At 43.2% G+C, this 72,089-nt stretch overlaps 2 protein-coding genes across 2 annotated transcripts; both read left to right on the forward strand.

Annotated features, from left to right (window-relative positions):
• The first annotated feature begins 21,135 nt into the window (after nt 1-21,135).
• LOC146679497 (protein NLRC3-like) lies at nt 21,136-23,608 on the forward strand. Its single transcript, XM_085450450.1, has 2 exons — nt 21,136-21,335; nt 21,487-23,608. Exons 1-2 carry the CDS (start codon nt 21,299-21,301, stop codon nt 23,286-23,288), a joined length of 1,839 nt encoding a protein of 612 aa, XP_085306576.1. The 5' UTR covers nt 21,136-21,298; the 3' UTR covers nt 23,289-23,608.
• A 645-nt stretch (nt 23,609-24,253) lies between these two features.
• On the forward strand, nt 24,254-39,500 carry LOC146679498 (neoverrucotoxin subunit alpha-like). Its single transcript, XM_085450298.1, has 5 exons — nt 24,254-24,264; nt 24,478-24,651; nt 30,704-30,877; nt 38,461-38,507; nt 38,656-39,500. Exons 1-5 carry the CDS (start codon nt 24,254-24,256, stop codon nt 39,195-39,197), a joined length of 948 nt encoding a protein of 315 aa, XP_085306424.1. The 3' UTR covers nt 39,198-39,500.
• Nucleotides 39,501-72,089: the final 32,589 nt, after the last annotated feature.

Consider the following 72,089-nt stretch of genomic DNA (forward strand, 5'->3'; position numbering starts at 1 on the left):
AGTGTGAGAGCCTGTATGACACACAGGACAGACTGTAAGCTCTGCTGGCTGCACAGCACTTTGTAGCAGTTTTCCAACATGTCCTCCACCCGTGATGTCAGTGGTGGGACCCCAGTCACAGCACTCAGCACCACCTCCTTTAAATGGATTTTATAGCAGTTCCTCCCGTTACTCGGTGCAACGCTTCTTAAATGTGTTTTTGCAGGATAAAACACAGCAGGTGGTGTAGAGAGGACGTCAGCTGACGGAGCAGAGGGAGGCAGACTGTGGATAAATGACAGAGTGAGAGGAGAGCAACCATGACAGAAGCACAGGTGTGGCAGATAGAAGTGGCTTTATAGACACTTATTGTCAGTCCTCGTGCATGCTGTGGAAATAAGTGTCTGTGTCATGAGGTGACATGTGAGCTTATCTTTGGTCAATAAAGCTGAACGACCAGTTTTCACTTTGCTTGTTACGCTTGTTTAGTGACGTCTGGGTTTCTGTGGAGCCCGAATTTTGATGAGTTCTGGTGAAATCATCTGAGCTCATCTGAGCATCGGTGAAGAGTCAGCAGAGAAAGTGTGGGACAGAAGTTTGCTTTGGACACATGGACTGAAATCAAAAAGTAACAAACAGGATTTCCAATGGACAGTATGGAGAAGTGAAAGTACACAAAGGCTGTGCTGGAACACGTGTGTTACACTTTTTGACAGCTGAGAACAAAACACAATATTTTGCATCATCTCTGCAGTGTCTCTTCTTTCCTCTGCTGTTGTGCTTTTAGCTCCAAACTGTTTCAAATGGTTTGTCAGCAAGCTGACCTCTGACCTCTGCAGTACTAACTCCTGACCCGTACAAAGAGCGGGCGTTTCTGACCTTTGACCTGCAGCTGTATGTCTCTCAGTCTCAGTTCTTCTCTCCGTCACTGATGGAGCAGGTGTAGTTGCTGCTGACAGTCAGTCGTTTGTTTTCTCAGAGTGAGGCTGAAGTCTGAACTGTTCAGAGCATCAGGTCTCATCAACGTGCGCTGCTGTAACGCCGCTTTGTCCTCTGAGATCACCAGGTATGAAACCTGAGTGCTGACAGAGCAGCAGGACAGATGTTCCCCCTCATTCACCTCCACCACCACAGCCAAGGCATGCTGGGAAACTGAGGACACACAGATGGAGAACTGAAGTGTCTGCTGTGTGTTCATCTCAGAGTCCTCACAGGTGACACATTAGCTCCAGAACACCAAGCCAGGTGTTTGAAGCCTGACAGGGATTCTTCCCATCCAGAGGGAGGATTTAGCTGCACAACAATGAACATTAGTGTGTAGTTTAGAAACACAGACTGTGCCTGCACTGCATCTAGTGAAGAAAAGTGTTACTGCCAGAGAACGAGGCTCCTTTAAAGCAGCTGATATTAAGGTTGAAAAATCAACAATAAGCTGATGTAATCAACGTTTCACAAAATGGTCAGCAGCTAAAATCTGGAGCCGTTCTTTGGTGGTAATTAACAGTTTGTTCTTGTTAGCTAATTATGTCATTAAAGGTAGCAGCAGAAGCCTTGTGTTGAAAGCCCATTCACTCACACATTCACACAGTATGTGTGTGTCTGTGTTACACTGTGGACATCCCTTCTGTTGGAGCGCCATCTTGTGGCAGGTTTAAGAAATGTTCTTCTTGTAAATCCAAACTGATGCACCTCCATAGCAGACTGTGGAGGCTTTCAGTGACATGAAGACTTGATTTATACTGTCATATTCTCCTGTTACACAAAGCACAGCACGCTGAACATGGATGAACTGAAACTCCCAGCATCTGACTGAGGAAAAGCACAAATCATTCTCACACTGACTCCTGCTTGATTTTAGATTTGCTTTCAAATCCTCACACTTTCATATGAAGCACTAAATGGGCTCCAGACTGTTTATCTCAGCTTCCTGTCAAACACACTGCTGCTCACACCGAGGCTCAGTTTACTCCTCCAGCCTGGCTTAACCTGCTGTCTGTTAAAAACAGTCCCACTGTCACGGTCTGGCTGGGGATGTGTGGGGAAGGAGGACCCAGGCGCGGTACTCTGTGTATAAACAGTGCGTTTATTTACAGTGATGGAAACCAAGTAACAATAAATCCCCGTGTTTTCCCAGACTCCCGTGTCGTGTCTCTTCGTGAATAGTCCGTGTCTCTGTGCTCTCCGCTCCCGTGTCAGCACCCCCCGGTGCTCGCTGCTCTTCGTGCCTTCCATGCTCCTCCTGCGGGAAACAATAGACGCAGCCGTCAGGACACATACAACTGCGGGCATACACACACACTACTCAATTCAACGGGACGACTAACGTGGAGTCTCAAGGAATGATCCAGCGTCGGTGGGAGCTCCAAGACTCTCCTAAGTAGCTCCCCCGACGAGCCCTGATCAGCGGCAGGTGTGTAGCTTCGGGTGTGGCCATTCCCTCCGCAGGGCCACACCCCTCAGGCCTGCAGGTGGCCGAGCTCCATCCTCCAGGCACACCCGCAGACATACACACCCATACCTCGCCTAAACATATGAGTGGGACACAGACTAACACAGCACAGAGAAACACACATATGTACACGCACAGAGCACCAAAAATATATAATAATACACAGGTCCATGACTGCCCAGGGATCCTGGGTCGCCCAGTCCCAGGACCCTGACACCCACACTCCTCTGTTTAATCCTTCTGATCAGACTCTTTGATTTTGTATTGTTTTACCTGAAGTTGTGTTTTTGACATGGTTCTGTCTGTGAAATAAAGCTCACACACACACTGCTACAGTCCTTCATACACTTAGAAACGAAGCTGCTCCTTTCCTCAGTGCTGACACATAAAGAAGAGTTGCTTTTATATCCAACACGTCTCTGTTCCAGAAAACAGCTTCAGCAGCCTCTGAGTCTGAACTTGGAGTTGGTTATAAGCCACAGGCCTGTGTGCACAGCAATGAGGAAATATAATGCAGTAAGTGAAACATGGATGTGTGGAACAGATTATCCCAAAGGTTGATTCTGTTCATCTGGACGTTCTCAGTGAAACATTTGGTCTCTCGGTCAGGTGACTCCTTTAGTCTCAGCTGACTGCAGCTTTCCAAACCTTTGTCACTGGATCACTCACTTCATCTCCAACGTGTCCCTGACACAGACAGCTGGAGCCGTTACAGCAAAATCATTGATCATCGTTTTTAGAACATTAGCTGGTGTTGGTGGGCAGGCTAGCAGTGCTAATTGTTAGCACTAGTTCTGCTGCTCTCCCTTTGTCTCTGTTATTGTTGGTCTTTAGTGAACAATAGAAAGTGTCTTCATGAGACTGTTGCCTAATGTTCAAATGTAGATAACACCACCTGCACCAACCTGTTACACAGCACAACCCTCTGGTGTAGCTTTGGCTGGAGCACATATTGGCAGCTCCAGTGACATCACCACTCCATGGTGACATCATCTCTACAGACTGTGGCTGTTACATATCCTCACCTGGTAATAATAAGACTGTCCTCAGCTGCACACAGCTCCAAGATGAACAAACTGAAGTAAATACAAATTAGAGTTACGATAGATTGAAATCTTGTAATCAGAGCTAATTCTTAGTGAAACTCTCACAACATCATATCCTGATCCTGGGTTAGTGTCTCGGTCTCAGATCACAACATCAGCACAGGCTTGGCTTGGGTGAGGTATTGAGTGGTTCTTGTCCATGACAGCTGCAGGTACAGTGCCATCAGCCATGCTGCACCACATGTCTGCCCAGGAACATTAGTGTGGCTGAGTCTCATGTAAACATTGTGCTAAAGTGGTGGGAAAGTGGCTGCAAGCTGGCTGCACTGTGTCCAATACTCTCAGTATGATATCCACAAACCTCTGAGTGTCACAGAGTGGGCCTGTGCTCAGCTCACTGTGCCCCATTCAATTCTACTTGCATAGTTTTACAAGTAAAATTAAAAGTTGCTCAATGATAAGTTATTGTAGTAACAACTAAGTCCATGGTCATTATTTGTTAATAGGAGCTTAAAGCTTCTGCACCAATCATGGAGCAGCAGGTTTAGAGCATGTGGATCTACAAAAGTAAGTCCCAGTAAGATGGGCTGAGCCTTACATACTAGAAGAAACATGTCATTCCCAGCAGATGAAGCGCCCTTTAAAGCAGGATCTCACTTTAAACCTAAAGAACTTGCTATGAGCATGCAGTGCATTCATGGTTATTATTCATACGATTGTGGGGAGCTAATAAAGTGCAACTATCACATTACATTTTATTATTAAATTGTTGTTAACAATCCCTTCACTTCTGCTTATCTAATTCATGGTTGCAGGATGGCTGACAGCTTCCATTAGGCAGGAGGTAATGTCCATTCTGGCCACAGTGCAACCCACAATGTGTAACTGACACTATTATATTGCATTATGTCACATTGTTACATCTTTTTAATAAATGATGACAGTCAGCTGAATTTGCTGCCCCCTTGGTGGAGGACATCAGGATCAGCAGCTGCTGCTCCATCACAAACACCACAGAAGAAGAACAACACTGGATCAGATTATCTGGACGTGTTTGACAGGGACAGTGTTCATGTTCATGGACATCAGGACAAAAACAGACGATGGAAACCTGCCAGATTTGAGCTAAACTGCTCGTTTCCATGTGTAGTCCCTGGGAGGTCACATGACCAACAAAGACACACAAGCTGTGTCCCAAAACGTCGGCTGCATCCTCCGGAGGCCGCATTTGAAGGCCGATGACGTCACAGCCAGGCGACGAAGGCTGTCCCGATTCCTCGACTCCTTCAAATGCGTCCTTCATTCCCCCGAGTTTGAAGGATGGGTCGGGTGTGTCCTTCGTGGCCCACCATATCCCAGAATTCATAGCGCGGCCCAGCCAAATTTCAGCTGCCAACAATGGCGGCACTACTAAGTTTCAAAATTAGTCTTTTTAATCTTTCTGGGCCACAAAATAAACCTTTAACATATATTAAGGGGAGAAAGTAGCTGTGTAAACTTCAAATATCTGCTGGGTTTATCAAGACATCGCATATTTGCAAAAGTGCGCCGACGTTCTCGGAGACGTCTGTTACCCACCCGCTCGATAGCAAGCCGGGGGGTTCAATGGTCACTCCAGCCGGCGAGAGCAGCGGACTCCCAGCTTCATCGTTTTCAGAACCCGCTCTTTGGCTACTCTGGTTAAACATGATATATAAGTCAGAGGGTGGCGCCAGTGTCCGGCAGCCTCTGTCAGTGCGCCCCAGGGCAGCTGTGGCTACACTGTAGCTGCCATCACCATTGTGTGGATGTGTGTGTGGATGGGTGGATGACTGGATGTGTGAAGCACTTTGGGGTCCTTAGGACCAAGTAAAGCGCTGTACAGGCCATTTACCATAAGTCACTCGGATAACTTAAAAATGTAATTGTTTGCCTTTTTTCTGTGTTTTATTTGTTCCGGAGTAAATCGGTTTGGCTGAGATCAAAGTTATTAGATTATTAGATTAAATACAACTTTATTAATCCATCGGTGGGTTCCTCCGGGATTTTCACACAGCTGAATAAACATCAAACAGAAAACTGATTAAACAGAAGTGTGAGACGGTCGAGAGTTTACTCCAGTGTCCTGTAATATTTTAGATAGCAAGGAGCAGACGGCGAGTTTATTAAACTCCACCCACACAGCGGTGACACAGATCTGAAGGCTGGACCGTCCCATTTCACAGCCTCGCACTTCTGGCCTTCTCGGTCTTTGCAGGACCCGGCCCACGTAGGCTAGGAAGGCCGGGTCCTCCGAAGGATGCGGCTGACGTTTTGGGACACAGCTACAGACACACAAGAAAAGCCAGAGAAACAAAGACAAATCCAAAGAATCCATCATACTGAGTCAAAGTGATCACAGGTCTGCTTTGTTGGAGCCTTCAAAGTGGAACATGTGGACTGTTCCTTTATTACTACCACTGAAGGCCACGCCCCTCTGCTCATGTGATCACGTGGTTTGTAGGAACGCTCCTCTTCCTCAGAGGATCCACCTGTGCTTCCTCTCCTCTCTCCTCCACCTGTTACAGTGAGGGAACGTCCTCCATAATGGAGGAGCTGCTGGAAAGTGCTGAGAGTTTCCTCCAGAGTGAGACCTCTGTCACAATTGTTACGGATTCAAATATTGGGGATGGAGACAAGAGGAAAAACCACAATAACAACACTGGTCCGGCCGGGTTGAGTCAAACGATGATTTTAATGATCACACGCGTGGGAGATGGACACCGTACGCAGACGGCATCAGATTGTTAGGGTTCCTGGGTCGGTGACCCAGTGTCTTGTGCTTTTGGTTATTTGATTTTGTTATTTCATTATATTCTAGCTTTGCTTTACGGGTTTTTCTTAGTTAAGGTCCTCTGGGTGGGGTTTGGTTAGAGTGTTAGTGTTTTGGTTTTCTGTCTGTGTTCCTTTGTTGCTGTCTTCCTTGTCTGCTGTATTTCCACGTCCAGTCAGTGTCTGTGTCTGCCCTGGTCCCACGTCTCTGTTCCCTTTGTAGTGCCTGAATGTGAGTCTGTGTCTTTGTTCAGTCTGTGTTATGTGTTTCCTGTTTTACTTTGAAGGTCTCTGTCTTTTCTCAGTGTGTTCAGTTTACACTTCTTTGGTCTCGTCAGTTCTGATTTGTCCCAGCTGTGTTTCCCTCCTGTTACTCATTCCTTAATTGCTCCCTCTGTGTATTTAAGCCCTGTGTTTCTCTGTGTCCGTGTCGCGATCTACCGTTTATTTTGCTGTGTGTTTTGCCCATCCACCGGTGTTAGTTTATTTTGAGTTTTTTCCAGTTATGTCATGTTTGCGTTCAGCATTAAAGCTGTTTTGGTTTAAGTTTGTCTTTGGAGTCTGCATCTTGGGTCCTATCCCTGTCCGCACACAGCCGGCACCTAACACAGATCTCAAAAATGTGGAGCATTGATCAAACTCTTATAGCCTCTGGTGCCTCCACCTTATCATAAAAGCCTAAACATTCACATGCTTTCTCTCACACGGTGCCTAAGCTACGACCTTGGCTCCCTGTTTATCTGCTCCTGCTGAGATGGGGCAGAAAACTCCAGCGTGTTCTCTTCTAATCAGACAAATAAGGTGTTACGTCCCTCTGCAGCTTTTAATCGTCTCAGTGTTTTCAGCTGGTGCTAATTGGCCACACCTAGTCAGGTGTGGATAAAAGCATACCTGAGGCAAGCTTTCCGGCAGTGCACTAGTCTTTGCCTTGGTGGCACCAGCCATTTTAGCCAACCTGGTTTTCCATTTTAGGATGAAACCTCTTCTCACCCACACTCTGTTATTCATCTCTGTTTTTATGTTGCGGCTTTTGAGCCGGGTCGTAACATAAGTGGGGGCTCATCCGGGAGCTTTGGACATTTTAGTGGAGACTGAATGTCAGTTTGTTTTGCTTTTAAGTGGGTGAGTGATGGTGGTCACTGTAATTGTGCAAACTCCCTTTAGTTAGTGTGTTTCAGCTGGGTGGCTGTGCGATGACTTTCTACGAACAGTATTTCTTATAACTCAGCAGTATAATGCATCATAAAACAATATCATTCATTCACCATAAATCAGCAGTCTAATGTAATGCAAACCAGTTTAACAAATGCAATAGTTATCAGCTTCTTCTAATTCAGGAGAATAATGCAAACTAAAACTACATAATAATTCACAATCTTTAATTAGGGGTCTAACATGGCATAAAATAATATTATAATCCCACAACTGCTTAAAACAACACACATCTCTCTCTCTGTTTTGTGAACTCTCCTTTCTTAAAAACAGAAAGTGAGACTGTAGTTGTTCTTGGGTGAGAAACACAAAACCGTTTCCTTATTATTTTTCATCTACAATTTAAATTTTGTGTCTCTCTCGCTCTCTCTTCTTTATTTGTCCACTGCGATAGCTTGTGAGCTGCAGAATCACCGCTTTCACAGTTGGAGACAATTACTTTTACACAGCGCCAATGGTATGTGCCATGGTGATCCATAAGTATGATCACAAGTTTATTTAGTTATTTTTCAACCCAACACAACAAACAAGCAAAAACATGATGCTGATACTATGAACACTCTACACACATGAGTCAAGATGCAGGAAAACTGCTGCGCATCTGAGGTGTGAGGAAGAAACTGAACTCTCAGATAGCTGTATGCTCGAGTTATCATAGCTCTGTTTCCCTCCCTCTGATGCATTCTCAGCCAGCTCCTGCTCTGATAATGTGTAGCTTGCTCATCAGTTCAGAAGAAACCGCAACGCAACCTCACACAGTGGTTCCGTGCTTTGCCGCACACAGTGGAAAAGACTTGCACAATGGTCAAGATTTTCATATTCAATTCAGCTTCTCCATCATGTAATTTTCAACTGTTTCATACAGGGTTCAGCATATTAGTTGTTTTTATAGGTGTGCTCTATATGTCAACAATGGCTCATAATAGGATGACAGGTTTTCAAACAGGTCAAGTACCCCTATGCACTTCATTATTTTAAATATTTTCATTGTATTCTTCATCTCATATGTCATTGCACTGAATTTGAGCAACCCTAAACTTAATGCAGATTACTTTTAACAATTATCCACCTCAGTGAAATCTATGGTCTGGAGCACAGGCTGTTGTTGATCAGGTCAATCTAAAGAATAGTCTAAACATTTTGTTTCCTAATGAAATCAGCAATGGCGGGTGAAAGCCATTCACCAGAGCATATCTGAACTGCTGCTGATGTGGGCTGGCCTTCTCTGCATGCTCTCCAAGGCTGCTGTGTTTTCTGAAAACTTCTAACATCTGACATTTGAATCTGAAGTGTATCACATCACAGGGAAAAAAAGCACCGAAAATGAAGCAGTGTGCTGCTTTTCGGTCTGGTTACTACTGTTTATGTCAGAACCGGTGCCATTACCGGTACCCATCCCTACTCTTCACCCACAAACACTGGGTGGTGCAGTCGTCTTGCAGCTGTGAGCTGCCCTGTATGATGTGATCATTAAGTTTGTCCTCTGTGGTTCTCCCTGCAGGTTTTCCAGATGATCGTTAATGGTCACAGGAGGGAGGAGAAGAGGATGAAGGAGGTGGACTGTCAGTGGGAGAGTCCTGAGGAGGACAGGAAGGAGGTGGGCTGTCAGAGCAAGGGAGTGCAGGTGGATGTGCTGAATCAGCAGTTCAGCTGGAGACACTCAGGTGAGACTCAGGGGGATGCGTGATCTATGACTGTTATACGTGAAACACAGAGCTTCAAACTCAGGTCCAGTGTGACATGGAATAGAATAGAATAGAATATCTCTTTATCTTTATTGTCACTGTCACAAGAACAATGAAACACAGTTAGCATCTCTCCATTGTGTGTAATACACAAGTATCTATGCAATAACACAGACATTTACTGACTGAGTGACCTCAGTCCTGCTTACAGTAAACACATCCACACACTGCCTGAGGCTCTTGTGGTTGGAGCTCACATCTGAGCTCAGCATTAATCTGTCCTCCCCTCTCTCTCTCAGGTCTTCCGGGTCCTGATCCGTTAAAGCCCGCTGCTGACTGCACGGCAGAGGAGATGCTGATGGCCTTTCGCTCTCAGTTTATCAACATAGTGTCCGAACCTGTCCTGAGGAGGCTGCTGGATGAACTCCTGGAGCGCCGCGTCATCATTGATGATGAAATGGATTTAGGCGGAGCGGATGGAAGGGTGAATAACGCCCAACGGGTGATCGACGTAGTGCGGAGAAAAGGATCCCAGGCTCGGCTCTGATCGCCGCTCTCTGCGAGGTGGATCTTTCACAGGAGCTGCAGCTTATGTGATGCACTGCCAGATGTTCTCCATCAGACTCACAGGTCAGCACTCACAGGAAAGCAAATTATGACTCACCCAGAAGAAGCTTACACCTTTCAATATTCAATTGTCCAATCCACTTACAGAGTGGAAACATGAGCGCTGGCTCATCTATTTGGTTTTGCATTTTCACATCAAAGGTTTTCACAGAGACGATTTTCGATTTTATTTTATTGCTTTATACAAACAAAGATGTTCCAAACAGCAGAACATGGCAGAGTTTCAGCAGGTTTCAGGACTGAAGTGCTCCAGAAATTAGGTCTTGAGTCAAACCTGAACAGTGAGCTCTGTGAAAAAGTCCAACAGAAACCAACAGATTAATGGAAATTTTGGTTGCTTTCATGTTGTTGAAGTAAAACGTGTCAGAGAGCAGAGGATCGGACTGTTTTGTGTGTTTCTTTCTGTAACTCTGATCAACGTGAAAATAAAAGATGAGTTCAGTGTTGGGTAAGTTACTTTAAAATAGTAACTTAGTTACATTACTAGTTCTCTCAAAAGTAACTCAGTTACTTCAAGTTACTCGTTACTTTCAAAGTAACTAGTTACTAGGGAAAGTAACTTTGGTTTTACTCAGAATTCTCTTGTTAATGTGTTGCTTCCATAACTTTGCCAGTCTTCTAGCTTGCTTACTTGCCACAAGTGCACTGTGCCACCTACCAATAGACAGGAAAAGGTAATGTGCATATTTCCACGAGAGAAATCCCACGCCTGGACCGTCATTGACTGCTGCCATGATTGTAGCCTACGTCAAAGCGTCATGTGCTCCTTTTACATCCAACACAAAAACTGCAGTCGTGGTGCTTTCGATTGTACTCAGAACTCGGAAATTCTGCCTTCTGAATAGGAAGATGTAGGTAACACCAGACTGCAGATGAGCTGCATACATGGCTGGACTGGGACAGAAAATTGGCCCGGGCATTTTGACTAGAGACCGGCCGCCATTATAGGAAAAATTATAAAGCCTTTGAATGAAAACAAACGCTGTTGTGACAGTGATGTACACTGTTCTGATGGTATATATGCATTAATCTATCAATCGTTTGTTGTAAGATTCAGATAATTATTTATTAAAAGTGAGACATTTTAAATGAGAACAAGAAAGAAAAGTATGTCTTTGTGCCCCCCTCTCCCTGTTAATGCCCTACCTGGCCCCCTGGCAACACTTTGCTAGACCCGCCCCTGCACAGTTACCAGCTGTCAGCTACACAAAAAGGATCCTGGTGTTATTTGTCTCTCAGAAACAGTTCATAACTTCAACTCATTTTTGTTTTGTCATGTTTTGTTCTTTACATTGTCTTTCTTCTATATAATTGTTAAACGTTTAATAAATATGTCTACAAAAAGATTTTAAAAATCAGACATTTCACACAGACACCCAAATGATTTCTGACTGATGAAGGGGGCTGAAGGTGCCCTGCTCTTGCCCAGCTTCTGCTGCTCTCTCCCTGGTCACTGTCAGCAGCTGGCAGCCTCGGTCCTGCCTGAGACTCTTCATCTATCAGTGCCAAAGAATATGGGAAATAGCAACGCACAACATGCACATTACAAAACAAGCACATGAATCAGCATTACATTCATTAGTGAAGTGCTGACGTTCGTTCCTAAACTTTGGGCCTTAATTAACATCACTGTGAACTAATGTTTGCTTTGCTTCTTAACCAGTGAAGCAGCGAGGGGCTTTCTGAGGTTCCTGCTCGTAAATGCCCAAAATGAGTCGAGTATTTCTGCAACTACAAACTCTGCTTTCATCAGAGGTGTAAATATTACAGCACTGTGTCAGAGTCACTGAGGCTGGAACACAGAAAAAGGAAGTAGATGTATTTATTTTTAGACTTTATTGCCTGGAACCACTTTAAAAATACGCTTTGGGTCACAATTAACTGCAGAAAACCAGGAATCCACATATGAACATTATCTGTGCAGAGATTTATGCTTCTGAAGGTAAACAGTGAAAACTTGCAGCACTAAATGCACAGATAGCCAGGCGTTTCACATTTTGGGACCATCTGCCAGTTTTCATTTCTTAGGTATTGAAGAGCAGAAATGATTGAATTTTATTTACATGCTTAAAAATGTTTGCTTTTGAATATTATTTGAAGAATTACCCACACACTCAGGCACTGTGGGCCTGTTTCCCTTTGCACAACCGAGTGTTGGAAACGGGCCTTTTCTCTTTAAACTCTGAGGGGCTGTAACTTTGGCTTCTATTGGCAGATTTGCATGATTGACCCTCTTTTTAAAATAGTTTTAGCCCAGAGAATCAAGCTAACATCACTGTTTTTACGTCAGCTCACGTCACACGTCACACGAGCTGTTTCAAGAAAAGTCATCCTGTCACACAGCAATGCCTACATGAATCACACCACTCTGCTTAAATAATAATAATAATGTTTAGTGAAGCAGGTGAAGCAAAGGGCTGCTTTTAATAGGCTGGGAGACCCAGGTGTGCTGCTTTAGCTGCTGAGCCTCTCATGCTAGCCTCCATCTATAAGCTGGGATCACAGGAGCACTGCAGTCCTGACTAGATCAAGGATTGTTATTCATGCAGGTGACAAAAGTTTACATTCACAGAGTCATAGGATTGAGCCTGGTTTGAAAAGCAGCTGTTTAATGCAGCTGCTTAGAGTTCACACACAGTAGAAGAATCAGACTTGAGTCACATTTCAAACACTGGAAAAATACTCAGCAAGTAACAATGAAAACAGCACAGACTCAGTATATCCTGTTCAGTCCTGTGTTTGATATGAATGTGCTGTTCAGAGAGGATCTCATGTCCTCTTTTACAAAGCCTTTGTTTCATGATGTTTGTGTATAAATGAATGTAGGTGTGTTTCTAAGTGTGAAGGAGCCCTGGGAGAAAAGACTGAAGCTTGTGCCAAAGAACAAACAGGAAAGAAAGATCAGCATTAATGAAGACGAGCACAGAAGGAGCCCAAGCACGTGTTGCTTTTTCAGATTTCTCTAAAAGTGTGTGTTCATTTGTTCCATCCTTCACAACAAACAACAGCTGACAGACACACATGCACTCTGTGTCACTTCACAGGGGCTGATGAAAGTGGACACAGTAAAGGCAGAGCTGGACCTGCTCTACACATCCTGCACTCTGTTAACAGACTTTATTCTGCAGCATCAACAGATAAAAATATATGAAGATATAGAAACGTTTAACATTGTGACTGTTCACATTAGTGAAGCTGTTACTTTGCTGCCAGGTGGGAAAAGAAGCCTAAAGCTGAGTCTGATTAAACATCTGCTGCACCAGAGAGTTTCATGGCCCTGCTTTATCCTGTGCTTGCTGACCACCTCGTCCTGAAACCTCTTCATCATCCTCACAGTTGTGTGAAGAAAGAGGGAAGCAGGTGGAAACCATCTGTGCTGCTGTGTTCACTTGTGTGTGTGCGTCTATGGTCATATCTAATGTGTACCTACAGACAAACACAAACACCTGGCATTGCACAAGAGTCTCTATGGAGCAACCTGCAGATGTCAGAGATGTGATTAGAGGGTAAAGTGGACTAGTGAGTGCATCTATGTTGTTGTTGTCTGCTGGGGGACAGCATCAGCTCCAGAGATGCATCAGGATCAGCAAACTAATCTGCAAGGCTGCAAGTGTCACTGAAGGAGTTTGAGTCAGTGAGGGACTCAAACTCACACAGCTGGTCAAGAAGGCTCAGCAGCTGCTGTATTTCCTGAGGAGGCTGAGGAAATTTGGTATGTTGGCCAAGATCCTCAGCAGGTTCTACAGCTGCACTGTGGAGAGCAGCCTGACAGCTGCATCACTGCATGGTACGGCAGCACTACTGCAAACCGCAAACGCCTGCAGAGAGTGATAACAACTGTGGAGAAGATCATCAGGACCCCGCTGCCCTCTCTGCAGAGCAGCTACCATCACAGAGTCCAGAGGAGAGACACACCTCTGCCCTCGAGACGAAGGTTCAGAAGTGTGAAATGTAGAACATCCAGACTCAACAACTCCATCTTCCCCACTGCTATCAGACTCCTGAACAGCTGACCGACCTCAAACTGCAGTTTGCACATCAGGTCACTTTGCACACTAAGTTCATTTTGCACATTAAACTCCATGTACATCCATGTACATCGACATCTGCAGACCACACGTGTCTTCAGTTACTTATTTGTACTTATTTGCAGTTATTTATCTTTTTATTTTATTTTTTTAAGTTATTTCTTATCCTTATTTTATCTTTTTATTTATTCTTATCTTGTTCTTTTAACCCTTATCTAACTTGGCATTGTGCACGGTGTGTTTAGATTCAGTTTAAATTCAGGGACACGGAGCCCCTGTTGATCCTCTACCTAATCACACGAGCCACGGTGTGAGAACGGGTGTGGGTCACAATCAGCCAAGGTCTTGGGTGAACCCATTGTGAGATCTAGCCCCACGCTATCATGTGATTTCCTGTGATCAAATGTCCCAGGATGTAAGTGGGCGTTAAGACGTCCATGTCCCTCTTCAAGCAACTTAAAGAAGTCCAGACGCTTTTCTTTCCAAGCTCCTTCGACAACATCATTCATAGAACAGCTTCCAGCTTCTTTTGCTCGGCTACAGTTTGGATGGATTTGCATTTAAAGATGCAACAAGAAAAAATGGTTAGGGTCAGGAGGTCAAAGGTCAGAGCTCCTGTGGGTCTGAGGGCGGCCTCACGCTGGAGAAGGATGAAGGAGTCTGACCTGAGCCAGTGTTTGACATGAACACATCAGCACTGCTGTCAGTGAGCCTAACGACAGCCGTTAGCATCATTTCAGTGTTTCAGTCATAAAAACACTTCCTGTCTCTGTGGTGGTTACAGTGACATCATGCAGTTTGTGCTTTGACCTCCAGAGGGCGACAAATCAGCACAGACAGAGAGCTCCATTCAAACTTTGCTGCCATCAGGAATAATTCTTCAAATATAATCATCAGTGTTTGAGCAGTTATGATATCAGGGACAATCTAGACATGTGTGACAATACTGAACATGTCACATGACACACCTCAAACATCATGTGATCCACTCTCAGTCTGCACTTTCATTCATGACTTCAACAGGTTGAAATGAGCTTTGAAGAAACATTCAGTGAAATAAATCTTTCATGGATTCATGTGAGCAGCAGATGAACTTTGTACCAACAACATCTTCAATAACAGAGTCTGAATGAAGCTCAGGTGTTGATGCTGCTCACTGATTGGACGCTTGCTTTCAGCTCTGCTCTCAGTCTTTACTGCACAGGTGAAGGTAGAAAGTGTGACTGGATCTATAGACTGGAAACAGAGAAACATGCTGAACATTTGAAGCTTTGCAGCAGAAATGTTTATGTTACAAATACAGCAGAGCTGATCTGGGATCAGTGTGTTCACACCTGCAGCTACAACAAGGTTTCATGTCTCCACACGTCAGCATGTGAACTTTACTCTGACTCAGTCTGAGCAGTCAGACGGCATATTTTTAAAGTTAACACATCAGCACACACAGAGCTGAGCCCCTCCCACCTGTGCTGAGTTTCAGGTGGAGCCCCGCCTCCTTCCAGGAAGCAGCTCACCTGTGTGTCCGTGTTTAGTGTCCAGGTGTGGAGTGGAGCTTGTTGTTGGTGTGTGAAGAAACTGTAAGTTTGCTTTGTTTCCTCCTTTAACAGTTTGTCTTTAGGAACTTTACTGTTTGTTCAGCTCGTGTTTGATTTCTTCACACAACAAACTGTGTGTGTTTGTATTTCCGGTCTCTCCATTAAAGTCAGTGTGTAATGTTTCCTGGCTAACATCAGCTGTGTGCAGCTTAGTTCAGCACAAATCTGCCGCTCCATAGTTCACGGTAACAGACTCACAGCTGGACCAACGAGGCCGAGTGTGTCCGCCACTCTGAGCTACGTTCGTGTTTGTGTACTTGTAGTTTGTACTTTGAGTTCACTCAGAGCCCACAGAGGACGCAGCGTACGTGATGACGTCACAGCCCTTTACCTCCTTTACTGTCACTGTGATTAATATTTACACACGAGACACCTGACAGCATGTTAATGCTAAGCTAACACTATGCTAACACTAAGCTAACGCTAAGCTAACACTAAGCTAACGCTAAGCTAACACTAAGCTAACGCTAAGCTAGCCAAGAACCCAGAGTGAGGTTAAAGTTGAGTAAACACTGACCCCAGACCAGCACCGTGATAAAGTGAGCTGCTGCTGCTGAACTTGAACAGGTAACAAAGTGATGAGCAGTCAGGCTGCAGGTTTCTACCTGTTCATGTTTCTACAGTAGAATCACTTTGAAGTGTCTTTGTGCTGTTTCATCTTTGATTTGTGTTCATAAACACTCAGAGAAACATCACGTGACCTCATCAGGATCTGTGTTGGTGTGTGGGGCTGTACCTCAGCTTTATGTTGTTACATGCTCATTTGTTCATTTTACACAGTAACATCAAAGTAATGTTATGAGGAGTAATGAAGTAACGTACTCCATTACTTTTAATCAAAGTGTTCTGTGTAATATGTGTAATAATGACTGTTTTGAGTAATGACCAACACTGATCACAACAAAGAGGAAATGCCTCCAACATGCACAAACATTTGAGCCACAACATGCAGTTAATGTGCACAAATGTCTTTGATATGCTGCTCAGTGATGGTGGTGACTGTCAGAGCAGAGCTACTGAGAATCAATAAGTAATATCAATGATGGGATCAGAATCACTAAATTCTTCTCATCCCTGTCAGTATCATACATGTGCTGTATAATGTGATAAATGTAGAGGTGCTGGCTGTTCTCTCACTCTGCTGTTTAGCTGTAAAGGACGCCTCCCTGCCTTTGTCTCATTCATGACCTTTAATAGTCTCTTCTAACATGCAGAGATCTGTATGATCTGTTTCATAGAGTCTAACCAGCCTGTACAGGTAACAACAACAGTCACTGCATCACTGACACACAAACGTCATCTCTGTCAATAACAACATTCATACATGGAATAAAAACACATCAGTGGATCATTGCTGGAGCTGATGTTTGTGCTCCTGGTGCAAAGGCTCTCAGTTTCCTCCTTGAAATAACATCAGTGGTGGGTCAGCGACATGCTTTCTTTCCCTCTCAGGTTTAAATATCTGGGACTCTCCACCGTTTGGTTTTAGAGCTGAAGAAGCTTCTCAGATGAAACGTCTTCCAGAAACTTAAAGACGTCTCTTTTCTCTCCAAGCTCCTTAGATCACATGACCTGGATGACTGAACCTACAGACATATTGACCTGGTTTCATGGTCACATGACAGGTCAGAGGTCAGCGACTGTAACTCAGTTCCTCCTGTTAATGTGAACTCACTGAGTGTTTGTGGTTTACCTCTCAGACTGACTGAAGATGATGATGGAGGAAGAGGAGGACAGAGCAGAGTCTGCAGGGTCCAGCTGTCCGTCTGTGAGGAGTGACCGGTCCAAAGAACGACCTCCAGAGTTCAGTGGTGAACCTGGAGCAACGAGGTCAGAGAGCTGAACTCACTGAGTAACAGAAATAATTCTGCACTGACATTATAATCAGTGTTGACTCTGGTTGATTGTCTGACTGTGTTTGTGAGCTGAGAGGAAATGAAAATGAGTTTGTAACAAAAATCAGTTTTGTCCAGTTTTCCTGTAAAAAGCTGAACTCTAATCTAAGAGGATGTTACTGACAGGAAACAGCTGCATTATCTGCAGTCTGTGTGATCACAGCTGCTTCAATCATGTTTGTGTCTGCAGAGGTCAGAGGTCACAGTCTGCAGGGTCCAGCTGTCCGTCTGTGAGGAGTGACCGGTCCAAACATAGCAATCCAGTCTTCAGTGGTGAACCTGGAGCAACGAGGTCAGAGAGCTGTGATGACTCCTTTACATGTTTGTGTTTCCTGGATAAATATGACCTGAAACATCCTCAGATTGTTACAAAGATTCATTAAAAAGAAAACAATGAAAGAGAAAAGATCCAAATGTTCGACTTGGTCATTTGCTGTTTGAGGACAGTGATGCTCATATCTGTGGGGAAAGTGTGACCTGAGTGGGTTCATGTTTGTCTTTAAAGAACAGAGCTGCTCTGATTCTCTTTGTGTCTGATCTGTTAAACAGTCTGAGAGGTCACACAGAGACCCAGCAGCTAAAGCCTGGATCATACTGGCTGCTGTTACTCCATCAGGACAACACTGAACCACAGTGGTGTGGATGTAGTGGATAAATCCCACCATACTGATGCTCAGAGTTAACCACAGGGAACAAAACCAGATGTTACCTTCAGATTGTGACCTTTGGAGTGGACGATGCAGATTTCAATAGAGAATAAATGTTGTTGTTTTTCAGCTGTGAAGAAAGAATCTAATTTTCTGAACTTAAGAATTTATGATGCTGGAAACAACATGGAGACTATAACACAACATTTCCACTGTGTTCATAGAATGAATGTAAAACTGTCAGACATTCATTAAATATGCAAAATGTCTACAGAAGCATCAGAGGGTCAGACGTGAAGCACTCAGTGATTTTGATCAAATGACTCATCAGTTATTGATCTGTACTACACTGATCTACCACGTTAGTAAAGCTGGTGTTCTGGTGGTGGAGGGAGACTCGGATCATGTTCTGGTTTTGGAGCAGTGATCTGCTGATGGTTCAGTTTGATGAGCTTCTTCAAAATCATCCCTGACATCACCACTGAAAGGACGTCCATGAAAACAGACTGAAAATTACTGATATGTTCACAATCTGAGAGTTTAAAACTTGACAGACTTGATTCAGATGAAGTTATTTGAGCAGAAACTCCTGGATCTTTATCCTGTGTTGATCTAATCCTTCATGGTTCCTCCACAGAGTGGAGCAGCAGAGCTCAGAGGTTCCCAGTGGTCAGTCTGCCCAGCAGCATCAAACACAGCTGGACTCCATATTTATGGTCTGTACATGTACAACAACTACTTTAATATTAATAATAATGCATTTATTTATAGGTCTCTTTCAGAACACCAAGGACTCTGTGGACTAAATGACCAAAAGAAACAAACTTTGAAATCAGACGGTGCAAATGTGATCACAGGGAAACGTTTTAAACATCGAGGCTTTAAACAAAAACCAAAGTGAAACAGTTTGTAGTCGAGATCAGTGGGGATGAAGCTGAATAACTGTTTCTTCAAAAACTTTGAGCAATAAATGACAAATATGATGGAAATTAGCAGCATTAGCACTTACTAATGATGTTAGTCGACACTCGGCTGTATTGAGACGACCACATTAGGTGGTCCTCAACTGTAATGGAAACCAGTGGATCCAGTCCAGTCGTGGTGACCTGTGGTGAGTCGATCTGAGCAGCTACTAATGGAAACAGGGCCATAGATGTGTTTGTGCTTAATAACAGTGAATCACATGAGTTTTACATTACTGTTAAAATCTCATGTTGTTTGTTAAAGTGTGCAGTTCAGGGTGTGTTACTAAAACACTTTCCAAAGACCCAGCCCCCATAAAAAGCAGCCAATCAGCTTCTAAGAGTTACACACCCACACATATCTATCAGGTTAACTCTGGTCTAACACACTTGGATTTAGCTTGAAGAGTGTTTCTGTACGAGGACTGAAAATGATTTAAAAAGCAGCTAATGTCCAAAGAACAACTTTGACACACCTTCATAAACCTGCAGAGCAAAGAAAAACTAGCTGAAAGTCTGGCTGCTCTTATGAAAAGTACAGAGAAATTATGGGTCGCTCAACACTTGTGCACAATATAGGAGTTTAAATAAATCTAAAGAATAACTCAAAATCCTACAATCATACTGATAAAGTCATCTACAGCTAACTATCCAAGTGGATTTGTTTAAGACAGCTCCATCTGCTGGTGGCCCTCTGCAGGTGCATGAAAGGGGCGTGTTTATAGTGAAAGTAGTAGAGAAAGTAAACCCCACGGGAAGAAGGAGGACTCTCAGCAGCTTCCAGCTCATATTCAGACATTTGACTTCTCACTGAAAGCAGCAAGTTTGAGTGTCTGTACCTTAGTTAGAAGAGATAACATGGTCATAGTAATTAGAGTTGATTGAGCAATGCTGTCCTTGTAATGTAGTTTATGATTTTTATGGACAAGTCCAGTTTTTCTGTAGAGCCTCTCAAGTTGGTGACAGCAGTCAAAGTTCACGTGTAAACCAGAGCAGCAAATCAGGTCCAAATGTGTTGTTCACAGTGAGTGGGATCATCATTGGCTGCTATGTTAACCTCCTGCAGCAGGATGTCTTTGGTCAGAGAATGGATAGATCACTAAGTCATTGTTGAGTTTAGGGAGACAGTAGACAGTTGGAGGAGGTTCAGCCAGTTGACACACAGTAGATAAAATAACTGAAGGCAGGAGCAGACACCTGTATGACTTTCCACCTCTCACATAGATTATTTCCCTGGGCAGTGCCACAGGGCTGGTAGATGTAAACAAAGCTGGAGGAGAGGATTTATTCATCTGAGAAAAGTCACAGAGTTGTGTCTTGATGCTCAATCATCCAGGTACGTAAATCCCAAAAAGCTTGATTCTGTTCATCTGGATGTTTTCAGTGTGAGAAACGTTTCATCATCATCAGGTGACTTCTTCAGTCTCAGCTGACTGCAGGTTTCAATCTCATAAACAGGACATTTGTATGACTGAAACCAGCCCACTGAAGGAACAATGGGCTGGGAGGTCAGTTCATTGATCATTGGTACGCATATTGTCAGGACCATTGATCAATGGTTGTTGATCAATGGTCATGAGTCCAGTTCACAGAGAGCTGGGGAATGGCTGCAATCACAGCATGTAAGATGGTGACAAATGTACCCTTAGGCCCCTCCTCCATTCAGAGATGGTCTTTCCTTTTCACATAAATGGCCTCCTTGACTCCGCCCTCAAACCAGCGTTCACATTTACTCAGGACCTTCTTGATGTGAAGTTCTTCTGCTTCGCTGGCTGCTGTGTCTGTGGGGATGGTGTTTGTTCTGTGTTGTAGTGTCCTGATGACGCCCAGTTTGTGCTCCAGTGGATGATGAGAGTCAAACCTTAAATACTGATCTGTATGTGTAAACAGAGTGAACCTTTAAGACCAGTTGTCTGTACGATCAACTCAGTCACCTGAAACATCTCCAAGTTTCTGGCTTTGATCATCAACCTGTTGGTAGTTCAGCTCTGAACACCAGTGAAATGTTTCTCCCACTGAAATCGCTGCATTCATATGAACAGAATCAACGCTTTGGGATCATGGAGTTGTGGACAAAGTCTCAGTTAATCAGATAAAGTCAAACCTATAATTGGTAAAGAGTTCGCGGATGATATGCCCCTTGATCGTAAAGAAGTGGATGTTGTGTGGACTAAAGTTCAGAGTGGTGGGTCATTCATAAAGTATTCTGTTCCAGCTGCTGGAGGACAACATCATCACTTTTGTGAAGAACGAGCTGAAGAAGATCCAGAAGGCTCTGAATCCAAATAAGCCCCAGTGCTTGGAGTTTCAGAGGGAGGATGATGAGCAGAGGAGAAACAGCAGAGAGGCATTTGTGAAGATCACAGTGGACTTCCTGAGGAGAATGAAGCAGGAGGAGCTGGCTGACCGTCTGCAGAGACGTAAGAGGATTTATCTAAAGATTTAAGCTGCTGGATAAATGAGAGACTTGTGACACCAGTGTGTTCAGTCATTTCTCAGTGGGTCAGAAATTGTCATCAGCATTTTGTAAAATATGATTGTTAAAGTTGTATTTTTATTATTATTATTCAGAACTTCCAGCTGCTGTTTGTCATCGTAACCTTAAGTCTAAGCTGAAGAAGAAGTTCCAGTGTGTGTTTGAGGGCATCGCTAAAGCAGGAAACCCAACCCTCCTGAATCAGATCTACACAGAGCTCTACATCACAGAGGGAGGGACTGCAGAGGTCAATGATGAACATGAGGTCAGACAGATTGAAACAGCATCCAGGAAACCAGACAGACCAGAAACAACCATCAGACAAGAAGACATCTTTAAAGCCTCACCTGGAAGAGATGAACCAATCAGAACAGTGCTGACAAAGGGAGTGGCTGGCATTGGGAAAACAGTCTTAACACAGAAATACAGCCTGGACTGGGCTGAAGACAAAGCCAACCAGGACATCCAGTTCATATTTCCATTCACTTTCAGAGAGCTGAATGTGCTGAAAGAGGAAAAGTTCAGCTTGGTGGGACTTGTTCATCACTTCTTTACTGAAACCAAAGAAGCAGGAATCTGCAGCTTTGAAGACTTCCAGGTTGTGTTCATCTTTGATGGTCTGGATGAGTGTCGACTTCCTCTGGACTTCCACAAAACTACAATCCTAACTGACCCTAGAAAGTCCACCTCAGTGGATGTGCTGCTGATAAACCTCATCAGGGGGAAACTGCTTCCCTCTGCTCGCCTCTGGATAACCACACGACCTGCAGCAGCCAATCAGATCCCTCCTGACTGTGTTGGCATGGTGACAGAGGTCAGAGGGTTCACTGACCCACAGAAGGAGGAGTACTTCAGGAAGAGATTCAGAGATGAGGAGCAGGCCAGCAGGATCATCTCTCACATCAAGACATCACGAAGCCTCCACATCATGTGTCACATCCCAGTCTTCTGCTGGATCACTGCTACAGTTCTGGAGGATGTGCTGGAAACCAGAGAGGGAGGACAGCTGCCCAAGACCCTGACTGAGATGTACATCCACTTCCTGGTGGTTCAGGCCAAAGTGAAGAAGGTCAAGTATGATGGAGGAGCTGAGACAGATCCACACTGGAGTCCAGAGAGCAGGAAGATGATGGAGTCTCTGGGAAAACTGGCTTTTGATCAGCTGCAGAAAGGAAACCTGATCTTCTATGAATCAGACCTGACAGAGTGTGGCATCGATATCAGAGCAGCCTCAGTGTACTCAGGAGTGTTCACACAGATCTTTAAAGAGGAGAGAGGACTGTACCAGGACAAGGTGTTCTGCTTCATCCATCTGAGTGTTCAGGAGTTTCTGGCTGCTCTTCATGTCCATCTGACTTTCATCAACTCTGGACTCAATCTGCTGGAAGAACAACAAACAACATCCAAGAAGTCTGAAACAGGAGAATCTGCAGAGAAACACTTCTACCAGAGTGCTGTGAACAAGGCCTTACAGAGTCCAAATGGACACCTGGACTTGTTCCTCCGCTTCCTCCTGGGTCTTTCCCTGCAGACCAATCAGACTCTCCTACGAGCCCTGATGACACAGACAGGAAGTAACTCACAGACCAATCAGGAAACAGTCCAGTACATCAAGGAGAAGCTCAGTGAGAATCTGTCTGCAGAGAAAAGCATCAATCTGTTCCACTGTCTGAATGAACTGAATGATCGTTCTCTAGTGGAGGAGATCCAACAATACAGGACTTCAGGAAGTCTCTCCACAGGTAAACTGTCTCCTGCTCAGTGCTCAGCTCTGACCTTCATCTTACTGTCATCAGAAGAAGATCTGGATGAGTTTGACTTCAAGAAATACTCTGCTTCAGAGGAGGCTCTTCTGAGAATGCTGCCAGTGGTCAAAGCCTCCAACAAAGCTCTGTGAGTAAACATGTTGTCATCGCTTCATTGTTAAAATCATGGGAAATAAATCAGAAATGCTGAGTTCAAAGAGCACTGTAACATTTTTTTAAAATAGTAAATTAAATGATCATCAGTCACTCGGTAAATATATGGTAGTTTTAATGTTTCACTCCAGCATTTCTAAAACACACTTTGTTCTGTAACTCTTATCAAAGGACAATCCAGACCCAGCCTATAAGAACATGAGCTCTGATGCTTCAGCCCCTCTGACAGGTTTATTATCCTCAGCTTGTTCATTTGTCTCCAACTCCAGGAGTTTGGTTGTTTTATTCTAATGCACAAACGTCACCTGCCAGACTTCACCTACATCTTTTTCTGATGTTCATAATTTAAGTTCAAGTTTGTATCTCACTTTCAGTGCACACCCTCCCTTTTTAAATATAAATCTCTGCTGTGCTGTCATGTTTTCATCCTGTATGGAGGGAGAAACTCGGTCTTCATTACTGAAATTGCCTCTAAGGTCGTGTTTCTTGTCAGTAACCATATGTAACTGTAAGGCTTCCATAACCAGTGTTATCACAGAATTACAGTGGGTTCACTCTGGGTCCTCTACAGTTTCTTCCCACTGTCCACAGACATGCAGTTAGGTTACCTGGTGATCTAAACTTCATGCAGGTGTGAGTGAGAGTGGTTGTCTGTCCCTCTGTGGGCTTAGTGGAAGAGACTGGATGGATCTCTGCTTTGTCTTTGATATATCCTGACAGCAAACATTCTCCATGAAGTCTGCATTTCAGCTCATCTCCTTTATACACACCTTTAACAGGAAGAGTTTTATACAGCTAGTGTTTAAAATCAAGTGTTATTCACAATACACAGGTAATGAGCATGATTATTGAATTACTAAAATTTTCTAAAATAATTGTTTTAGTTAATATTGTATGACAGTGTACACAGAATTATTAGCTCAGTAGGCAGAGTGGTCGCCCCATGATCATAAGGTCAGGGGTCGAATCCACCGAATAGTTACCTTGTGGTACCCCTGAGCAAGGTACCATCAAGGTACCAATCATGTGCACTGGACTGGTAGCACTCATAGTCTCATAGGTTTAAATAAATTTTTTAAAAAAAGGGTTCAACATATAAACAAATTTAATTTGATCACATATATTGTTTGTTTTTTTTTGTTTTTGTTTTTTTCCTTTCTCTCACAGACTGAGCAGCTGTAACGTCTCAGAGAAAGGCTGTGAAAATTTGCTGTCAGTGGTCAGCTCCCAGTCCTGTAGTCTGAGAGAGCTGGACCTGAGTACCGACAGCCTGAAGGCTTCAGCAGTAAAGCTTCTGTCTGCTGCAGTGGAGAGTCCACATGCCAAACTGAATGTTCTGAGGTCAGATCAATTTGTATTATGTTTAGTTCTGTTTGTTTATGTGTTTGATGTTTGTTTTTGTTTATGTCTTTATCCAGTTATCCTTGTTTCATAGCATTTTTATTCATTTCAAAGTTAAACGGAAGTTTTACTAACCTGCTCAGCACAAGACAATAAGCTATTGCACCTTGATTACACTTTAACAACAATCTTTATTCATGTTTTTATCTTCAGACTTAACATCTGTGAACTCTCAGAGGAAAACTGTGAAGCTCTGTCCTCAGTTCTCAGCTCGCAGTCCTCTAGTCTGACAGAGCTGGACCTGAGTATCAGAAAGCTGCAGGATTCAGGAGTGAAGCTTCTGTCTGCTGGACTACAACGTTTAAACTGTAAACTGAATACTCTGAGGTCAGATCAGAAAACATTTAGTTTTTAGAATTATTAATTAAAGTTCATACATATGATGTTGTATCTTAGTATGTTTATGTTTCCTTTAAAAATAGAAAGTCAACATTTAATGTTGTGAAATGTATTAACAAACTCTACATGAGTACTTGTTTTATAGATTGTCTTTTATTTTTCAGACTGAGTGGCTGTAACCTGTCAGAGAGAAGCTGTGAAGCTCTGTCCTCAGTCCTCAGCTCCCAGTCCTCCAGTCTGAGAGAGCTGGACCTGAGTAACTCTGACCTGCAGGATTCAGGAGTGACGCTTCTGTCCGCTGGACTAAAGAGTTCACAGTGTGCAGTGGAAACTCTCAGGTCAGGATTCAAACTTTTCCACAGATGATCATTTGAAATGTGAATTATATTATTGTATAAACAGGTAACTTTTACAGCTGTCAAGTGAACTTTTATTTACATTTGAGTGGATAATTGGACTCTGAATTACTAAAAGTTGTTATAGTCATGTCTTTGTTTATTTAAAAAAATACTTCATGCACTGCCTAATTTAAAGATTTAGGCTCCTTTGGGCCCATAATATATATATTTGATTTCTTTGTGAATGAAATTAGGAGGATATTGGCGACTGCTGATTGGCTCGCTGTTTGTTTTTTTATTCACAGTACTTAATTTTAAAGGCTGATTTCTCAAAATGAGATGTTTATCTTTTCTTCTACAACACGTGGAGCCACCAAATCTTCTTGCTTCATTTATTCATTACAGTTTGATTTAAAGAATATTAGACTCGTAAAATAATAAATATATTTATTTCACTTCTTCTTGAGAGAAAGAAAGGGATGACTGGGTGAGCTCCAGTGGTTCATCCCAGCAGAGAGAGCGGCACACTGGGCTGCAAATGATCACAGTAGTAATGGCCATAGTTTGATAAAACAGGCAGTCTTACCCTGTAGATAATACAGGGTTCTGGTGCCGATGTGGGGGAGGGGAGTCGCCCGGTACTAACTACATACTACTAACTACCTCATCCAGATGTCTTCCCTACTAAACCTGATAAGAAGTAACTGCAGTAGCCTTATAGGTCAAATCAGTTTCACCTGTTAAAGTTAGCTCCACTATTAATTAGGGGTGGGGGGAAAAAATCGATACTGTGTAGTATCGTGATATTTTGTTTGCTAATAATGTATCGATACAGGGACAGCAGAAATCGATATTTTGTTACAAACAATTTTTTCTCTGAAGTCAACATGCTCTGGAGTCAGAGCATGTTGACTTCAGAGCATGTTGATCCTTTTTCTGAGCAACAATCCTGACATTCCTTCACTGTCCAAATGTGTTTAACTTTTTTTTTGGCAGCAATAAACATGACAGTTTACTTATTTTAATTTAAGACATGTTTAATTTTAATTAAGTTTGAAACTTTTTTATTTAATGTAAAATTATATATTTTTTTAAATTTACTTTCAAATTCTTCAGTTGCTGAAGGGGCTGCATAGTTTTCATAAATTGCATAGTTCAGAATAGCTATAATTGTACCAGATGGTTGCATTCAGTTAAGTTGGACTAGACTGTAATACAAACCGTTCAGTTTGTCAACAATAAAACTGACTGAAATGAGAGAAAGACTGAGTGTGAGACTTTGATATTAGATAAAATGAATATTGATAAAGTTTACCTTTATGTGCAGAATTTAAATATCGCAAAATATTTAAAAAAATCGCAATAATATCGTATCGTGCGTTAAGTATTGTGATAATATCGTATCGCGAGTTGTATGGTGATTCCCACCTCTACTATTAATGGTGTCACTTGTTATTTCTGGGATGAGTTTAGTAGCCTGAACAGCTGCTTAAAGGAAAGTAATTAAATAATAAAAATAACCTAAGTCCGGGGGAACCTGCAAGAGCTGTTTGCACAAAGAATAATGCTCAGACTTTGAGGTTTTATCGTTTTACACAAGGTTTAAAAATGAATGTCCACAATTGAATTGCAGAAATTGTTATTGAGCTAATACTGATGTAGTTGTTATCTTTGGTAAGGAGAGGTTGGAGGAAGGATGAGCACAGTCAGGCCTAAAGATGCTCTTAATAATAATAATGGATTGCATTTATATAGCGCTTTTCGAGACCCTCAAAGACCCTTTACAATCCCACTACAGGGAGTGCAGAATTATTAGGCAAGTTGTATTTTTGAGGAATAATTTTATTATTGAACAACAACCATGTTCTCAATGAACCCAAAAAACTCATTAATATCAAAGCTGAATGTTTTTGGAAGTAGTTTTTAGTTTGTTTTTAGTTTGAGCTATTTTAGGGGGATATCTGTGTGTGCAGGTGACTATTACTGTGCAGAATTATTAGGCAACTTAACAAAAAACAAATATATACCCATTTCATTTATTTATTTTTACCAGTGACACCAATATAACATCTCCACATTCACAAATATACATTTCTATACACAAACAAAACAAAAACAAATCAGCAACCAATATAGCCACCTTTCTTTGCAAGGACACTCAAAAGCCTGCCATCCATGGATTCTGTCAGTGTTTTGATCTGTTCACCATCAACATTGCGTGCAGCAGCAACCACAGCCTCCCAGACACTGTTCAGAGAGGTGTACTGTTTTCCCTCCTTGTAAATCTCACATTTGATGATGGACCACAGGTTCTCAATGGGGTCCAGATCAGGTGAACAAGGAGGCCATGTCATTAGTTTTTCTTCTTTTATACCCTTTCTTGCCAGCCACGCTGTGGAGTACTTGGACGCGTGTGATGGAGCATTGTCCTGCATGAAAATCATGTTTTTCTTGAAGGATGCAGACTTCTTCCTGTACCACTGCTTGAAGAAGGTGTCTTCCAGAAACTGGCAGTAGGACTGGGAGTTGAGCTTGACTCCATCCTCAACCCGAAAAGGCCCCACAAGCTCATCTTTGATGATACCAGCCCAAACCAGTACTCCACCTCCACCTTGCTGGCGTCTGAGTGGGACTGGAGCTCTCTGCCCTTTACCAATCCAGCCACGGGCCCATCCATCTGGCCCATCAAGACTCACTCTCATTTCATCAGTCCATAAAACCTTAGAAAAACCAGTCTTGAGATATTTCTTGGCCCAGTCTTGACGTTTCAGCTTGTGTGTCTTGTTCAGTGGTGGTCGTCTTTCAGCCTTTCTTACCTTGGCCATGTCTCTGAGTATTGCACACCTTGTGCTCTTGGGCACTCCAGTGATGTTGCAGCTCCAAAATATGGCCAAACTGGTGGCAAGTGGCATCTTGGCAGCTGCACGCTTGACTTTTCTCAGTTCATGGGCAGTTATTTTGTGCCTTGGTTTTTCCACACGCTTCTTGCGACCCTGTTGACTATTTTGAATGAAACGCTTGATTGTTCGATGATCACGCTTCAGAAGCTTTGCAATTTTGAGACTGCTGCATCCCTCTGCAAGATATCTCACTGTTTTTGACTTTTCTGAGCCTGTCAAGTCCTTCTTTTGACCCATTTTGCCAAAGGAAAGGACGTTACCTAATAATTATGCACACCTGATATAGGGTGTTGATGTCATTAGACCACACCCCTTCTCATTACAGAGATGCACATCACCTAATATGCTTAATTGGTAGTAGGCTTTCGAGCCTATACAGCTTGGAGTAAGACAACATGCATGAAGAGGATGATGTGGACAAAATACTCATTTGCCTAATAATTCTGCACTCCCTGTATTCATTCACTCTCACATTCACACACTGGTGGAGGTAAGCTACAGTTGTAGTGGTAGGTTAGGTTTTGCCCAAGGACAAAATGACCAAGACAGAGAGAGCTGGCTCATCAGACAGACAAGCTCATCTTGTAACCTACTGGTTCGCTGGTCAGCACACCAGCTGACTAGCGAACCGGCTAACTAGCACACCAGCTAACTAGCACACCGGCTAAATAGCAAATCAGCTAACTAGCAGACCAGCTAACGGCAGCCACAAGCTGAAGGACGATTAAATGTAGTGGAGATATCAGAGATGACACTGGTGTGTCCGATTCACTCTTTAGCACTCTGGTCACTCCGGTGTGTCAGCCAGAACACCACTGAAGGCCAAATGATCCCAGCATGTGGAATAAAGAGCTTAAGGTTTGGTTTGAGACACTTTATTCTTTCACTGATTGATTCTTGCGGCTGTGATCATGTGTGTGGTTTCTTACAAAAAGGAAGTACACAATACAAATACATGACAAATAAGATGAATAGATAAGTTACATATCCAGTTATATGTACGTACATCAGTATAGCTAATATAGCCATATATAAGGACAAAGATCACAGTACTATAATGCAGTAATGTTAAACACAAAGGTGTATATCTACATAAATCTGTCCTATCAGTGATCAGGGTACTGTAGTATACTTCCACTACATAAACTATAGAAACTAAACGACATTAGTGTGACTTTAAGTTACCATCAGTACAGACGAACTGATGGTAGTTGTACAAAATAAAGGCATTGCAATTATTGTGAAGGGCTTCCGGTTAAACTAAGATCAGCTGATTACCTCATAACAAATTGTTTGCTATAGAACGCAGCTCCCACTCTTCATTAATATCATGTACTGTAACTCCCAAGTAACCATGGTTACCCAGCCACGCCCAGTAGTCTCCAGAGAGACCAACAGCTGGTGCACGTTGTAACGCCGTGGCTTTCATAGTCTCTCCTTTTTCTACAGCTCATGTGTTCTTCTTGTGATGGTGCGTCTTGAGGGAGGCTCATACATGCCGTCATTTGTTGATCCTAAGAACGTTCCTCAGACCGACTTCTTCAACAACACTAATCAGCCTGCAGTTTGTAGCTACTCACTTCACTGTGGTGTTTGTTAGCTTGTCTTTCTTTGGTTTTATCCTGACTCCTCCCACAAGCTGATCCTACGTAGTCTGCCCAAGCCTCCCACCTCTGTTTGTTTGGGTGGTTTGTTTGCTGCCATCAACAGCGTGTAATGCATTTAAGTGATACTTCAGACATGAAGTACTGCGACAATAAAAAACTCAACTTTGCTTAAAAATAACTTTAGTTGTATCAACACTGCCCTCTGGAATAATTAGACTTTGGTGACAAACTGATGTGATCTCCATGTTTCCTTTGTTGGACTGTGGGCGAGTGTCAGAACTGAATGTACTGAGTAACATGTGGAGTTTAAATATGTGTCAGTTCCAGTTTTAGAGCTCTAAAGTGCAGCTATCATGTTAGGAATATGTTAGGAATAGACAGGAACACTGAGCACACTGAGGTCAAATCTTTATTTATCCAGTTCATCTGTAGGCTGAGCTCAGTCCATCCATTTAGTGAAATGATGTTTAAAGGTCTCCTTGTTCTGTGAGCGTGCACAGATCCTGAAGCAGAAAGCCTGGGTTAACAGAGAAATGATCATCACTGTGATGATGCTCACCATCTCTGACTGGGATTTGAGGTTTTGTCAAAGCAGCAAAGAAAGCCTGGCTATGTTGGACTGGGTGTGGAAGCAGCTCCCAGTTTGAGTTCAGGAGACAGACACCCTCTCTACTTTGACGATCAGCTTCAAACTTTCCTTTTTGATAAAACTTATAGTTAGAGCTGGATCAGGTGACCCTGAACCATCACTTAGTTATGCTGCTATAGAGATGGATAACAGATGGATTGTTGTTTTGTGTGTCTGCAGTCTGTCAGGCTGTCTGATCACAGAGGAAGGCTGTACTTCTCTGGCCTCAGCTCTGACCTCCAACCCCTCCCATCTGAGAGAGCTGGACCTGAGCTACAATCATCCAGGTCTCTCAGGAATGAAGCTTCTGTCGGCTGGACTGAAGGATCCAGGCTGGAGACTGGACACTCTCAGGTATGGAGAGAATGTCTGATATAGGAGGAAGAGCTGGAATCATTTCCTGTGTCTTTCACTCACTTCCTGTTTGTTTCCTGCAGATGAGACATGAACAATCACACATGCAGGAATATTTTCAGGGACAGACACACTAGTCTAGCTGGATAGTACATGGATATTTATGTAGGGGGTCTTCAAGGAGTCTGTTTGCAGGAACATTAATGATAACTGATAAGTCATGTTGAGAGTTTCATTAAAAGTAGACTTACAGTTAGGTAATATTTGGACAGAGACAACATTTTGTAACTTTAGATACAAGTATCAGCCATGTGTGTGTTTCCCATGCTGTATGTCCACAGTCACAGTGACAGTCAGTGACACTGACAGAAGGATGAAACAAGGCTGTGAATCATTTCAGTCTGTGTGTGTGACAAAGAGGCAGACAGGAGCAGCTAACATTTGGAAATGGAAGCTTACTGGAAACACTACATTCACGGCTGAATTCACAATAGATTTGTTCTCAAGTGCACATTTAGCAGCTAATGATAATACTGTTTTCCCTTTGCTTTCTACAGCAGCTATTGCTAAGTAGGCCACTTTGCTCCGCTAAGGATTTGTGTGACCATGATGGAGACTCTGATAAGCTAATGCTGCTAAGCTAATGCTGTTTATGGGCCCTGTTAGAATCAATATTTCATTCTCATTCTGTTGTTTGAGAACAATATTAACGTTTCACATCATTATAACACAAGAGAAAAGGGTATTGGCATTAGCTACTAGTGCTTATTCACCTCAAATTACCTTTAGCTGCTAATGGCAGCCTACTTAGCATTAACTCCTCACTAATATAATGCTAATTTACATCAAATTAGCATTAACTGCTCATATTGTTATAAGGAAAGAGAAAACGGTATTAGCATTTGCTGCTAATAATTATTCACCCCTAATTAGAATAAGCCGCTAAAAGCAGCCAACTTAGCATTAATTCCTCACTTTGTTGTTACCCAACGGAAAAGAGTATTAGTATTAGCTACTATCATTTTTAATAAGTAAGAGAAAACAGTATTAGCAGTAGCGCATAATGATAATTCACGTCAACGTAGTATTAGTTAATAATGGCAGCCTACTTAGCATTAACTGCTCACTAATATAATGCTAATTCGCATCAAATTAGCATTAGCTGCTCAAGTTGTTATAAGGAAAAAGAGAAAACGGTATTAGTATTAGCTGCTAATAATTATTCACCCCTAATTAGAGTTAGCCCCTAATGGCAGTCTACTTAGCATTAACTCCTGACATTGTTATAATGCAGGGGAAAAGAGTTACCATTATCGGATAATGCTAATTCTCATCAAATTAGCATTAGTTAATAACGGTAGACTTCATATCATTAGCTGCTGTCATTCTTACAAAGCAAACAGTATGAGCATTAGCTGTTAATCCTTTTTCATCTAAAATTAGAATTAGCCACTAATGGCGTATTGTTAAAAAGTAAGAAAAAACATTGTTAGCATAAGCGGATAATGCTAATTCATCTCAAATTAGTATTAGCTAATAATGGCACCTGCTTAGCATTAGCTGGTCACATTGTTATAAGGCAAGAAAATATGGTATTAGCATTAGCTGCCAATTTCTATTTACCTAAAATTAGCATTAGCCACTAATGGTAGCCTATAGCAAAAACTTCTTAATGCTAAATGAAGTTAATTAATGCTAAGTAGGTTTAACTGAAATTAAAGTAGTGTTAGCATTAGCTGCTGATATTGTTAAAAGGTAAGATAAAACATTGCTAGCAGCAGCGGATAATGCTAACACACATAATAATTAGCATTACCTAATAATGGCAGCCTTCTTAGCATTAGCTGCTCATATTGTTATAATGCAAGGGAAAAGAGTTGGCAAAAACAGTGTTAGCATTAGTGGATAATGCTAATTCACCTAAATTAGCATTAGCTAATAATGGCTACGTACTTAGCATTACCTACTAATATTGATATAAAGCAAGAAAATATGGTATTAGCATTAGCTTCTAATGCTTTCTCATCTAAAATTAGAATTAGCCACTAATGGCATCCTATTTAGCATTAACTCTTCACATCGCAAGGGAAAAATTAGAATTCAATAAAAAAAAAAAGTGTTCACATTAGCTACTTGTATTGTTAAAAAGTAAGAAAAAACATTGTTAGCATAAGGGGATAATGCTAATTCACCTCAAATTAGTATTAGCTAATAACGGCAACCTACATAGCATTAGCTGGTCACATTGTTATAAAGCAAGAAAATATGGTATTAGCATTATCTGCCAATTCCTATTCACCTAAAATTAGCATTACCTGCTAATGGCAGTCTACTTAGCATTAACTCCTCACTAATGTGATGCTAATTCACATTAAATTAGCTTTAGCATTAGCTGCTAGCATCAGCCTACCTAGCACTAGCTGCTCACATTGTTAAAAGGGAAGAGAATACGATATTAGCATTAGCTGGTAATATTTATTCACCCCTAATTAGAATTAGCCACTAATGGCAGCATACTTAGCGTTAACTCCTCACATCGTTGTAATGCAAATGAGACTAACTTGCATTAAATTAGACTGCTGTTATTAGCTAATGCTATTTAGCAGTAGCTGCTCACATTGTTATAAAGCAAAGGAAAACGATATGAGCATTAGGTTCTAATGCGTATTTGCCTTAAATTAGACGTAGGTGCTAATGGCAGCCTACTTAGCATTAGCAGCTCAGATGTTATAATGCTAGGAAAAAGAGTGTTAGCATTAGCCGTTCACATTGTTATAAAGTTAAGGGAAATAGTGTTAGCATTAGCTACTCACATTTTTAAAAAAAGTAAGTGTTAGCATTAGTGCATAATGCTAATTCATGTCAAATTAGCATTAGTTAATAACGGCAGCCTATTTAGCATTAGCAGATAATGTTGACCTTGGCCCACTGGAAAAGTTAAGAACTAAAGATTTAGGAGTGTTTCTCGATAGCTCTTTCTCGTTTGAGAAACAAATGAATTCTGTTATTAAAACCAGCTGTAAGGTTTATATTGTTGATTGTCATTTATGCTTAGAAATATTTACTCATATATGCTTAGAGTTGTATAATCGATTGCATAATGATAGAGGTTTGATCCTGAGTAGTCTGTAAAGACTCTGTGTGCCTTCCAGAGTGCTCTGGCATGCACACACCACTTGGGGCCATGAGAGAGGTCGTACCCTCTCTTACTGATTTATGGTGTAGGACAGAGGTCTAAAACTCAATTTAGCTGGGGGCCGCTGCAGGCAGAGTCTGGGTGAGGCTGGGCCGCATTAGGTTTTCTACAAGAAAGGCATGGTTAAAAAATTCCAATCTTCTCAAATCTCTTTATTTTTATTTTTTAACACAAAATATGAAAAATGAATAAACAAATTAAGAATTAATAAGAAAATAAATCAATCTGTAATACATAAATAAAATAATAATAAGATATTTTTAGTCAGTGAACTTGTGTGTATCTTTCAGTCTTCTATATCTGCTGTATTTAGATTGAAATGTCTGTATTAACAGTTCTATAACCTTCTTCTGAACATGAATGGAACACTGTAGAAAATGAACTGTTCTTCTGAACATGGCTTCTCTTGCCTACTCCTTGCTGCTAGAGACCTGGCAGCGTTTCCTCTCGCATAGCCGAGCCAGATTTGGCCTGAGGGAGGAAGCAGTTGCGACCCTCAGTATGTCTTGAAGATGATCATCCGTAAGTCTGGACCTGTACTTGGACTTATTGAAGTTCAAAGTGGAGAAGAGCTTTTGGCACAAGTATGTGCTACCAAAAAGGCACATGGTCCGCTTGAACATTCGGGAAAGCCGAGGGAAACTAGGGCTCAAGTCTCTCAAAAATTGTCCAAGCTTGTCTGCTTTTCCACTCACCTCCCTGAACTTTGCTTTGAGTTCAGAGTTGCACTGCAGCTCAATGAGCTCCATTTGAAGCACAGAAGGGGCATCTTGCACATCAAAGGAGACGGGGTCCGCAAAAATGTGAAAGGTGGCTCTGTGTGTCTTGAAGTAAGCAAACCTGTGATCAAATTCCTCCTGTAGCCTCAAAATGACATCAACATACTCGTCAGCACTGAATGGTGTGCCTGCATCCACGAGTGCCTTGCATGCTGGGAAATGGCAAAGGTTTGTCTGAGAGAGCTGAGCTTTCCAGAGCGCCAGTTTTGTGGAGAATGCTCTCACGTTGTCATAGGCAGCACTGACAAGTTGCCCCTGGCCTTGTAACGTCTTGTTCAGTACATTAAGCTCATGTGTCATATCAACAAGAAAAGCTGAGTCCATGAGCCATTTGGGATCAGTTAGCACAGGAACACTAACTCCATCCTTCTCCATGAAGGCTTCACTTCTGCTCTCAACTCAAAAAGTCTCTTTAATACATTTCCCCTGCTGAGCCAACGTACCTCAGTGAAGTCGAGCACATCCCCATATTCTGACTCCATTTCCTCTAAAAAAGCACAGAACCTTCGGTGCTTTAAGCCCCTGGATCTGATTTGGTTGATGCATTTCACAACAATAGACATCACATTGTCAAACTTCAGGCATTTGCTGCAAAGGACCTGCTGATGGATGATGCAGTGCAGAGCAATGGCCTCCTCCACGCCTTCCTCTTCCAGTTTGTTTTGTGCCACCAGTCCATGTTTCCTCCCTGTCATTGATGGCGCTCCATCTGTTGTTATTCCAACAAACCTCTTCCATGGCAAACCAACATTCTCAATGGCATCACACAGCTTGTAAATATCTGCTGAGCGGTGGTCTGGCCATGCATTGGAATTACTGTGAGCAGCTCCTCCATCACTTCAAAACTGTCATCAACACCACGGACATACATTGGGAGCTGGGCAGTGTCGGTGATGTCTGTGGTCTCATCAAGAGCGACTGAGTATACACTGAAACATTTGGCTTTCTCACACAGTTGGTCAGAAATGTCACTTGACAGGTCAGAAATGCGATCTGCTGCGGTGTTGGCAGAAAGGCTGATGTTGCTAAACTGACCTTTCTTTCCCGGACAGACTATATTTGCAGCCTGCAATATGCACTTTTAGACAAATGCACCTTCTGTGAATGGCTTCCCTGCTTTAGCAATCATCTCACTAACCACGTGGCTCCGACTGCTGCATTATTCTCTTTGGTTGCTTTCTTGGAGAAATCTTGCTGCCTCAGTAGATCTGTTTTAAGACTGGCAACCCGGTTCGCTCTCTCGTCTCCCTGGTATTCTGCATCCAGCTCAGCATGTCTAGTTGTGTAATGACGTTTCAAATTGTATTCCTTGTGCAGCGCAACTTTCTCTGTGCAAATAAGACAGGTCGGGGTGCCCCTGTGCTCAACAAAGAAATATTGCATTTCCCACTTTTCCTGAAATTGTCGGTGCTCATCACCAACCTTTCTCTTCACCGCAGGCTTTGAAAAAGACATGTTTGGGGCTATGTGACATTTATAATTCTACTTGGTGTCACTGTCGCATTGAAGTTTCAATCAAGCGTTTAGCCGACGGACGGGGAACGTCTCAACGCGTAGAGAAGGTCATTTCTGCTTCTTTTTCTTGCAACCGTAGCACGGCGATCGGCAGATAAAAAGCCGGTAGCAGTCTCCTTTGTTTTTACGCTCGATGTTCATGTCTTTCATGACGACACGAACACCGTGGCGTTTGCAGATGGTAGAAAGTGCAGGGATAGCGAGCGCAAAAAAGGCGACTGCTCACGGCGCCGGGCTGTTGTTACAGGAGAAAGAAACGGAAATGACACCGTGACATATAACAAATAACATCAGCTGTTTCTGATGTTAGTTGTTTTGACTGCTTTTACATTATATTGAAATATATGTAATGTTCATGTTTGCTGCAATGCAAACGCAGTGATGCAAATAAAAACATGGAGCCACAAATTATGGTGCGACCCTATAATTAGTCCGGGTTACCGGGGACTGTTGTTGCCGATGAACAGGTGTCGCTATGTGACTGCAGACTAAATTGGGCTGCATTGAGTTCATGACTTTTCTTTTATCCCGCCGCCTACGCATCACTGTGAGAGTTAATATGAGATCTCTCTCTGTGGAAAATAACTTTAAATCCCACTGACGTGTGTATAAATCTATATACGTATAATGTCCCGCTGGGCAGCAACTTAAAAAAACAACTTTTTTTGAAGTGTTGTGAACGCAGCGCGCTGGGGCGAATGTCGGCGTTTGCCCAATAGAAAGGAGGAAGCCAGCCAGGCACAGGAAAGAAAGAAACACTCCAGGGCAACGCTGCTGGAACTTTGACTCATTGAGAAATGTTTCCCTGCTTGCATCAAGCCCGGCTGGTGTCCCCTGAGATCCATATCCCACCCTGATTGGTGGGTTAATTCAGCTCCGCCCACAACACTGTAAAGTGTCATACATTATCAAACTAACATTACATTTTCATATTAAGGTGGGGCCAAAAACTATCGTCCTGCGGGCCGCAATTGGCCCGCGGGCCGCGAGTTTGAGACCCCTGGTGTAGGAGGACACCTGCTCTGTGTCTGGTTAAGTATAAGAGCCCTTTGTTAGGGGGACCGCTGGACTCTTAGCACCAGCTTTGGGGTCACAGGGTCACATCTGGAACACACACACACGCACGCACGCACACACACACACACAGACACACACACAGACACACACACAGACACACACACACACACACACACACACAGACACACACACACACAGACACAGACACACACAGACACACAGACACACACAGACACAGACACACACACACACACACACACACAGACACACACACACACACACACAGACACACACACAGACACACACAGACACACACACACACACACACACACGCGCACACACACTATGCACAGACTGGTACTCTTTGTTCATACCTGTGTAAGACGTCATAATGAACTTGTGCATATTCATGTAAGCTCAATAAAGAGCAGTGTTACGAGGGAGCAGACGAGAGCGACTGAGGTCAAGTGAAGGAACGGCGCTGTCACAGTTCTCTCCCTCATCAATTGTCTGGTTCCAGCGGTGGGTCTGTGCTAGACGACCCATCACCAGCTTTTTCCACTGGTTACCAGTACGTGGTAGAATCCACTTCCAGATCTGGTTGTCTTTAAATCTGTGAATGGATTGGCTCCATCTTATCTCTCTTTAACAAAAGAATCCAAGTGGAGCCCTCAGGTCTGCAGATAAGCAGCTTCTGACCAGAACTAGACGTAAAAACAGAGGTGAGCTTTATCGATGGCTGCAGCCAAACTCTGGAACAGTCACCCTTCACATCAGGTCGTCACCAACACTGGACATTTTTAAAAGCCGGTTGGAAACACATTTGTACTCTGTAGCTTTCAATCCTGACCAGTCTTTATAGTCATTACTGTGTATGTTTCCTATTTTCTCTCTACTCTGTGCAGCACTTTGGCTCAAGCTGTTTTTAAATGTGCTGATAAATAAATGTAGATTTCTTTGAATAAAACAGTGGAGCCGAGCTTTGAGCTCAGTGTGTAACAGTGTGTGTGTGAGAGCCATGTAATGTCCATGTGTGCATGCTGACTGTGCTGCTCTGACCCCCCTCCTCCTTTCAGGGTGGAGCCTGCTGGAGTCCGATGGTTGAGACCAGGTCTGAGGAAGTGTAAGTGTGTTTTTAATGGGATTCATGAAAACAAAGCAGCACACATTCAACCATCTTCATCATGTCAGGAGTCATCATCAAAGTGTCAATCAATGAACAGATGATGGATCAATAACTGCAGCTGGATTGTGTTTGTTCTCTCCATCAGATTCCTGTCAACTCACAATCGACACAAACACAGTGAACACAAACCTCCAACTGTCTGACAACAACAGGAAGGTGACACAATTGGAGGAGGTTCAGTCATATCCTGATCATCCAGACAGATTTGATTACTGGGAACAGCTGCTGTGTAGAAATGGTCTGACTGGTCGCTGTTACTGGGAGGTCGAGTGGAGAGGAGGCGTTTATATATCAGTGAGTTACAGAAGCATCAGAAGGAAAGGAGACCGAGACTGTGTGTTTGGATGGAATGATCAGTCCTGGAGTCTGAGCTGCTCTGATGATGGTCCTCATCATGTCAGGCACAATAAGATACAAACATCCATCTCCTCCTCCTCCTCCTCCTCCTCTGTCTCTAACAGAGCAGCAGTGTATGTGGACTGTCCTGCTGGCACTCTGTCCTTCTACAGAGTCTCCTCTGACACTCTGATCCACCTCCACACCTTCAACACCACATTCACTCAAACTCTTTATCCTGGGTTTGGGTTTAGGTTCTGGTATCCTGGTGGCTCAGTGTCCCTGTGCTGAGTGGAGTGTAAAGAGTGTCTCCTGTTACAGAAACACTCTGACTGTTGAACAGATAGTTCAGTCTGTACATGTCTGTCTCTTTCACTCACAAACACGTTTTCAGATTCATGGATTCAATCAGTTGATGTTTGAAACTCTTCTAAATGATTCCTTGTAAACTTCTTCCTCTTCAGTCACAAACAAACAGGAAGTGATGTCACATGTGTTCCTGTCCACACAGCAGAATGAGTCTATTGCTGACAGTGATGTACAAACAGAGTGAGCATTTCTGAGGCCCAAAATAAACTGAGTAGTTCACTGAATGAACAATGGACTGTGAGCTCAGTTCCTTCATCATTAGTATGGATTATATATGTTCAATTCAATTCAATTTTATTTATATAGCGTCAAATCACAACAAAAGTCGCCTCAAGGCGCTTCATAGATACAGAGAAAAACCCAACAATCATATGACCCCCCTATGAGCAAGCACTTTGGCGACAGTGGGAAGGAAAAACTCCCTTTTAACAGGAAGAAACCGCCGGCAGAACCAGGCTCAGGGAGGGGCGGCCATCTGCTGCAACCGGTTGGGGTTGAGAGAAGGAAGACAGGATAAAGACATGCTGTGGAAGAGAGACAGAGGTTAATAACAGATATGATTCAATGCAGAGAGGTCTATTAATACATAGTGAGTGAGAAAGGTGACTGGAAAGGAAAAACTCAATGCATCATGGGAATCCCCCGGCAGCCTACGTCTATTGCAGCATAACTAAGGGAGGATCCAGGGTCACCTGGTCCAGCCCTAACTATATGCTTTAGCAAAAAGGAAAGTTTTAAGCCTAATCTTAAAAGTAGAGATAGTGTCTGTCTCCCGAATCCAAACTGGAAGCTGGTTCCACAGAAGAGGGGCCTGAAAACTGAAGGCTCTCCCTCCCATTCTACTTTTAAATACTCTAGGAACAACAAGTAGGCCTGCAGAGCGAGAACGGAGCACTCTAATAGGGTGATATGGTACTACAAGGTCATTAAGATAAGATGGGGCCTGATTATTTAAGACCTTGTATGTGAGGAGCAGGATTTTGAATTCAATTCTGGATTTAACAGGAAGCCAATGAAGGGAAGCCAAAACAGGAGAAATATGCTCTCTCTTTCTAGTCCCTGTCAGGACTCTTGCTGCAGCATTTTGGATTAGCTGAAGGCTTTTCAGTGAGTTTTTTGGACATCCTGATAATAATGAATTACAGTAGTCCAGCCTGGAAGTAATAAATGCATGAACTAGTTTTTCAGCGTCACTCTGAGACAGGATATTTCTAATTTGGAAGAACGCAGTGTTACATGTTTGTTTAATATGTGCGTTGAAGGACATGTCCTGGTCAAAAATGACTCCAAGATTCCTCACCGCGTTACTGGAGGCCAAGGTAATGCCATCCAGAGTAAGAATCTGGTTAGATACCATATTTCTAAGATTTTCAGGACCGAGTACAATAACCTCAGTTTTATCTGAATTAAGAAGCAGAAAGTTAGCGGCCATCCAGGTCTTTATGTCTTTAAGACATTCCTGCAGTTTAACTAATTGGTGTGTGTTATCTGGCTTCATGGACAGATAGAGCTGGGTGTCATCTGCATAGCAGTGAAAATGTATGCTATGTCTTCTAATGATACTGCCTAAGGGAAGCATGTATAATGTAAACAGAATTGGCCTAGCACTGAACCCTGTGGAACTCCATAATTAACCTCAGTGTGTGAAGAGGACTCTCCATTTACATGCACAAATTGGAGTCTATTAGATAGATATGATACAAACCACTGCAGCGCAGTACCTGTAATACCTACAGCATGTTCTAATCGCTCTAATAGGATATTATGGTCAACAGTATCGAACGCTGCACTGAGGTCTAGCAGGACAAGCACAGAGATGAGTCCACTGTCAGAGGCCATAAGAAGATCATTTGTAACCTTCACTAAAGCTGTTTCTGTGCTGTGCTGAGCTCTGAAACCTGACTGAAACTCTTCAAATAAACCATTCCTCTGCAGATGATCTGTTAGCTGTTTGACAACTACTCTTTCAAGGATTTTTGATATGAAAGGAAGGTTGGAGATTGGCCTATAATTAGCTAAGACTGCTGGGTCTAGAGATGGCTTTTTGAGTAAAGGTTTAACTACAGCCAGCTTGAAGGCCTGTGGTACATAGCCGATCATTAGAGATAGGTTGATCATATTTAAGATCGAAGAATTAATTAATGGCAGGACTTCTTTGAGCAGTTTTGTAGGAATGGGGTCTAAAAGACACGTTGATGGTTTGGAGGAAGTAATTATTGAAGTTAACTCAGAAAGATCAATTGGAGAAAAAGAGTCTAACTTAACATCAATGGTACTAAGAGTAACTGTAGATAATATTACATCTGTGGGATGATTATTGGTAATTTTTTCTCTAATGATAAAAATTTTATTTGTGAAGAAGTTCATGAAGTCATTACTAGTTAACGTTAAAGGGATGGTTGGCTCAAAAGAGCTCTGACTTTTTGTCAGCCTGGCTACAGTGCTGAAGAGAAACCTGGGGTTGTTCTTATTTTCTTCAATCAGTGATTAATAGTAAGATGTTCTGGCTTTGCGGAGGGCTTTCTTATAAAGCAGCAAACTATTTCTCCAGGCTAAATGATGATCCTCTAGATTTGTGACACGCCATTTCCTCTCCAGATTACGAGTCATCTGCTTTAGGGTACGTGTTTGAGAATTATACCACGGAGTCAGGTACTTCTGATTTGAGGCCTTAGTTTTCACAGGAGCTACAGTATCCAGAGACGTACGTAGTGAGGAGGTGAAATTATTAACAAGATAATCGACCTCTGTTGGGGTAGCGTTCAGATAGCTGCTCTGCTCTGTGTTGGTACAGGGCATTGAAGATGATAACAGTGGGTGGATTATATTCTTAAACTTAGTTACAGTGCTTTCAGAAAGACATCTACTTTGATAAAGTCTACTCTTCACCGCTGTGTAATCAATTATTGTAAAAGTAAATGTTATCAGGAAATGATCAGACAGGAGAGGGTTTTCAGGAAACACTGTTAAATGTTCAGGTTCGATGCCATATGTTAAAACAAGATCTAGAGTGTGATTAAAGTGGTGGGTGGGTTCTTTTACATTTTGAGAGAAACCAATTGAGTCTAATAACAGATTAAATGCCATGTTGAAGCTGTCATTTTTAGCATCTACATGGATGTTAAAATCACCCACAATAATTATTTTATCTGAGCTCAGAAATAAATTAGATATAAAGTCTGAGAAATCAGACAGAAACTCTGTGTAAGGCCCAGGTGGACGATATATGATAACAAGTAAGACTGGTTTCTGAGTTTCACAGCTGGGGTGGACAATGTTAAGCATCAGGCTTTCGAATGAATTAAAAGTCTGTCTTGGTCTTTCATTAATTAATAGGCTGGTGTGAAAAATTGCTGCCACACCTCCCCCTCGGCCTGTGCTTCTAGATTTCTGGTAGTTAGAATGACTCGGGGGTGGTGATTCATTTAAACTAACATAATCATCCTGCTGCAACCAGGTTTCTGTAAGGCAGAGTAAATCAATTTGTTGATCAATTATTAAGTCATGTACTAACAGAGACTTGGAGGAGAAAAACCTAATATTTAATAATCCACATTTCACTGTTTTACTCTTTGGTTCAGATGTGGATACTGTATTGTTCTTTCTTTGTAATTGTTTATGTTTAAGTTGTTTGTTGCTGGTTTTTAGTTTGTTTTTTGTCGTTTTGGAAGCTGACACAGTCTCTATGGAGATGGGTTTTTTGGGGGGGTAGCAGGAGGAGAGAAGCTGCAGAGAGGCATGTAAGACTGCAACTCTGCTTCCTGGTCCCAACTCTGGATAGTCATATTTTGGGGGGTTTAATAAATTTGTCCATATTTCTAGAAATGAGAGCTGCTCCATCCAAAGTGGGATGGATGCCGTCTCTCCTAACAAGACCAGGTTTCCTCCAGAAGGTTTCCAATTATCTATGAAGCCCACATCGTTTCTGGGACACCACTCAGACAGCCAGCAATTTAAGGAGAACATGCGGCTAAACATGTCACTCCTGGTCTGATTGGGGAGGGGACCAGAGAAAACTACAGAGTCCGACATTGTTTTGGCAAAGTTGCACACCGATTCAATATTGATTTTAGTGACCTCCGATTGGCGTAACCGGGTGTCATTACTGCCGACGTGACTTATGATTTTACTGAATTTACGTTTACCCTTAGCCAGCAGTTTTAAATTTCCTTCAATGTCGCCTGCTCTGGCCCCTGGAAGACAATTGACTATGGTTGCCGGTGTCTCTATTGCCAATTACCAGAGTTTGACCCCCGGCGGGTGTGTCGCCGAGTGGGGAAAAACGGTTAGACACATGAACGGGTTGGTGGTGTACCTGGGGCTTCTGTTTAGGACTATGCTTCCTCCTCACCGTGACCCAGCCTCCCTGTTTCCCCAGCTGCTTGGGACCTGCCGGGGAACAGCTAGCGGGGCCTACGCTATTTTCGGCTGCACCAGCTACAGGGGCCTGGCTAGCTACGGGTGAATGAAGGGTGCGAAGCCGAGTCTCCAATTCAGTAATCCTGGCCTCCAGTGCTGCAAATATGCTACATTTGTTACAGATATCATTACTGCTAAAGGAGGCCGAGGAGTAACTAAACATCTGACACAATGAGCAAGAAAGTGCAGGAGGGACAGGTGAAGTAGCCTTGGTGCTAATGAGTCGGCTACGAGCTAAGCTAAGCTAAGCTAGCGAGACAGTACAGAGACAGTGAGTGAATACTTTGGCTATAAATTAGGTAGTGAGTACACAGAAAGTGTGCTTCGGATTAAACACGTGAAGATTATACTATGAAAGAAGAATGTATTTAAAAGTTGTTAATTAAATTGCTAAGCAATTAAGCTACTCAGAAACACCACTGTGTTTGAGCAGGAACAGGAAGTGATACTCTACCACAGAGCGAGCGAACACCAAGTGACAGCGCCACCAAGAGTCAACAGAGTGTATATGTATTATATTAGTATCATATACAGTGGGGCAAAAAAGTATTTAGTCAGCCACCGATTGTGCAAGTTCCCCCACCTAAAATGATGACAGAGGTCAGTAATTTGCACCAGAGGTACACTTCAACTGTAAGAGACAGAATGTGAAAAAGAAATCCATGAATTCACATGGTAGGATTTGTAAAGAATTTATTCGTAAATCAGGGTGGAAAATAAGTATTTGGTCAATAACAAAAATACAACTCAATACTTTGTAACATAACCTTTGTTGGCAATAACAGAGGTCAAACGTTTACTATAGGTCTTTACCAGGTTTGCACACACAGTAGCTGGTATTTTGGCCCATTCCTCCATGCAGATCTTCTCGAGAGCAGTGATGTTTTGGGGCTGTCGCCGAGCAACACGGACTTTCAACTCCCGCCACAGATTTTCTATGGGGTTGAGGTCTGGAGACTGGCTAGGCCACTCCAGGACTTTCAAATGCTTCTTACGGAGCCACTCCTTTGTTGCCCGGGCGGTGTGTTTTGGATCATGTTGGAAGACCCAGCCTCGTTTCATCTTCAAAGTCCTCACTGATGGAAGGAGGTTTTGGCTCAAAATCTCACGATACATGGCCCCATTCATTCTGTCCTTAACACGGATCAGTCGTCCTGTCCCCTTGGCAGAACAACAGCCCCATAGCATGATGTTTCCACCCCCATGCTTCACAGTAGGTATGGTGTTCTTGGGATGCAACTCAGTATTCTTCGTCCTCCAAACACGACGAGTTGAGTTTATACCAAAAAGTTCTACTTTGGTTTCATCTGACCACATGACATTCTCCCAATCCTCTGCTGTATCATCCATGTGCTCTCTGGCAAACTTCAGACGGGCCTGGACATGCACTGGCTTCAGCAGCGGAACACGTCTGGCACTGCGGGATTTGATTCCCTGCCGTTGTAGTGTGTTACTGATGGTGACCTTTGTTACTTTGGTCCCAGCTCTCTGCAGGTCATTCACCAGGTCCCCCCGTGTGGTTCTGGGATCTTTGCTCACCGTTCTCATGATCATTTTGACCCCACGGGATGAGATCTTGCGTGGAGCCCCAGATCGAGGGAGATTATCAGTGGACTTGTATGTCTTCCATTTTCTGATGATTGCTCCCACAGTTGATTTTTTCACACCAAGCTGCTTGCCTATTGTAGATTCACTCTTCCCAGTCTGGTGCAGGTCTACAATACTTTTCCTGGTGTCCTTCGAAAGCTCTTTGGTCTTGGCCATGGCGGAGTTTGGAGTCTGACTGTTTGAGGCTGTGGACAGGTGTCTTTTATACAGATGACGAGTTCAAACAGGTGCCATTCATACAGGTAACGAGTGGGGGACAGAAAAGCGTCTTACAGAAGACGTTACAGGTCTGTGAGAGCCAGAGATTTTCCATGTTTGAGGTGACCAAATACTTATTTTCCACCCTGATTTACGAATAAATTCTTTACAAATCCTACCATGTGAATTCATGGATTTTTTTTTTCACATTCTGTCTCTCACAGTTGAAGTGTACCTCTGGTGCAAATTACTGACCTCTGTCATCATTTTAAGTGGGGGAACTTGCACAATCGGTGGCTGACTAAATACTTTTTTGCCCCACTGTATATCAGGTGCTGCTGCTTTCAGTCATTGTGCAAATGTGCTGTTTGTAAGCTTGTAAAGCTGCAGTCAGCTGAGACTGAAGAAGTCACCTGATCAGTGAGCAAACGTTTCTGAAAACGTCCAGATGAACAGAATCAACCTTTTGGGATCAGCCAGCAATGCAGCATCATTGTTGTTCAGCTTCAGAGGTTTGCAGGAATGAACTGATGACCAGAAACAGCTGCAAAGTCCAAGAAAATACCAGCTGGAGTTCAGCTGCATTTGAAGAAGTCAAAGAAAAGTAAGGATGGCAAAGGGCGACGTTTTCTTCCAAAGAGCTGCAAACATGGTCGACGCCTCATTAGAAGAATCATCTGGACATTTGTGAGGAACTCTAACCAAGAAAGCAACGTCACACAGATCCAACAGACAGTTTCCATGACTGCAAGTGTTGAGTGGAAAAATGCTACATTGCATTATTGCATCCTCTCACCACAGGAGGCGCTGTTGGCACCACTGATTGCTGATCAGCTGTTCTCTGATGATCTGATTGATACTGTGAATAACGGGACTCACTGAACTCTGTGACACAGTGAAGATTACAGAGTTTAACTTCACCCTTTAAGACTGACCACAGAACCAAGTCCGCCAGAGCTTTTGTTATATTTTTACATGCTGTGGAGCCATTTGTGGGAGCATTTCAAGTTGCTATACATCAATACAACTGTTATAGCCCTAATTTTAATAATATGTATGCATTAAGTCCATAGTAACTACATAAACTGCAAAAAAAACCTCTGCTCATCCATCTCTGTGTGTATCAGGATACATTTGGCTCATAATACACAGAAAAATCAGAGTTATTACCTGTAATAAATGTGAAAGATTCCTGCAGTGATAACCAGGCAGGACTGAAACACATCCAAGCTGTCACCACGGTAACAGCACCGCCCATCCACAGGTGAGGGGAGGAGCAAAAAGAGGGACTTTGACCATTTTATACTAAAAACACTCAACTAATGTTTCTAATATGAAACAAATAAGCCCACATTAATGTGAGCGTTTATTAAATAATAATAATGATGATTTCCTCCTGATCTCATTTCCACAGCAGAGAAAACTGTGGTGTATATTGAGGTGGAGGGTGTGGTCTGTGGCTCAGGTGTAGAGTGAGGGTGGGGTGCACCACAGCAGCATGCTGGGACTGCTGAGGGTGGAGGAGGGAGTGATGATGACATCAGAGCTGCAGCACAGAGACCAGTGAACACACAGTCTGTTCATCTTTGCATAGATACAATATACAGCACAATATTGAATGACAGACACGCTGTGGGAGCTTCCACAGATACACTGACGTCAGCATCCAGAGTCCTCCTGCTGCTCCCCCCTCAGAGCCCCGTGATCAGCACCAACACATTCAGTTAGATGACAGAGTCCAGCTGCAGCTAGAATCAGCTCCCCTCTGTGAACAACAGCACAGCGTCAGTGTTTCACACTCAGTGAAAGGAGGAAACAGCAGAAGAACACCATGTGTGCTACGTTTCCCAGGACACACTACAAACTGCACAAATACAGAGCAGCACGTGGAAGGACCTGGAGCTGCATTTACAGAGCTGCAGACAGCGTGATGTCCTGTATGGACAGGTGGAAGGAACCAAGTCCTCAGCTGGAACACTCGTGTTTGTCCACAGACAGGAAACACAGCAGGAAACTTCCTCACAGAAGTGCAGCTCATGGATAACACACTTCCTGTCAGTCAGAATGAGGCTGCAGCCAAACACAGAAAGGTGTTTTTGTCCAGATGAGCCCAGAGAAGAAACACGAGTGTTCACAGACATCAGAAGCTCAGAGAGGTGAAACATGAGGTTGGAGTCCTCGTCAGCATCCAGAAGAGCTGCTGTGAAACCCTGAGTACTCATGACAGACTCTGATGGCACAAACACATCATGATTCAAACAGAAAGACAAACATGGAGCTCCTGATCCTCCTGCATGAGAACAAGCTGACATGAGCGCTGTGTCTGAGAGTGTCTCCCTGTCACAGTGACAATAACACAGCTGCTGCTCACAGTCATTAAACTGACCTGAGGTCAGCTGTGCTCCTTACATATGAACCATGTGACCTCACATCAGTGCTGTGGATGACTGTAGTCATAGAAGAGTAGAGCTGTAGCAGGTGGTGTGAGGAGGAGGTGGTGTATTCTAGTTAACGCAGTACTGAAACACTCCAGCAGAGGGCGCTGTTAAGTCCTTATTGTAACACAGTTACTGTGTGCAGTTAGACTTCATACATAATCTGCACTTATTTCCATCAGACATGCTGTCAGTAAATGATTGGTTTCTATTGATTCTACTTCCTGTTGACTCGTTTGATGACAGTGAAACAATCACAGCTGATTGTGTGATGATGTAAACTGTCACTGTTACATTCAGTGTGTGTGACATAATGTTAGTGCAGGCTGATAACAGCCTGGTTCTGTTAGAAACACATGAACGTGTCCATAGATCAGTGTGTGTTTAACATGAGAGCTTCAGCCCTGCTGATGTGTTAAATAAAGACATGCAGGAAAACTGATGAGACTCTGAAATAACTCTTTATATTTATAATGTAACTCTGCATCAAAAGAACAACAAAGGATCCCAGACAGGTTTCTGTGAACAAAGACCATTCTGATGTTTCTGTGTTTCTAACACTTTGACATTATTAGTAAACAGACTGCAGTGAGCAGCATTTATAAAGAGCTTCTATATAAAGATATGACAGCTGTTTGACAAGTTTATCACTCTGTGTTTGGACCTGATCAGTCCAGCTGTTTACTTGAAACATGTTCATTTACCTGTTCTGTTATATTCATGTTCTTGTCTCTGTTGAAAACACATTTTAATGTCCCTCAGATTTTTCTCCCAGATGAATAAATATAAAAATGACACAAACTGACTGCAGCTACTTTTTGTCCTTTCTGTCAAAAACCTTCATGTGACTCATGAGAGACACGTTTCAGCTGTTTGTGACAGATCAGAGGCCAACAAGTCATTTATAACACTTTCCATCATTGTTTAAAGTTCTCAGTGTTTCTGTGTTGCTGCGTATAGGATCTCCCAGCATCATCACTGTGCTGTCCAATCATTGTGTGCGAGGTTACCCTTATAGTGCGATGTGTGTTTGCACAAAGAGAAGCATGTGTGTCAAATATAAATAAGCACAGAACAGAAACAGCTGCTCGTTTCTTCTGTTTAGAGTCAAGTTAGTGTTTTGTGTCTTTGTTTGAGGCCTGATGTCGAGCAGAGGTGTGTGTAACTGCACTGGTCTGTTATATGTGTGAAGTGTGTGCTTCTCTTCAGCATCATCTTTGTCACTGCTGATTCCTTTGTGTCATCATGTGTTGAGAAGAGAGAACAGTTATAACGGAGGAGCAAAAGGAAGCCCTGAAATCTGCATCAACAAGGAAGTGTTGGCTCACCAGTGATCCCAGCAGAGCCACTGGTTTGGCTCCAGTTGTTCTAGATTCAATGATGTTGTTGCTACAGATACATGTCAGCATCTTTATTGAATTTTATATGAAGCAGAAATGGTGTCATTAGGAGAAGAAGAGGAGAACAAGTCCGGCGAGGAGGCAGCAGCTCTTAAAGATGAAACAGCAGCTCAGCCCTGAGCTCAGAGAGCTGCACATGAAAAAGCTCCTCAAGCAGATCCTGTCAGAGGTTTGTCATCAACAGGAGGAACTGTTCACATCATAGGATGAAGATGCTGTCAGCTGGATGAAGAAGGTTATTTAATGCAAACGTTCACACTGAAGTCAAATTGTTGTCGTGTTGAACAGATTCATGTACTGATCGTCTCCAGAATGTTAGAAGAGCTTCAATGAATCATGAGAAACAACTTATAGCTGCACAGCTGTGTCAAACACATCTGTGTGTCATTGTGGGATTGTTGTGTTTCTACATGTGACACACGTCTAAAACATGCACACAATCTGAACACAAACAGGGACTCATGTGTTCCCACAGCCAGATGCTGAGAGCCATTTCCTTGTAGTCCTGTGTCTACATACATGAACCATTAGATGTTATTGGAATGATTGTCAGCTCTGATAGTTTCATGTGTGTTTAGCTGGACGCTGTTTGATCCTCGACATGTTTAAAGGTGTCCAGTCCTGAGACACTGGGGCTGGAAACAGCTGTGATGTCATTGGACTGTCACACAGACAGAAGTGCATGAAGTGAGCAGCCGAGGAGCCGCTGATGTTTTGGATTCAACAGCATTTGAAAGGTCGACACAGACACATTTGCACACAGAAAGCTGAATCTGTCATATGCCACAGTGAACTCACTGTTCAGTGTTTTTCAGGAAGCTTCTTAACTGCCTCTGCTGCCAAACAAGCAGCTGATGTCCTTGAGAAGAAGCTGAAGAAGTCTTCAACAACAAATACAGGAAGTGGACTTTCAAATACTAGATTCACTTTAGACTCACAGAGAAATGACTCAACCAGCTGTGTTTGACTCTATGAAAGGTCAGTGTGTGTCTGCACACAGACTGTTGTGTTGGACTGTTATTCAGTTGTCTGCTGAATGTTTTCAAATGTCTGCATCTCAGCTGTGATGAGGCTGGGGGTCATGGGAGGCCACCGTAGCAGCCTCTTCAACATCATGACATCATCATAAATGCTGCTGGACTGTCTGATGGGCTGACGGTGAAAAAGCCGTCGGGAAGGAAACAGAAGACATTTCAGAGGCTGCAGCAGATTTCTTTGATTCGGGGCCTTTTTCAGCTTTATTGGACAGAGCAGTGAAGATAAGTGACAGCAAAGCAGAGAGAAAGGGGGCGTGGCCCGGGTCAAAGCCAGGCCAGCTGCTCTCCACCTCGTGGTCACCTGCTCATCCTAGTGAGCTCCACCAGCAGCCCTTTCACACACTTTACACTGTCAAACACTGTGTGTGGACCTCAGCTAACAACAGGCTACATTTAAGTCTGGACTACATGCTTTTATATTGTTTTTATTCCATCAGCAGCTCAACATCATGAGCAGCTTTGACATAAAGACATCAAACTCAAGCTGACTTTAAACTACTTTTAATACAGGGGCTCAAAAACAACAACATCTTTATTATATATCAGGACAGAAAGTCGTTTCATCTCAAAGGGAAACAGCTTTATTTGGAATAACCAGCACTATCAACTGGTTTGGGATCTCCACCAGTTTCATGTCTTTGCAGCTTCTCCAACAAAGTTCCTGTAAAATCAGCATGTTTGTCTTTATTGGTTTGATAGTGATTGATTATTCAGTCCCAATCTGCTGTCATCGAAAGAACAAAATGATGTTTCTATGAGTCACAAAGCTCCAGATGTTGTCGGCTTCACAAAGAAAACAAAGAACTTAAACACAAAGTGTTTGGAGCCAAAATGTTCCCAAGCTGCTCTTTTTGAAATGGCAGAGGTACAGTGGTGTCTAACAGCACACTGTGGAAGGCAAACATGTTATTGTTGGATGAAACTTCATGAATCCTTTGTAGATTTGAGCTGTTGGAGCCTTTCTTTTCTCTTCAGGTGTACAGATGCTGAGGAGGCAGGTGAAGCAGGTGGAGCTGTTGTGATGCTGGCAGAGGGTGTGTCTTAGTAACTCTGTGAGGCAGAACTGGATCCAACATTGTGGATGTGTTGATGTTGGAGCCATTAAGAGTCTCTGGCCACACTGTAGGATTTCCCTTTGATCCACTGTGGGGGCATTTTGGAGTCTGTCAGTGAAACTCTTCATGTTTGTGTTTGACTCCAGTTTATAGAAACAGAGAAATGTGTCATGCTTTTGTTCGGCCTCCACAAATACACACATTTGTTCATTGGTTGGACTTTTTGGAAGGAGACACATTGAAAACCATGTTAATAAGATCTTGTTGTTTCCTGTGGATCCGACACAGAGAGTGGACTTCAGACAGAAAGCGTGGAAGAGATTTTAGAGGCCGTGTGTGGCAACAGGAAGTTTCTGTGTGTTTGCTGATCTTACATGTGGAAAACAACACGTGATGTTTGTGAAGTTCTACAATGATCATTGTTCTCACAGCATTTTGAGTGGGAACAGTTCAAACTGGGAGTAGTGGGAGTTATTTACTGATTGAAACAAGCTGAATGTTTCTGTGACGATGAAGATCAGCAGCTCAGCTGATCAATGAACTGACATCTATCAGTCGTTTCATGAGATGAAGTCATCAGCAGACATTTGTTCTGACTGTGTGATGAATGTCAGAAGGTCAGGGCTCTGCTTTAGTCACTGCTTGATGATCATTGGCTCATTGTTGAATCCAGGGCCCAGTCTGACCTCTGACCTTTGCTGCAGGTCTTCTGTGTTATCTCCACTTTCATGTCTGATCTTCTGCTGTATCGTCCAAAATAAACATCTGGATCATTTCCAACACTTCAGCAGATCTTTAGTTTGGGCAGTGCAGCACAGAATAACACATATTGTACTATACTGCCCACTTCCTGATCTTATTGGATCTGTGTGTGAGGTTGGTGAAGGAAACACATGTTTACAGAGTGAGTCGCTGCCATTAGGAACTAGTTTTTATATCACAGCCTGGAAATCACACAGGACCATTTCTGCAAGTGAAAAGTCGTCATTGGAGGAAAATGATTGTGTAGTTTGTGCGACTGAAGAATTGTCCCAACTACATGTGCTACTGACCTTTGACCTTTCCTTTAGGTGCACAGAGGAGTCTGTGGAAACATCCAGAACTGAGGCAGTGCTACAGATGCTTCAAATAAAGTGGTGTATTATCCATGTTTTCTATGGATCACATCCAGTATCCTGATCTAACGAGCCCCCTTTTTGTGGATTTTAGAGCCTCTGACTTTTGCTGCGTCTCATTTCAAGCACAAGAGCAAGAAGTGGATGAAGAAATGGGGCGAGTGGGGTCAGTGTGGTGCATGTCAGCTGTGCTCACACATGCTTTCACAAAGAACATGTGTGTTCATCGGCAGCATTAAGGTGCACTTTAGTCTTCATAATAATAAAGAATAAGAAGGACACACAAACACCTGTCCTTTCATCATGTGTACAAACGTGTTCAAATGTCAAATGTACCGTGAATGGATGCAAATGTGGATCGTTCCAATAACATGAGACAGTTTTGTGAGTGGATCCCAGTTTGAAGTTCATTATAACCTATAAGAACATGTTATTCAAACCAATTTTATCCAACAGGAAGAAGCATCAGGGGAACAGGAAACATTCAAACATGTTTACTGTAAGAACTGCAAAAGGAAGGAAACACAATCCTACACACGAGCACTTTAAAATGGACATTTAGCTTTTCAAACATCAGGGAGCTGCAATAACAACACTGTGCCCATTCTGATCAGACTGAAAGATTTATAGAGATTTATCCATGTGCTGGAAAAGGATTTGATATCAACATAGATGCAGATTAGCAGGAGCATTTTCTTCATATTGATTTAGAGTTCAGTACCAGGAATATGTAGAATTAACATCTGTGTGCATGACGAGTGATGAAGATTCAAAGTCAGGCTTTCAAAGGATGTCAGAATTGGTGAAAGTCGCATTATGAAATAAATAGACCATCGGGAAAAACGGGATTTTGAAATAAAGACTGACTTTGAAAATAGGTCATTTTGGAATAAAAACGGCTGGAAATACATAAAATGCCTCAGGAATAATCTCTGTCATTATTTCATAATAATAAGTAAATGTATATAGCAGAATGAACAATATATTTGACAATAATGAGCTTTTTTTCAAAATGTGTTCCATTATTTCACAATATCATTCTCGTATTACATATCTGTGTCTTATTTATTCACATAGTTATTTATTTCATCATGACTTATTTATTTATTTAATTTTGAACACTTTGTCAGAGTGGTTCGAGGCACAGTCCTGCAGTTCAGTCAAAGTGTTATCATGCCTGGCCACGTCGCTTTTTATGTCCGAAATTGAGGGCTGGATGCTCTGGTTCAAGGATGATATCTCGCCTCCTATGGTGGTAGAAATCTCTAATATGCAAGTGTCCAGTGCTAGTTAGTTAGTTCTAGTGGTTAGTGGGGCTTTATTTGATGATTCTAGTGTGTGTTACATTGTTGTCATATTGTTGAGTCGCAGAGCTGTACAGTGTTACAGTTTCTGTAGAGTCTGGTATAAGGAACTCAGATCCCTCTGTGAATAATGTTCACTGAAACTGATCTGTAGTTAATGAACTAGTCAGGATTTACACTAGAGAATGTTTCTGCCATTACATGGCCTGTATTTGTAGAGCGCTTTACTCGTCCCTAAGGACCCCAAAGTGCTTTACACATCCAGTCATCCACACATTCACACACTGGTGATGGCAAACTTGTAGCCACAGCCACCCTGGGGCGCACCGACAGAGGCGAGGCTGCCGGACACTGGTGCCACCGGGCCCTCTGACCACCACCAGTAGGCAACCGGTGAAGTGTCTCGCCCAAGGACACAACGACCGAGACTGTCCAAGCCGGGGCTCGAACCGGCAACCTTCCGATTACAAGACGAGCTGCCAACTCTTGAGCCACGATCGGCCCACATATTGTTGTCTTTTGTTGCAGACACCAAGTGTTGAGATCCTGTCTCAACCTCCTACATTCTTCCAGCAGGTTACACATTATTTTTTGTATTTGGAATCAAATATATGTGTCAGTTGGGCCTAGTGCAGGGGTCAGCAACCTTTAACACCCAAAGAGCCTTTTGGACCCGGTTTCCACGCAAAGGGTCAGGGTTCGGGAAAACACTGGGAGCCGCAAATACTTTGTGACATCTAAAATGAAGATAACACTGTGTATATTGTTTTTACCTTTATGCTTTGTGTGAACAACTACAGTGTGTTGCTTATGAAATCCATGAAGTGCTACAGAGAAAATTACATTTGATTTATGTAATGAACACATTTTGAGCTCTTAAAGAAATATAACAAAGGAAAGCTGAACTACAATGATCCATGTAGCAAACACAAACTGTTATATCGCCTTTGGGCTTTTGGAGCCTTGACCTGACTTTTAAAAAATAATTGGAAAAAAGCTCTATGCTGCTACAAAATGAAAAATAGATATTTGCAAAATTCTGCCCAAGTATGTATTTTACCTGGTTACTGCGTGTGGCGGGCGTGGTCTGCAGCGCCGCTGCAGGGGAGGCGGACGCACCTGAGCGGCACCCGCAATCACGCCTTAACGTCTGTGCTCTCTCTGCTGTTGTTGGTGTGTGTCGGGCTGTGAGCTGCAAAGCTACAGCCGGCTGTGTGCGCACAGCAACCGTGTGTGTAAAGTGGTCAATAAAGAGATGCTGAAAAGCGCGTTCATGCAAACATCGTCGGGTCTGCCGTGATATGTTTACAACGGGACTTCTGCTCCTGAACCTCTGCGCACAGCGTCTGCAGGTCGGGGCTGTACGAAGTCACTTTATCTCTACAGGACTGTAAGCTGTCGTCTGTGAGGCGTGAGCGTGTTTGTTTTAACACAGTTCACGGTGGAGAACAGCTGCTGACATAATGTGGATCTGAAGATCCATAACTGGCCTACCTGGGGCTGAAAGTCTCCATAAATGCAGGCGTTTCGGCGGCTACACCGGCTTCCACGAGTGTGACGCTTATTTTGAGAAAGAAAATAATAGAATATAAATTTATTTTTATATTTCAATATCACAATAATCTTCCAATGTAGAACTACAAGTAAAAAAGAACTAACATAAATAAAATACACTTCAGCTGTTAGAGGAAAAATGATTCTATGTTTCTTTACCTTCTTTTAAATGTACAAAGATGTCCTTTGTCTGTGTTTAGATTAGTTTAGAAGTGTCTTTTTAGACTTTCCCAGCAAAGACATATTGTTTTGGGACATATTGTTTTAGATTGTTTTATCTCTCACAGCTCTTTCCCAGATCTCTGCTGACGAGACTAGCACCATATATGGAGTTGTTTATTTTATCTGTTTATTATTTTCTTATCCTGTTCTCACTGTCTCTGTGATTTGTGCCTATAAAAATGCCAAGCCTCTGTTCATGGGTGTGGGTTGTTTTCAGCAGCTCACCCGTGTACACGTTAAGCATAAAAAAGTAACTTTGTCTCATTGTGTCTTTATTCCTCCTGGGTTTATTTTGCAGGGTTTTCTCCCAACATTTCTTGGTCCTTCGATGCCGGAGCGCCTCCATCGTGTCCCATCTCCGTGACCAGTCCACGTTGAATGACTGTCGACAGCTCACATACTAGGTGTGTGATAAGCGTTAAATTCGAGTCTTGGCCAACGTTTTAGAAAGCGACCCACGGCGGTGGGGCCCGATCGAGGTGGACCGGATCCGGCGACACTGACCAGGTAGATACAGACACACTGACACAATCTTGCGTAAAAGCGTATTTTGAATTCGGGGAATTTAAAATAGCGGAAGTAGCTCGTCGACTGGTAGCTCCCCATTTTTGTGGGTTTAGAGCTCTGGGTAGCTCCCCAGCTGGGTCTAGACTGGGTCTAGAGAGTATTTTAAATTCAGGGAATTTAAAATAGAAAGTAGCTCGTCCACAGAAGGACTGGTAGCTCCCCTTACGATAAGGGTTCAGATCGCGCGAACAGGTGTGAATGTGAATGTGTGTGTGTTGTTTTAATTAACGGAGCAAGCTGAATTTTCGCGGTCCAATACGAGACTGAGCTGCTCCTACTGTGTTTTTCTTTTACTGCTGTTCACTGACGTGCTGGTGAGTTGAGAGAACGGTCGAGTTCCGTCTCGTAAAGTTCACACCGCTTTTGGAACTAGTCCGAAAGTCGAAGGGCGTGTGAGCAACCACTCTCATCCCTAATACCAGCGAAGGTGGATAGCAGCTGTATTGTCAATTTACTATAAATAACATAAGTACATGCATAACTAGAATAAATAAATAAGTAAATAAGTAAGTAAGATACGCCAAATAACAAATAATAATAAAATGGGAAATGAGACCTCAAAACCTGTTGCCAGTAATGGACAGTACACACCCAAACTCACCAATGACGAACAGTGGATAGAAAATAAATATCCAGGTGCAGGGAAAATAAGCGCAAGGAGATGGCGTAATCCTAAACAGACGCCATGTCCTGTGTGGGAGGGTATATGCAGCCCCACAGCTTTAAAGCAGCTCAAAGACAGTTTATTAAAAGAAATAAGTGAAACCACAAACTTAAGACAGAAAGGAAAACGCACAGATGAATTAAAATTCCTAGATGCATGGAAAAAAGAGCAACAGAGACGTGCTGAGAATAAAGAAAAGAGACAGAATAGAAAACAAAAGCAAAGCTGTGAGGCGCCTGTAGAGACGAGTGCAGCCCCTCCCCCTTATGTTACTGCCCCTGCATCAACTCCCCAGCACATAGAGAATGATGCAGGTGTGAATAACCCATATGGTCCAGTGCAGGCAGATTTAGCCAAGATGTCACTAACACATGAACCCAAAGCAGATATAGGGGAAGAACATACAGGCAGGGACAGATGGCCTGACCCCCCAAGCCCCCCAGGAGTATTCCCATTAATAAGCTCGCCAAACCCCAGATATGGTCAGCCGACTGGACCTATGGGGCATAGAGATGCCCAGCCCACAATTCTTGTGTTTAGACCATGGTCACATGAGGATCGAAAAAACGTTCTTAAAGATGTCCCGCCTCTGAATGAGGGATTTGACACATGGAAGAGAGCAGTTGAAGCCATTAGGACTCAGTGGTATTTAAACGGTCATGAAATGTACCAGGTACTTCAAGATCTTTTAGGTTTGAAGTTTGGCTCAGTGAAAGGCTCTTTCACTGGGGGTGCAATTAATAACCCCTTAGACTCTTTAGTAATCGGAAACGGGCCACAACCTCTGCGCGCAGGTGACCCTGACCTAGAGGGCCAACTGCATAACTTCTACGAACGTGTGAAGCTACAACTAGCCCCCAAGCCTAACTACAATAAAATAGGAGAGGTGAAGCAGAAAGACAATGAAACTGCATCAGACTTTCTAGACCGCCTGCGCCCAGTTTTCAGGCAGCATTCAGGTTTAGACTATGCCGATGGCGATGCAACGCCATTCCAGCAGCAGCTAAAAAATGCATTTCTAAACGGGCTGCTCCCACCAATCAGAGCACATGTAGAGAAACATTGGGTCACAATGAACACTGGCAACCTGCCAGACGCTCTGTTGCACGCTGAACACGCCACAAAAGTGCACAAACAGAAAAATAAGGTGACGTCTTCACCATAGATTCAGAGACGGGTTTCCTTGCATTTGCAGGAGGCTATCAGAGGCAGAGAGGGAAGCAAGGTAACCGACATCAAGGCCACAAACACTCACACAGAGACAGCAGATATAACAGAGACAATGCCTGCTTCAACTGCGTTAGAGAAGGTCACTTTGCACGAGACTGCAGGAGTAAGCCACACAGAAAAAATGGCAGCAGACACGATGTCAGGCAAAACAGTGGCGAATCTATGGAGAACAGTGATATGTGACTAGACAGCACACAAGAAGTAAACATTGATGAGGGAGGAGAAGTTTTCAACATAGAGCAATTGCTATTAGGGTCAGAATACAAGCCAACGCTGCTAATTCATGTGAATGGGCAGCCAATCCAAATGCTATGCGACACAGGAGCATGCAAAACAGTTTTGAGGCAGCCACCTAAGAACTTACAGTTTTCAAAGGACAAATTAGTTGTGAAGTCAGCAACAGGCCACACCACTGTACAACAACTAACTGCCCCGTTAGAACTGGTACATACAGAAAGTGGCCGCAGGTGCTTCATTAAATGCATATATGACCCTTCGTGTCCAGTAAATCTGCTAGGTAGAGACGCTCTGACAAAACTTAAGATAGGTGTGATACCGGAAGAGAATGGCATGACTGCTGAGTGCATGCTAAATGACACCACACCAGAGCCAGATAGCATTAACGCGGAACACAGTAGCCACGTGTGTCTCTCTCAAGGCCACGGTGTTCCACATTACTGCTGGACTCTCGCGTTGCCAGAGCTAAAAGCACTACACAATGTGGCCCGCCAATATACACCCGCCACATCCTCTTTCCAGAAACCAACTGAGTATCACAACCCGTTGAGATTTAAACAAACTCCAGGCCCAGATCCACCTTATGATCAGCAAGTGTGGAGGCTAGGAAAACAGAGTTTGACCTTACAGCACCTGTATGTCACGAAGTCTGGAAATGCAGTGTGCTCTGTAATTCAGTCAGCAGAGGTGAGGGCTTTGAACTGCATGCCTAAGCCACACGTGTCTGTAGCGCATAACAATCACTCAGACTGGAAGGATTTAGGAAAGGTGTTAGCCAGGGTTGAAGCAGACACTTATGAAAAAACGGAGGACACTCATGAAGGCTGGCTGCAAGGCCGCCGGACGGGTTGTCTCCGATACACACTGGGTTGGCTGGTCGCAGTCAGACCTACAGTGCACCTAGCCGATGTTGCTGCAACACACGCCCAACTAACTGAATGACACCAGACAGCACTAGCTCAGCTGCCTAAAACTCTCTGGTCTATAGGCCCTGCTGATGTAGGACTTATAAAAAATGCAGATGAAGTAAGAGTAAGACCCCTCTCAAAACACAGACCAGTGATACCTCAATACCCACTCACTGAAGAGGCAAGACATGGCATCCGCCCAGTGATAGCAGACATGGAGAAGGCAGGAATTCTAATAAAAACAAAGACAGCCACCTGTAACACTCCTATTTTTCCTGTTAAAAAAGCTACCACGGGTACATACCGTCTAGTACATGCCCTGAGAGCTATAAACGCAGTGACTGAACAGATTCCACCTGTGGTTGCGAATCCACACACTATTTTAAATCAGGTCACACCAAAAGAACAGTGGTTCTCAGTAATTGACCTCTTAAACGCTTTCTTCTCAGTACCACTACATCCAGACTCACATCCATTGTTTGGCTTCACTTTTGAGAGTCAGAGGTACACATACACTCGTTTGCCACAGGGTTTTCAGAATAGTCCAACTCTCTATGCAGAGGCGCTGAAGAAGTCAATGTCTAACTGTAAACTCCCACAGTTAGGTCAGTACTTGCTGTATGTAGATGAGATTTTAATAACCGGTCACTCACAGCAGGCGTGTAAAGATAACACACTCGCTGTGTTACAGCATCTGGCTGAACAAGGTCACAAAGTCTCACAGCACAAGCTGCAGCTGTGGAGTGATATGGTTATCTATCTCGGACACACACTCACAGGCCAGGGCAAAACACTGCTGGGAACCAGAAAGCTGGCAGTGCAAAACACACCCAAACCAACAACAAAACAGCAGATGATGAGCTTTTTAGGCTTGTGTAATTTCTGTAGAGCTTGGATCCCAGAGTACGCACTGACAGTTCAGCCATTGCAAGACATGATCTATGGCAGAGACCTTGCTTTGCGCGACACAATAACGCGGACGGTAGAGGCAGACACAGCATTTACTAACTTAAAGGTGGCTTTACAAACAAACATAGTCCTGGCACTGCCTGATTATGACAAGCCTTTCTCGCTGTATGTTAATGGGGGGGCTGGCTACATGAAGGCAGTTCTGACACAGGCTTTTGGTGACAAACAGCGACCTCTAGTATTCTACTCATGTAAGTTAGATGCTGTAGTTTCGGGCCTGCCAACTTGTGTGCAAAGCTGTGCAGCAGCCGCAGAAGCAGTGAAGAAGTCAGCAGACATTGTTTTAGGGCACAAACTAGTTGTCAAAGTTCCACATGCTGTCACATCCATACTGCTGCAAGCCAATCTCTCTTACCTAACTCATGCCAGACAGCTATCGTATGTAGGCATTTTACTATCACAGTCTCACATCACACTGGAGAAATGTGGCACACTGAACCCAGGGACTCTAGTGAGCACACCAGGTGATGGAGATCTACATGCCTGCCACGCCGAATTAGACAAAGAGACCAAGCCCCGCCCAGATATCTATACTGAACCACAAGCTGGTTTTAGTGATGTCTTTGTGGATGGATCAGCCTCTAAAGACAACACAGGCCGAAATTGTGTAGGTTACGCAGTGACCACAGACAGTAAGATAATTGAAGCAAAACCACTTTCTTCTTCATATTCTGCACAGAGCGCTGAGCTGATAGCTGTGATACGCGCATGTGAGATGCACAAAGACAAGCGAATAAACATACATACAGACAGCCAGTATGTCTTCTCTGCTGTGCATCATTTTGCAAAAATTTGGCAAAAGAGAGGAATGATTACATCAACCGGCAAACCGGTTCAGCATGCCAACCTGTTACAACGCCTACTGACTGTAATACATTTACCACAACAACTCGCATTGTGTAAATGTGCGGCACACAAAACTGACGGCTCTTTCATTACTACAGGTAACAACTTTGCTGACAGAGCAGCAAAACAGGCGGCTCAAATGATGATGGCAGTAAACACACATCAGATTCCACTGGATGTGTTACAAAATGAACAAAAAGCAGCAAGCACAGCAGAGCAGGCAAAATGGCTAAAACACGGTGCAGTTCTGACGAACGACTTAATGATGTGCTATGGCAAGCCAGTGTTGCCTAAATCTCTCCACAAAACAGCGGCATTAGTGACACATGGCTCAACGCATTTGTCAACGGCGGGAATGACCAGTATTGTCAACACACATTTCTACACTGTAAATTTTGAAACCTCAGCAAAACAATTTGTCAGAACGTGCATGACGTGTCAAAAATATAATGCTCAGGGAAATCTAAGACCTAAAAGAGGCTATTTTCCCACTCCACCTTATCCTTTTCACACAATTCATATGAATTTTATTGAGCTAAGCGAATGCCAAGGGTCGAAACACGCCCTAGTGGTTATAGATGTATTCTCAAAGTGGCCAGAAATCTACCCAGTGAAAAGGGCTGATGCAATTTCAGTAGCAAAGTGTCTGTGCAACCACTTCATACCCACATATGGCATCCCAGCTTTGATACGGTCAGACAACGGCACTCATTTTGTAAATGATGTCATCACCAAGGTCTCTGAAGCACTCGGTTTCAGCATAAAACACCACTGTGCCTATCACCCACAAAGTGCTGGCCTTGTAGAGAGAACTAACGGCACTATAAAACAAAGGCTCAGGAAGTGCATGGCAGAAACAGGAAGGCCGTGGCCTGAATGTTTGGGTTTAGTGAAAATGTGGATGCGTTTAACACAGGGCTCCCAGAAACTAACTCCATTTGAAATCATTCATGGTAGGCCATTCCCACTGCCCATCACCAGTGAACCAATAGATAAATCAATCCGAGAAACCACATTAGCAGAATGGATGTCTAAGCTGTTGGAAAACAAAGAGATCATTGTACATAATCAACAGCCTGATGATGTCTCTCCAGTGTCTTGCAGATTACAGCCCGGTGAATGGGTTCTGATCAAGGTGCTCCAAAGGAAAAACTGGAGCTCACCAAGGTGGGAGGGACCATACCAAGTTCTTCTCACCACGCCCACCGCTTGCAAGATAGCGGAACGACCATATTGGATCCATCAGAGCCACTGCAGGAGAGTAAGTGAAGCCATCTAAACTCAGCCGACACAGGCTCGCCCAATTGTTGTGATCCTGCTCGGTGGAGGGATCAGCCTTTCTGGCCGAGAGTTCTACTCACAACAGGAGGGTGTGTTCTGTTGTCATGAGGTGTTGGCTGCTTATCACTGCAGCGGGCTTGACCCTGGCCGGGCTCCTCATCATTGTTTCAGTGAGGGACAACAAGTCACGCTACATGAAGAGAAGGCAGACACTGTATGACAAAGGAAAGCACACCAAGTTTCCCCATGGCTACGCCACTAATTTCTGGTGGCAGTTTATGAACACTACAGCTCACTTGAATAATAAAACTGACTGCTATGTATGTGCCCATATGCCCTTATCCTCGCAGACCTCTGGCCTATAGCCATACAGCATACCGGAAGATCGCAGTTGGTGCCTGTTGGGCCTGGCAACGCATCCAGGCTACGGTACCCATTGGTCCAAGGCCAACTACAGCATCCCAGCAAACGCGACCTGGAGGTCATCGTCACTCACGAATGTGAACTGTTCCGGACAGACCAACCTACTGACCTGGCCCCAAGTCTCAGACCCACTGCCTGATGTAATTCTACTGAACAAACTGAATGCAGCGCAACTGGCAGTATGTGTGATGAACAATGGATCGCGGGCAGTGGGGGAGCTGCCTACTCACCTATGTAAATACATATACACTTTCTGCGCACCAAGGAATGAGAGGAAGTGTATGGCCTGTTCAATCAATGCAACCTGTGCCAGAAACACGACGCTGATGAGCCTCAACTGTCGCTCCAACTACAGCTACCGGATGCCACTACAAACAAAGACTCAGTACCAGACAGGATGTGCACGGACAGCACCCAGCAGTAGAGGAACCAGAGTTTTGGCCGACTGGTACTTCCTATGTGGCAATAAGGCTTATCTGTCGCTCCCTGAGAGATGGGGGGGGGGGGGGGGGGGGGGGGGGGGGGTTGTGCGCCCTGGTGCAATTATCAGATCACGTCTTCTTCATGCAAAGTATTGAACACCACCCCAGCAGCCGACGGAGACGTGAGGTGGACATCGCCTCACCCAATTCTTTTGGAATCACAGTGGACACTGGAGTGCCGGGAGAGTTTCGCATCTGGGGAGGAGGAGTGAAGTTCTTGCAGAGCTTGATCCCCGGCATTGGAGTAGCCGAGGTGCGGGACCATGTGGAGATCAACCGATATGCTCTGCTACGACATATCAACTTGACTAAGACCCTGGGAACGGCCTTAGCAGGAGAACAGAAGGCCATCAGGACGATGGTGCTGCAGAACAGACTGACTCTAGACCTGTGTTATGGTTCGTTCGATTCAGGTAAGAGAAGAAAGCAAGCCCAGGCCGAAGTAGGTGTCAAAAAATAGTGATCTTTATTACACACTTTTGCGCAGTCAGTGTGGGAAGGACAATTTGCAATACAATCCTTCGTCGACTGGACCGTCCCGTCTCCTTATATTGCCATTATGACATCACAGTTAGATCTTTACTGGAAATGATAACAATTGCCCTCCTCTTCAAAACCTTGTCCTAATATAGACATCAACTGCTACTCTTAAAGAAAAACAAGTGTGTATTACATTGTGCATTTTGTGAAAGTGTATCTATCAGAAAAACTGTCCTCAGACGACCCTCCTATTATTACTAAGTGTGAGTGTAAACGTGCGTGTGTTATATAAGTGCGTGCATGTGGTTACAGGCCGGCGTACGTGCAGAACTGAACGCAGACAGGCCAGTGTCCAAGTACTGATCATCTGTGTGCATTAATATTTGGTCAAAGTAACATAGATGTGATTCAAAGATTATTCTGTCAACAGATTCAACAATGGTAAATGATTAATCAATGATAACTGATTATAAGAATACAAAATAAAATATCTCCTGGTCACACCTGCTAACAGCATCACAAGGAGGAGTTTGCAAGCTGATAGGGGAGACATGTTGCACGTTTATCCCTGACGGATACGAAGCTGGAGGAGACATTTATGAAGCTCTGCAGAATTTGACCGTTCTGCAGAAATATGTCACTGACCACACATCTGGAGCAGCTACACCAATAGGCTGGCTGGACTGGCTATCTGGCGGCTCGTGGTTGGCTGCTGCAGCAAAGCCGTTTGTCTTTCTAGGTTTCATCATGGTAGCACTGCTCATACTAGTGCTGTGTGTGGTGCCATGTCTAAGAGTAATGATTTCAAAGATGATAACAACTACAATGACAGCTTATGTTGCCGTGCCTGTGAGATTATTCTGTTATCATATGTTACCTTATATATGGAATCAAAATAGTTGAATTATGATATTGCTGTAGATCATATTATACCCTTTAAAATAGAGTGTGTGATTAGTATGTAGTTTTAGTTTGCATTATACTTCTGACTTAAAAGAGTGTGAAAATCATTAGATCTATTGGTTTGACCTGTATTACTCGACACTGTTGAATGTGTTACACTGTTTCTTGACATTTCATACTGCTGAATCATGAAGAGAAATGTTGGGTGCAGAGGACCTTGTGCCGATAATAGAAGAGACAGACCACATTCCTTACCCCCCTTCCTACTTCACACAGAAAGACAGGGAGCCGAGGTCACAATTTAGGCGCCGTAAGATAGAAAGAATGTGAATGTTTAGGCTTTTACGACTAGGTGGGGGCCACTAGAGAGTATAAAAAGCTGAGTAACCCGTCACCATTTTGAGACTTGCTGTGACCCTCTTCAGGCAGGTCTCCCCATCATGATGGTTCTAATGCTCATAAGTGTTGAATTGTATGGAAATAAATGATTGTTGATTGAGCATTTATACACCGAGTATTGTCCTTCCTTCAGCCCAAAGATTCAAAGAATTGGGAAATTTCAACAACTTGGTGCCGTGTGACCCGGATCTTTGGTGTGCTGAGGAAGTGCAAATTGGGCCTTTGGTGAGATCGTGGGGTGAGGTGAACAGAGGACATGTCCTAAAACAGAAAGGTAAGCACAGCGTGTTGTCTTATAAATACCAAATGTGCATATTGGGCTTTCCAAATTAATCTGTTCACTGAGTTACACGTATTTTCACAGTAAATTTGTCGGTGTCTGGTTTTTGGCGCAAGATACTAACAACAAAAGTTGAGGCTGAATTCCAGTGTGTTAAGTAAACTGCTTCTACCGAGATACTAATAAGACACTACGTTGAGCTAGTTGCAGCCCACTTTACCTTCCGCATTTAATTTTGTCTAAGACTGGCTTCTGTAGCAATAATACATTAGAATTTCTTCTGGAGACGCGGCCATTAGTTCAGTACATTGACGTCGAGGTTTTGAAGTTTGTTTATGGTGTCGGTTAAGTCCTGGCTCTTGCCGGCTATGAAATAGAAGTTGATTTAAGGAAAAGCAGATGCTGGCTCATGGTGCAGTTGAACACTGGCAACGCGAGAGCGCAACACGTCCGTAGGTTTGGTTTATGATACGGCCGTGTTCTGGTGGTACGGCCGTGAAGTGCAGTAGTGGTTGGTGCTGGTTTCAGTACATTGAATAGAGGTTTGACGGTGGTTTATGGCGTCAGTCGAGTCTCAAGGGCTGCGGTCATAAAACAAAGTAAAATTTTACTTGCCAAGAAGTACATAGAGCAAAACCTGGTTTATGGTATCAGTATAACTTCAGGGGACGTAGGCATCACTTTTATGATGCGATTTTGCCCCGTTGTGGCGGCCATAAGCGCAGAGAAAGGGGTATTTTTGTCTATGGTGCAGTGTGCTTTAAAGAGATCTAACAGTTGAGCTCAGAGGTTTCTGTGTAAAACTCCCGCTGAGGAAAAGTGTTGTGTGTGTGCGAAAGCGCGCTCTGAGTGAGTGTGTGCGAAGCGGCGAAGCGCGCTCTGAGTGTGTTTTTTTGTGAGGGTGAAGCGTGAAACACAGCGACAGTGACGGTTGATGTGTTTGATTAGGAGGACATTAGAGCAAAGACACAGTTTAGGATCAAAGGTTGATGTCTAGTGTACCTGTGGAAAATAATTTTGTCCTAGGAGTGGCGACCCTCCTGTTCGTGGACGCGCGGGCAGGACCGGCGGCGTCCGGATGCCGAGGTGGTGACTTGGGGAGGTGAGGACCCCCGCATAGCTACAGAATAACACTGGAACGACCGTGTAACCACGGGTTCACATTTATTCTGGACTAGAACAAGACACATTTTGCGAACAAAGGTTGAGTCTAGATTAGTAAAGAAATAAAAAAGGTTGAATTCCTCGTTTCAGTGGTTGAAATTGTTGTGTGCCTGTCCCCTGACGAGTGTGAAATTAAATAAAGAGGGAATTTGGAGCCACATAGAGATAGACGGGCATAATTGGGTGTATTACTCTGTGGTGTAATAAAAATAAAAAGGAGAGATAGTAAGAGGTGTGTAGTGGAGAATTATGGAGGAGTAGAGAGAGGAATGTGTTGGGAGACTGGCGTGCAGTTTACGCTGTCAAGGTAGGCGGGTTGCCTGCTTATCTGTTTAACAGTGATGAAAATGAAATTAAATAAATCTCTTAGTGTGTTAATACAGGAAGCTGCGGACCCGGACCAACTGCCCCCACAAGCACAGCGGCCGAAGTAAAATTATAGGTAATGGGAACCACACCCAGCACGAATCAGCAGCTGTGAAACAGACAGCAGCGAGGAGAGAATTAGAGGAGGAATTAAGAGAAGTTTTAACACATAAAATTGGGGCCAACAGACTTGTGGAGGTTGGGAAGGCGTCCGGAGCATCACAACAAAAGGTGAAACAAAAACACACACAAGCAGAGAAATGTGAGAGAAAGGCTCCTTTTAAGGTAACGCCTAGTTTGAGAAAAAGTTAAAATTAACCTGCTTGCCTACAAATGCACACACACGCAATGAAGAAACAGCTTACACTCACGAACATGTGAAGATTTTCCAGCAAGGTTAAAGAAAAATTAACATACTTAAATGATGAAGTCTATACATGACTGACAAAGAAACCCTCTGGGTTGCAGGACAACAATTTAACTAAAAAAAAAAAAGAAGCACTGGTCTAACCAACCAGGCAAGACGCAACAAATTTAGTGGTAAAAAGAGTCAAATTGTGACATGTTTTCTGTTGATTGATTAATAAAAGTGATTACTGAAGGAAAGAAAATTCTATTTTTGGGCTTTTAAACATGATCTTAAGAATTTTAATATGTACCTGTGTTGTCCTGTCAGCTTGGTGGGTCATGAGTGGATTATATGGTGAGAAAAAACAAAACAAAAAAAAAGGGGGGAGAGAAGGCTGACACAGGGCCTGGCCCCGTTGTCTCCCCTCTGAATAACACAGCCAACACAACATCATTTTCCTGTTCGTTTGTTTTTGTTTTTTGTTTGTTTTTGTTTTGTTTTGTTTTTGTTTTTTCTATACATATTTAATTACAGGCTGCTTTGCCGCCCTGAAAGCCGAGGCTGACTGGACTCCTGCTCTCCCCCATACGTGACACTGACCAAATGCTGCAACAGCTGGACCCACAACAACGATCTGAAAATGTCAACAGTGCTGCAGGAATGTGATCTCATGCAGCAGAGACGGAGAGCACTAAACCTAAGGCCCGTTTCACTACACGGGGGAAAATTCTCAGACAGCTTCAGCTGACAGAGCTGTGACGAGACGCCCGCCAAGCCCGAATGAAAAGTAAGGCCGAGCAAAACAATGCTGACCTTGATAACTCTGCATTAACACTGTGCAGGACAGTGATGGACCAACACGGATGATCGGGTGGCAAAAAGGGCGTGACCGAGACAGGAGGAGTAACTGAGGACAGAAGGCACCTCAGAATGGACAAAAAACACAGGAGAAGATGCAGGTTTCACCTGCGGTGAGCATCGACACTGGAGAAAGGACTGCCCCAATTGGGGTCAGAACCAGGACGGACAGAACTTTGAGCAGCAGCAGCAGCAATGGTCGCAAACGAACTGAAAAGGAGGAGGGCAGGACCCCAGGGCATGCTTCAGGCCGTGGTTTACCCAGAACACCAGAACAGGAAAGTGATGAACAAACACACAAACGTCTACACGCACACAGATTCAGAATGAAGTGAAATACACACATGAACACATGTGCACTCGTTGATTGAGTGAGAAATGACACACACACACACACACACACACACACACACACACACACACACACACACACACACACACACACACATTGGAATGCTGATTCACTGAGAAGTGATGCACACACATACACATGCACACGCTTGTGCAATGAAGAGTGATCCACACGCACACACACATACACGCTGATGCAATGAAGAATGCTTTGCTTATGCTGATATGCAAAATGCTGCACACAAACATCCCAATACATGATTTTAATGAGAAGCCATTGATTACCATTGATTACTTAGAATGTGTTATATGTCACCTAGAGGGCATTTATGTAGAGTTAATAAGGTTTAAAACGGTTTGGTTATGAAAACAATGTCTGTGCGTGATGTCTGTTTATGGCTCAAGGCCTTGACTGAATTCTTTGCTGTGCTTCACACAGCCCTGATGAGGAACAGTGGCACAGAGTGAAAATGATGAATTAATAGTGTAAGTTTTAGGTCAGAGTACGGCATTTTCTGTGATTGAGTTTTAATTCAAGGAGGAACAAAAGGTGTTACGGCACCTGAGGTGCTCATTCCCACACAATATTGTCCCGGCAGGAAGCAAAACGTTCCTGTGAGTGTTTGGTTTATTTTTTGGTTTTGCTTAGCGCTAGCTTGATTTTATCAGTGAGCTTTGGCTTGTGTTCTTTCTCGTAAGCGAGAGAGGATAGTTTGATGCTTGGACATGTCTGCAACGGGCCCTAGTTGGTGTTATTTTTATTAGTATTTTGTTTGTTACGTCTGTTTTTGTTTTTGTTACAGTGCACAGAGAAAAAAAAACACATATGAGATCCACCGGTGGTGATGTGGTGATGTGGTGATATTTTGTGAGTTCATGATTTAACAATCAGCTCTTGAAACCAGGCCTGAAAGATTGAGATTTAAAGCGCTATAAAATATTATTACTGTAAACAGTTGCAAAGTGTGCTTCTCCATGATTGTAATTGGCTTGGGAGAAATTCACTTATAGGGAACACTGATCTAAAAGGATTGCACCGAGTCAATCTGGTCCAAAAAACAACAAGGAATTGTTTTCCTTTTAAAATGATGACATCATCTTGCTGGTGATGGATGCTCGAATAGGTTGCGCGTGAGACTCCATTATCAGCAACATCTGGTATGAATGTGTGTGAATGAATGCATGTGACTGGACTGTGATGGACGGACTAAAAGTTTTGACTGACTTGAGACTGAGACAATGACTGAACCAACTTTAAGGATTAGTAAATGCCAACAAACAATTCACCCAGCTGGCAAGAGAAGGGTGGATGCTTCGCTTTGGTTTGTTTTGTTTTTGCAGGAGCAGGACGATAAGAGAGACTGAAGAGGAGAATTTCTGATGCTTTTTGAGATATGATGTCACTAACCTTTTCTTTTAAGCTTCTAGCTCCGGTGAATTGACACATGGGAGTGTGTCAAAAAAGGTGGAAGTGGAAGTTGAGTTTGAACATCAAACGATGGTGACATGAAAATTTCTATGAGTTTATTTTTGTGTTTAATAATTTAGCTATGGTAAAACTTAAGCTTATAATGTGTTAGACTTAGATGGTTCATTAATTTTTGATTACTTTTACACACATAGATTATAATTAGAATAAGTCCTGAACATAATATTTTGAACCAAATTTGAATCATTAGAAGAACAATGGATAACGATATTAGATTATCAAGGCTAGGGAGAGAGGCGTTTTGGTTTTCTGTCTCTTGCAGAGAAAGGAACAGACACCAGACGAGGACACGGAGATATGGGGACCCTTCACAGCAGAGACAGATGTAGGGACTGCCGAGACAGCAACTGGGGTCAAGTGTCATGACGGTTGGGCTCCTTGAGAAGATGGATCCCATAAACACAGCAATAACCATGAAGGGGTTGGCGAAAACCAGGAACACCAGACCAACGAGGTTCGAGAGGCTCTTGGCGAAAAAGGGGGACACGGACGTGAACCCAAAACACACAGATCTTTGTTTGAAATCGGGGCAGAATAATCCCCAGAACTGTGCAATGACTAAAGGGTGGTCTAACCCCGGAGGTCGAAGAAAGAAGCTGAGAATCACCCAACTGGAAGACACTGGTAGCTGCAGCAATAAAAATGAAGGTTAAAAGCTCCTTAGACAGAGGTTCTAGTCTAAGTACATTTGAGAGGTGTAAGGGGGCATCAAAATGGGGTGGAAAACTGGAGCACCAAAATAAAGCTGTGGGAAAATTGGGAGTGATGGGAGTGTCATCTGTAACTGCTGTTATGGTTGTAAATCTAACTTTGCTTGCATCTGAACTGCGTGAACACAGAGGTCATCTCACATATGGTTCACCCGTTAAAGGGGGACAGAGGGCCTCAGGACCAAGAAGACCTGGACCTTGCAATGCTGGAGTGTATGTTGTAAGTGATCTCTTTTTTAAGAGATCAAAAGAGGGTATTGTGATATTATTCTGTTATTATATGTTACCTTATATATGTAATCAAAATAGTTGAATTATGTTAACTGCTGTAGATCATATTATACCCTTTAACATAGAGTGTGTGATTAGTATGTAGTTTTAGTTTGCATTATACTTCTGACCTAAAAGAGTGGGAAAATCATTCGATCTATTTGTTTGACCTATATTACTCAACACTGTTGAATGTATTACATTGTTTCTTGACATGTTTTACTGCTGAATCATATGAAGAAGGTTGTGAGCAGGAGACTTGATGTCTGTGGAGAAAGAGATAAAACCACATTCCTTACCCCCCTTCCTACTTCACACAGAAAGACAGAGAGCCGAGGTCATAATTTAGGCGCCGTGAGAGAAAGAATGTGAATGCTTGGGCTTTTATGACAAGGAGGGGGGCTGTTACTAGCTATAAAAGTCTGTGAAAGTTGCTACCATTTTGAGACTTGCTGTGACCCTCTTCAGGCATATCTCCCCATCATGATGGTTCAAATGCTCATAAGTGTTGAATTGTATGGAAATAAATGATTGTTGATTGAGCATTTATACACCGAGTATTGTCCTTCCTTCAGCCCAAAGATTCAAAGAATTGGGAGATTTCAACAGGATATGTAACAGCCACAGTCTGTAGAGATGATGTCACCATGGAGTGGTGATGTCACTGGAGCTGCCAATATGTGCTCCAGCCAAAGCTACACCAGAGGGTTGTGCTGTGTAACAGGTTGGTGCAGGTGGTGTTATCTACATTTGAACATTAGGCAACAGTCTCATGAAGACACTTTCTATTGTTCACTAAAGACCAACAATAACAGAGACAAAGGGAGAGCAGCAGAACTAGTGCTAACAATTAGCACTGCTAGCCTGCCCACCAACACCAGCTAATGTTCTAAAAACGATGATCAATGATTTTGCTGTAACGGCTCCAGCTGTCTGTGTCAGGGACACGTTGGAGATGAAGTGAGTGATCCAGTGACAAAGGTTTGGAAACCTGCAGTCAGCTGAGACTAAAGGAGTCACCTGACCGAGAGACCAAATGTTTCACTGAGAACGTCCAGATGAACAGAATCAACCTTTGGGATAATCTGTTCCACACATCCATGTTTCACTTACTGCATTATATTTCCTCATTGCTGTGCACACAGGCCTGTGGCTTATAACCAACTCCAAGTTCAGACTCAGAGGCTGCTGAAGCTGTTTTCTGGAACAGAGACGTGTTGGATATAAAACCAACTCTTCTT

This window comes from Copadichromis virginalis, unplaced genomic scaffold (assembly GCF_057382275.1).
Source record: "Copadichromis virginalis isolate Kocher_CV1m ecotype Utaka unplaced genomic scaffold, C_Virginalis_male_GT1.1 unmapped_scaffold_1, whole genome shotgun sequence".
Lineage (NCBI taxonomy): Eukaryota > Metazoa > Chordata > Actinopteri > Cichliformes > Cichlidae > Copadichromis > Copadichromis virginalis.

What these genes read in the sequence shown, in the direction of transcription:
- LOC146679497 (XM_085450450.1), top strand. Translation starts at nt 21,299, where the DNA reads ATGAAGCAGGAGGAGCTGGCTGACCGTCTGCAGAGAC. An exon ending in GGCTGACCGTCTGCAGAGAC is followed by an intron (nt 21,336 to 21,486) that starts GTAAGAGGATTT and finishes ATTATTATTCAG; the next exon opens with AACTTCCAGCTGCTGTTTGT.
- LOC146679498 (XM_085450298.1), top strand. An exon ending in GCCAAACTGAATGTTCTGAG is followed by an intron (nt 24,652 to 30,703) that starts GTCAGATCAATT and finishes GTGTGTCTGCAG; the next exon opens with TCTGTCAGGCTGTCTGATCA. An exon ending in TGGAGACTGGACACTCTCAG is followed by an intron (nt 30,878 to 38,460) that starts GTATGGAGAGAA and finishes TCCTCCTTTCAG; the next exon opens with GGTGGAGCCTGCTGGAGTCC.